Source organism: Cydia pomonella, chromosome 5 (genome assembly GCF_033807575.1).
Source record: "Cydia pomonella isolate Wapato2018A chromosome 5, ilCydPomo1, whole genome shotgun sequence".
Classification (NCBI taxonomy): domain Eukaryota; kingdom Metazoa; phylum Arthropoda; class Insecta; order Lepidoptera; family Tortricidae; genus Cydia; species Cydia pomonella.
In genome coordinates this window covers 14,017,403-14,089,491 of record NC_084707.1, presented here as the reverse complement: position 1 = coordinate 14,089,491, position 72,089 = coordinate 14,017,403, and positions in this window count along the sequence as shown.

Genomic DNA, 72,089 nt, shown 5'->3' with positions numbered 1-72,089 from the left:
CTCTGCTCGTTTGCCTCCTGTATTTAAAAAAATACTTCTACTTAACATAACGCCATTCCTTTGTACATCTCTACAAATCTTATGATATGAGCTCTGTTAATGGGTTCTGCTCGTTTGCCTCCTATATTTAAAAAAAAATACTTCTACTTAACATAACGCCATTCCTTTGTACATCTCTATAAATCTTCTGATACGAGCTCTGTTCGTGGGCACTGCTCGTTTGCCTCATATATTAAAAAAAAAAATCTACTTAACATAGTGCCATTTCTTTGTACATATCTACTTATCCTATGTTACAACCTCTGTTCATGGGCTCTGCTCATTTGCCTCCTATATTTAAAAAAATACTTCTACTTAACATAGCGCCATTTCTATGTACATATCTACAAATCTTATGATACGAACTCTGTTCATGAGTTCTGCTCGTTTAGCTCCTACTTAAAAAAAATCGATTCTACTTAACATAGCGCTGTTTCTTTGTACATATCTACCAATTCTATGATAAGAGTATGACCTCTGTTCATGGGCTCTGCTCGTTTGCCTACTATATAAAAAAATCTACTTAACATACCGCTGTTTCTTTGTACATATATATCTACTTATCCTATGACAGGTACGACATCTGTTCATGGGCTTTCCTCATTTGCCTCCTATATTTAAATAATACCAGACAAATGCGAGCCGGACTCGCCCATCTAGGGTACCGTAGTTTTTAGTATTTGTTGTTATTGCGGCAACTGTGAAAATATCAACTAACTATCACGGTTTACGAGATACAGCCTGGTGACAGACGGATAGACGTACTGACAGCGGAGTCTTAGTAATAGGCTCCCGTTTTACCCTTTGGGTACTGAACCCTAAAAAGGAACTTTTACTTATCATAGCGCTCTTTTTGGATATACTGTATAGTCATATTGAATTTACTGCTCTTCTGACCTATTTCGGTACCTTTTATGTACTTAGTACTTACCTACATACATATTAAGGTTATACAACTATTATTTCTAGAATCAAAAAATCAATACAAACAAACCTACGTAATATACACGTATTTTAAAAACATAATCCTCGAAACTCGAAAGCTCCTCTTTTTGTAAATGCAATGCAAATAAAACGCATTAAACTTAATCATGACGTCACGATCAAGTATCATTTAATAAGGGGCGTTTCGTGCGTAGATAACGATTGTCAGATTTGACTCTCATTTCTAACTTTTGTATTGCTTCAATGTTATGGGTCCCATAAAGACATGTTTCTTTTATAAAAAGTTATTATCTAGCCGATCAACGCAGTTGATTGAGGAAGCTGCCATACAAGACAAAAGCATTTTCAAAGCGACTTTCTCTTAGAACACCCCATCTATCCGTCTATCTATCATAATTTATTTCAGGCAACTAGCGGCACCTTAAGATTGGCATACACATTATAAAAATATATTTTAAAACTAAATACTACAAATCACATTATTTTACTGCGGCATGAAACTATTTATCATAAGACATACCCTTTGAGACTGTCTACCCATTGTTTTTGTATATGACAGCTACACATCCTTTCAGCAATGGCTTTTAGGAACTGCAAACTAATAATCTATGGCCCGCTGATTTTACCAGTGCAATCAGTCAACTTCGGGCAGCTTGTGGCATGCAGTTGGGGAGTAACGATCTCACGTACCCGAGTGTTCCTAGGGAGTTCTGTCATTCGAAGGAGGGTGGGTGGGACAGGATTATCTGCTTCTGGGTTGCCTTGGCCGGCCGGCCAGGGTGGAGTCGTTAGAGCTATAAGTTCCAAGGGAGGAAGTGCAAGACGCGAGTTGGCACAGTGGCTGTTACAGCCACTGGGTTGAAAGCGGTGCACGCCTCTCGATACCCCTGAGCCGCTCACACCAGTGTTACTCTTGAGCCATCCCAGATGTCGCTTTTTGTGTCGTCTGCCGGAAATAAAATTGTATACCGTTTTATTAGGCAGGCGTCTGGTTTTTTATCCCATAGCTCAGTGTTTAGCCCATCGCTTTCACACAATAACCTAGTTTATTTTAGATTCCAACAACTCTCAATAGTCCTTACACCCTCTCGGGCCTGCCTCTGCGTGCGTCCTATGACATGGGCAAGGGCAGCATCAGCTCGGTGTACATCTTACATTTCATGAACGTGTCAAAAGGGCCTCTACGTTAGGTTAGGGCTCGGCGCACGCTTCTCAAAGGTCCGGAATACCATTGTTCCGTGATGGGAAAGACATACAAATTAAAATAATAATAATCGTTAATGCAATGCAGTGCTCTATTTGTCAAAGAAAATAAAATTGTTTCACACTCACAAAACATTCATTCTTATTTTTGCTTATTTTTTCATACATTAAGTATCTTTCTGTAAATAAGATCACAATTTTCTCTCTTGTCAGATTTATTTTACTATTTGAATAACATGACAGCGTCAAATGTCGTAAAAAGTATACAAGTAAAAAGGTTTAAGAAAAGAGTCCGCAACATATTATTTATTAGACCTATTAGCAAAGAATATCCTATTAGTACGGTCGCGGAAATTGATTCTTTAGCAACTTGCGGTTCAAGTAAATTTGGCTGTACATACTTATGGTAAGAGCTGTCCATTGTAACGTGACACGTTAACTGCTAAAGAATCAATTTCCTCGACTGTACTTACAAGCTAAGCCTAAAGTGCCATGGCAATTAATGCAAGCTTACGAATAAATACAAAAACCGGACAAGGGCGAGTCGGACTCGCCCAACGTGATTCCGTAATTTTTTTAGTATTTGGTTTTTTATATACTACGTTGGTGGCAAACAAGCATACGGCCCACCTGATGGTAAGCAGTCTCCATAGCCTATGTACGCCTGCAACTCCAGAGGAATTATATGCGCGTTGCCGAGCCTAACAACCCTCCTTCCCCTCGTTGAGCTCTGGGAACCTTACTCACCGGCAGGAACACAATACTATGTTGTTATAGTGGCAATAGAAATACGTCATCTTTGAAAATTTCAACTGTCTATCACGGTTCATGAGATACAGCCTGGTGACAGACGGACGGACGGACGGACAGCGGAGTCTTAGTAATAGGGTCCCGTTTGGGTACGGAACCCTAAAGATGAAAACTGCTGCCATGTTACTATACATTTAAGAAACACAGAAAATCTGGAATTGACATATTGAAAAAATTATATTGTTATCTTCTTCTGCACGACTTTTTAGTATGAGGAAGCTACTTAGGTACGTAAAGCTACCCCCGATTCATTTGTTATGAGGGGGCCCTCGGCCTGAGAGCACGCATAGCACAAGGGCTACGCCCGACTTTCTCAATATGAGGCCGCCGCTGTAGCCCGACGTCAGAGCGTTCATATCATTTCGGGCTAGCATGACGGGCTACGCAAGACTCCTTTGCCATCTCACTTACTTAAAAAAAATCTTAAATTTAATACTCTTTTACTTGAATAACCTTTTCACTTTTAGTTACATGTATGGCGTGCCTAAAAATTATATTTTTATACATTTGAACTTCTAAACTAAGTAGTAGCTTACCATCAGGCCGGCCACTAACGTAGTATAAATAATACCTACTTTCCACTTTTCTCTTTTGGTTATCTTATAGTTTTTGAGTAAAATAGCTGTGACATACGGACAGACAGATAGACAGACAGATGGACATGACGAAACTGTAAGGGTTTTTGCCATTTTGGCTACGGAACCATAAAATGCACACTGTAAATTTCAACTACCTAACCCACTCGTATTATAGATCAAAAATTCATTTTCCGCAAGAAGTAAGTAAGCCAGTAAGTAGTTTATTTTTTGTACTTGTTAGACAATTCTATCTTAGTGTACCGAACTTAACAGTTATTTTTTTTACTTTGAGAGCGCACCACCGACATTCTTAGTGGTGTACGCGTATTTCTCTATAGCTGAATGTTTGTAGAAGATTATCTTATATCGATACTTTAAAATGTTGTGGTATTCCTACAGCCATTTTAAATATCTTCTCTTTTAAACTTAAGTTTTTCATGCATTCCTGAAACGGAACAAGTCTATGATAGGATTGATGGGAGAAAATAATGCAAAAACGCGGCATTAAGCAAAATGATCATTTGTGATTCAGGGTTAATATCTATCGGGTATCACTGAACCCCAACGGATATATTTTTGCAATACAACACAAATGCACACCTCAATAGAAGAAAATAATACTGAAAAACAATAGGCCTGTCTACTCGCTAAGAAGCACTTAGGGCAGCTTGTGATGAGTCAATCTCTAAGTAATCTGCCTAGTTACCTACCTCAAAACGAGACCGCTTTTCCATACAAACGTAGTCCCCATTACGGATAATATTTTTACAGTACATATGTTGCTACTTTACCGCACTAGTGCGAAAATTAGCATATTACGTTACTGTGTCAAACATTTAAAGAACCATGTACTGTAAAACGTTGTACGATACATGTGCGAATAAGTAATTCGCAACTCGTGTCGATTTAAAACACTCCCTTCGGTCGTGTTTTAATTTATCGCCACTTGTTTCGAATTTCCTATTTTTCGCACTTGTATCGTAATGTACTATTACAAAATTGGATGTAGAACGAAGAGAATATCAATATCCAGAGAGGAAAATGGGGACTATGTTTGTATGGAGAACCGGTCATCCCTTTTCCTTTTAATAGTTTAATATGCTTCGGCACATGATTATTTGAGACAATATACACGCATTGTATTTCCATTACCTTAAGCAGAGAACACGGTGGCTTCGAAAGAGTCTCGGGTCATGTGGAAATAAAGCTCTTCACATAATGTTGTGTAATTCTCCTTTTTCCGAAAGTGTCCGCGAAATGTCCAAATGCACAATTGCCCAGAGTATGCAGTATTCTCTTCATCAGCTATTATGGCAGCCAGGGCCAATATTTTGATTTTATTATTTTTTTCTATATCGACTTGCTTCCCATCGAACCAATTTTTTCAATATGATTGACATTTGTGACATTTGTCATGAACAGTCCGTTATTTGGACGGCTCGGTGAGCTCGGACAGCCCGGCCCGGCCTGTCTCGCGCTCGGAGACTCAACGATAGTGTCAACGCATAGAGATACTATAATATAGAGATGATGGCCCGGTCGCCCCGGCCCCGGAACGGTCCGGCGACGGTGGCGCTCCTGAAAGTCCGTGTGACGGCTCGCTCCGGTCCGCCCCGGCCCGGTCCTGGCACTGTGTAGCGTGAGTCATCCTTTAAATGCTCGAGAGAAAGGATTACGTAGGTATCTTTGTAGATTTATTTAAGCTGCTTGTAAATATCGCAAAAATTTTATAGCTGTGCGGAAAAAGAAGAGTCGTGGAATGTATGGGAACCAATTCTCTTTCCGCACAGACTCTACTCTGATATTAGGTATCATACATTTCATTAGTGTAAAGTAAATTGTCAAAAAGTTTTAATACTTTCCTATGGGAACGCTGTTATAACATAGACTATTCTTATAAACCTGGGTTACCTCGAGTTTGTGATTGATATTTGATTTTCTACTTTACCAGAATAATAGAAAGTCTATCCTCCCGAGTCTGTCACATTTGTTAAACCTAACTACGAGTAAATACCTGCGTTCCAACGTTGCGTAAAGGTCACACTGAGCAATTAGTTTCACGTCTCACCTGGAGACATACACGAAGTTATGGATTATAAAGCCTTATTTTCTGATCGAACCCTTATCCGCATAAAGTCCTTTTCAATTAACCTGTGTGATAAAATCATAAGGTAATTAGACTTATATGCATACAAGTTGTTGAATACTGTCCGCATTATTTAAGCTTAAAAATATATGTAGGTATAACGCGATTAATTTTCTTAACAACTCACGCTGATTGGGTACCTATTTTCTGAAACTCCCGTTTACAGTTCTGAGTTTATTAGGGTACATGCACAATGTCCACATTTACTTTGTACGTTCATTGACAAAGGATTCACATGGATATTTTGAAAGCTGTGTTATCTGTTTATGATGAAAAGTTGAGGAGGCGGCGGTTGCCGGGCAACGGGGGGCCGCGGTCAGCGAGGGCCGCCGCGGCTCATTCTCGGACGGACGCCACGCGGACACCCGCCCGACCCTGATAATTATTCTCCTTCTACTAGACCCTGTTAACTTTAATGTAACTTTATCTTAATACGTCTGAGTACATTTTGAATGGCTATGATTAAAAGTCTTTGTTTACTTTGAATGCAAATTGTATATTACCTTTTTGTTACAGATTTTCATTTAATGACTTAAAACCCAATACGCTGACAAAAAACCAAATACTTGCAAGCTTAAAGGCGCCAATAAAGACGAAAAAAGAAGTTCATGTGTTGCAGCTGTCGCTTTTTTCCACTTCTCGCCTATTCTGGCTCATTTTGTGCTTTAAATGAACGAATTCACTGAGTAGATCTTAATCGCACGGCGGGCAAGAGGTCTCATCCGCCTCTTCCGGGGCTAAATAGGCAAGGTTTATTTTGTGGTGAACTGTAAAAAATAGAAGACAAATGGGTGTCAGTTTTTCAAATACTTAGCGATAAATTCTGCAATATTCGTTAAGTTCTTATCTATTTATATATGGTGACATAATGAGGGCGGAGTAGCAAATTTAACGTGCTGTAGAATCACCCACTGCTAACTCTTCTTTAATACTTAATACTTATTATAAATTGAAAAATGAAACCTTCTAGGTTTGAGTCTGTGTTAGATGTAGAGAGAACAATTTATATAAAATAGAGATCTATATAACTAGTTTTAAGATTGTTAGCTTAACAGTCTCTTGACGTGAAATATGTGTTTCATACAATTTTTTATATTTTTTATTCTTTGACATTTGGAGAACCTTTACACCTCCAAATCTTATTATTGTGTATTAGTTTTTTTCTCAGACCGTGGGGACCTTATACATCTCCAAACTTAATGTATTAACCGTGGAGACTATACGTCTCTGTCATATTGTATAATATACTTGACTTGGTACATACTAGTTATGTACAGAATGTAGCATTAGTTTATGAGACTGCTAGTTTAACAGTCCAGACGCGGTATAATTATTTAGTATAAATTTTATTTTGACACTTGGAGAGACTTTACACCTCCAAATTTTATTAATATTAGTACTCTGACATTGGGGACCTTTTACATCTCCAGATTTAATGTGTTTTTAACCATAGAGACTATACATCTCTATTGTATTGTATTAATTATTTATTTTAAGATTATTATAATGTAATGTTTACCCAGGTATTGGCTGTTGTATTTATAAATGTTGTTATGTATTTTTCATGTCACTATATGATGTTACTATAAATGTTGTATTGACTTGTAAAAGAGCCCTTGAGGCCTACTTGCAGAATAAAATTTTGAATTTTGAATAGAAATGAAAATATTTTTCTACTTCTGAACTTATAAATCACAAGTCCATACAGTGAGAAAACAGTAACTTAAATACAAAATAATAGAAATATTTTTTTATAAGAAAGGTGATATGGGGTAAGAATAACATAGTTTATTTTGCTCTGGGCAAGACAAACAGTATGGCGATTACACAATGTGTTATTCTCGCCCCGGTGTTCGTCTTACCTTATATCACCTTATAATCATTGTATGAATGAAAAAGAAACAAGAATTGGTACTTACAATAATGAAAAGGAAAACCGCTTACTTTGGTCATGTATACAGACATAGCAAATATTAAGGGGCTAATAGAGGGAAAAATCGAAGGGAAAAGAGGCAGAGGGAAAAGAAAAACTACATGGATGGATAACCTTAGGAGCTGGACGGGAATGGACGCTGCCACGCTGGGCAGAAAGACTGCAAATAGAGAAGAGTTCCGGACTGTGGTAGCCGACATCCGTAGAGGATATGGTACCTGAAGAAGAAGAAGAATAATTGTAATAAAATAGAGAGGTGCCGCGTCTTCTGGGTTATTTGATTTATTTCCATACAAACATATCTATATCTGAAAGTCTGTGTTACTTAATTTTATGCTGACGTATTTGCGAAAAAAGAATAGTACCCTTACCACGAGTTTGAAACTGACATTCGTACTTTCTATACATCTCACTCGCACTAATACGCCAGTACGACCGAGATGCACAGAAAGTCAGTTACGCCAACGCTAGAGAATGTCAGTGTCAAACTATACTATGTAAGGCATGAGTTATTTTAAAAGTTTAATTTACTTCTTACATTACAGTAGACGTTTTTAAAAGGATTAATTCGCATGAATGACTTCCTTATCTCATCATGCCCATTCATTGTAAGACGAATAACACGATAACCTTAAACCCAAGCATGGCTACCACAAACTGAAGCATACTGCCACGAGAAACAATGTAAACGAGTAAACGAAAGCTATCTACAATGTCTTGGATACAATAAATAAACTATCGCACTATCAAGAGTGCATTCAACTCTAACGCGGCACTATTATTAAACGGAATTCGATTTAAAGCCGAACCCTCCTCGTCGTTTGTGAAATTGACATTTATTCTTCGTTTTTCATTGTTGCTGCAGTCGGATTCGATCTATTGTTAATTAGCTTAAACGGCCCATGCGCTATGCCACGCCAAACCGAGCCTGCTACGCGAACGACGAGGCGCCACGATAATTACCTGTGCATATTCACATTCGTTTTCAGGGCGGCAAGTTTTAACTTTACCATAGTCAACTTGTCAAAACACATAATAAATTAACGAGATAATATGAATTATTGGAAAAATACAACAAATAAATAATTTCTACTTAAAGCGCTACAAAATCGTGGCGAATGTGTGAACTAAAACTAGGCTACACGATAGTCCACACATCATACCTATAGCGCCATCTCTTGTCGGGTAGACGAACTATACTGAACTTGGGCATGATAGCGTAATTTATTAACGTACATGGGTTTGTGAAAGGATATAAGGTTAATTACTATTGATACATTTTGATATATGTGTTATTAAAAATATAAAATATTTGGATTAAAATTATTGGAATGAATCCTTAATGTAGTTGAGAGGTTTATTGGAAAAAGTATTCCAATAACAAACTTAGTTTGACCAGGTACCAACAATTGGTATATCATTGTGTTCATGTGTGTTATGGTGGAATACATTTCTCCTGAGTATGAAATAAGGTATTGACACTTCATAAAAGTGTGGAAGGGATAGTTGTAATGTCTCATAAATCAGGATTGGTGGTATCAAGTTTGGTCACCTATCTTAACCGATTTGGACAAAGAAGATGTCATATGAAAGGTCTCTAAAATGATCATAACATATTTATAAAACACACATAATACTAGAAACATTTCGATAAAAAAAAAACAATTTTTAAGATGTAATTTTTGATTTTTAATAAATAATGATCATGTCACCGTTCTTCCAAGTAGGTACATTTTTTATCATGAACAATTACAATTCACATAAAAATGGGTTTTTAGTATATTTATCTTATTTCCATCCTGATATTGATCTCCTGATTCCGTACGCAACGATCCTTTTACTTCAATTGTTTATTGAAAGTTACCTCGACATGACTAAGTATAAACTGTAGTATTTTATAAAACTTTATACTTATTCATGTTTTCGTATTCGAACTGAAAAGTAGAGTAGGTATTAAACTCGGGTGAAAACATCTATTTCTTACTCCGTTCGAGCGCCAAATTATCTCGTCAGAAATGGGTGCCTTTCATCCCTTGGTTAACAATCTACTATTTTGAGTTGGTCCACAAAATTGGCTACGATAAATCTTTGTGACGTGACAATTTGACAACTAGGTACATTTTATAAATAGAAAGTGACAACTACTTATTTCATCACACAACGATACCCATTGTCGGTAGGTAGGTATAGTTCGTTTCATCCACAATGACGCGCAGCTTTGTCAAATCGAATCTTTAATAAGATGACAATACGAGTCAAGACCTACTTAAAAAACTGAAAACTGTATCTGGCCGGATGTTTTCATTTTTACTAACGGATAAATAACTTAAGTACTAAATTAGTCCATGACAACTCAGGCTACTTAGCTATACTCAAAAGCGACAAAACATAGCTACTCGTATCGACTAAACCGCACATATTGACATAGCAGTCGACGTTATTACATACGAGAGTTATTCGCTCCCCATCAGGGCAGAGTGCCTCGATTAAAGCCGTAAATACTTTGAGATTAATTATCTCGTAAACAGTCGCAGGGCGCGCTCAAATCGCTCACCTACGCCGTGAGCGCGATACAAATTCAACTTTTCCAATTAAATTTCATGAGGCATTAATAATTATTTGGGTACATCAATTTGTTTCGTCGCGCGTAGCGCCGCCGAGCTGCGCGACTAAGAAGATTTGCACCACACCGGATACCGGAAACAATGGCAGGTCTTAAGATATTATGCGACACAGGTATCGTTCGGCTATTCATCTCGATATAGGTATTATGCAGAATGTCCAAATAATAAATTAGGCACTTCATGGCAAGTTCCTAATTTATTATTCTACTAGATACCTATAATAAAAAAAACTGGCCAATTGCAAGACGGACTCGCACACCGAGGGTTCTGGCCAAACCTGTAGGTATATATTATTATATGATGTAACTAAAAATTTACGGTTTTCACAATCTTTCCTTTATATGTGCTATAAGACGTTGCTTCGTACCAAATTTCAAGATTCTGAATTTACGGGAAGTACCCTGTAGGTTTAGTCCCTTGTGAGTGTCGAAAATTTGCGGAAATTTGCGGCTGTATCTTTTGATTGCGTTGGCTTAGAAGTTTGATTTTTTCACAGCTCCAAGGGACAGTAGATCTGAGTATTTGATATAAATTCCAGCTTAATAGCTCCACGCGTTCCTGAGAAAAAGGGTCTTGACAGACAGACAGACGGACGGACGGACAACAAAGTGATCCTATAAGGATTCTGTTTTTTCCTTTCGAGGTACGGAACCCTAAAAAGCACCCCGTACCTTGTCATTAAAAAAACAGTGTAAGTAGATACTTACACTGTTTTTTTACCTTACCTTTACATATATAGATATATATGTAAAGGTTGCAGTACCTACCTTTCTTATTAACTACAAGTAACAAAACACTATAGCGTAAACCAAAACTATTGACAGACTTATCGTCGGTATCTGTCATTCCTATACATTTTTAACTTTTCGTCCACGTAAACGATTTACAAATGTCATCTTGGTTTGCCCCCGAGAACTCCTCATATCATCGCGTATCGGAATATCGCAAGACACATCTTCAGTCTTAACGCTCGGTTCGTTACAATGTACTCCAACTTTGGAATTAATTAAATTTAACTTGAAAATGAAATATTAACACTTTAACGTATAAAATGTAATACCGTTAAGTTATAACGTGATTATTCAACTCCTCTGTAATTTCCAAAAACATCTTGAAAATTAAATTCAGTGAGCGATGGCAGCGCTGGCGCCTTTGAGCGAGGCTTTTGTGCGCGAGCGAGGCGGGCGAGAAGCGCTCGCCACTTCGCACAGTGAAATTAATTTTCTTCGTCTTTATGTAATTTAATTATAAACATTTCAATATGGCGCCCGGGGAATTCCGCCTCGGAGAGAAGTTAAATAGAAACGTTTGATACTTATCTCCTAATACACTTCTGGGATGATTGCACAATTTAATGAAAATAATTATTCTAAACATATTTAGCCGCGTTTTTACCTTTGATTTATTTTTAATCATTTAATCTTTTTAGATTAGGAACCTACGTTTTATTCAATTATAAAATTACGTCACTTTAACAGCTATTTTGCATGAAGAAGCGTTCATCAATAACATTCCATCTGCGAAATTAAAAGTATTTGTGTCCCGGGCAGTTAACAGATGCCGCTAACCTTCGTGCAATTTTGCTCTTAAACCGTTCACGCTCGGCCGATGAGTGGTGACATCAAACATGCGCGCAGCCTGCAAACCTTTTGCGAGCTTATCTCCCATTCACTATCTTGATCAACCCAAAAACATCTCCAATCCGCCCCATTGTCCGATGTTTATTAAATTTCATTTTACGTTTATACAACAACACTTTTGTCGGCGACTTTTTGTAACGATTTGGGACATTTTACGGGTGGATTAGCCCGTGACGTCTAGTTCGGTAAAAGGCCGGCAGTGACGTCTTTTTGTGAGAGCCAGCTTTATGGTGGCTATTGCGCGCATTATGTCATAACAGAGAGCACTCGACAGACGCACTCGCTTGTGAACTTTTTGTCTGACTATTTTATTCTAAATTGAATTCCATGTTGACAATATCATCTTAGTTTTTTGTGCAAACAACATCATAAGTAGGAAGTCGATTGTAAGTTTCGGGCAACTTGAATTGGCGTGGTTGCCTACGCCATGTAGACAGTTACTCTTCTTAAATAGATTCTAACGGCTTTCAAAATGTATAGTGGTTAAACCGTTCTCAAACTATCGTAATTGAGGCAATTAAGTAGAAAATTTCCAGTGTCAATCAATCGTAATGTTGGAAATAGGAAAGCGAATCGAGTACCTACGCCAATAGGTATATCTGCTAATTATTTTAAAAGTATTACCTCGGATTAAGCCATCAAGCCCTACGCTAGTACTAAAAGCTATAAGACTTACAACTCCGACCTACCAAAACAATCCTGTATCTCGGTGTCTTCACTAATGGCGCAAGTTCGACAGTCGAAGTTAGTTCGAGTGTTCTACGGCAGCAATAAAGATAAATCCAGCAATAATATGTTCGGTTGGCCTTACGTGTGGGATTGCTTGAGCACGAAATTGAATTTGCATGGAGTCTTAAGTCGGCGCTGATGGCCGGGTGCGTGTGCCGTTATTGCTTCGTGGACAATTACGAACTCCATAACATTTACGTGAATTAAAATTTTCTATACAATAAACCCAACCATCATAATGAAAGTTAAGTCTATTAAGCATAATGGCTATAGCACACAACATAGTTTTATATTGTAGGAGTATTTTGGCCAAAGTGTGTACGTGTATACGTAGATACTTGCACAAGGTACGATCAAGTCATTATAACCTGTGTAAACTTCTTATTATTCAGTAAAATTACTTACTTTATCCAACAGCATGTTGATATTTTGTTTAAATTATTTTCTATACCTATGGTCAGGTGGAGTACCTAAGAGAAACATACTTTATTTGGCTCGGGGCAAGAGAAACAGTATGAGTTTTTCCTGCAAGAGTTTCTCTTGTCCCGGTGTTTCTCTTACCCCACCTGACCTTATCTACATTTGGCTCGGGGCAAGAGAAACAGTATGGGGTTTCCCTGCAAGTGTTTCTCTTGCCCGGTGTTTTTCTTACCCCACCTGACCTTATCTACATTTCTGCAGTCATAGTTACTCGTACATCCTACCATATTATAAAACCAATCTATTTTAAACTAAATAGCCTGAATTAGCAGTAAGTAGTTGGATTTGATAAAGTTGCAGTTCTAATCTTGCTTAATACCTAATACCCACATTCCTAGCACTGGTACTGGATTTTACGGCAGTGGTCATTCTATGTTCATGATATGGGCATATTATAATGTTGACGTTAAAACGACGCAGAAAGCTTTAGAAACTATTTTTGTCTAATGGCGTTATTCATCGACGCTTGTCAAGTCTAACAAAACCTTAATAATTGTTTATCCTTATCCGTCATTATGATTTTTGTGTTTCTTAGAAAGGGATGAAAATAAACAGAGGTTTTCTTAGTATATGATTTTTAGACAGCTTCTCTTTTATATTCGGCAAATAGGAATATTCGTATAAACGTATACAACGTGACGTGATGCAACGGCATCACTACTGAAAACCGAACTCATAAAAGTAAAAAAAAAAATACATTGTGCAACGAGGGGGTGAAATTTTGCCAATGAGGTCTGTAGATGAACGACAGCCGCACAAATTAGAGTGCATTAAAGAATTGAGTTTGCAATATTCTTACCCCCGGAATTACACACAATGTTTTTCATCACACTTGCGAAGAAAACACTGAATTTTAAGTAAAATAATTCTTAAATACGGCGACATTTCAAACAATCGTCCGCCATATTGTCATTCTTTGACAGGTTAGGTATCGAAGGCACAGACCTATCCGACATTCAGCCACGATTGAAAATTCTGTAACAATATTTTAAACTCCTGTTCAATATGTTTTAACATAAACAATAAAAATAAATTACAAACGTCAGTATTTTAAAAGTAAAACTCATTTTGACCTACTTGGTTCGTATGAATTAGTGACAAAATTAAAAAAAAAGCTATAACTCCCTCGGCAGTTATAGCTTTTTTTTTACAAATCCATACCTCCCGCGGGAACAATACATGCCTTTGTATGCCTTTGTGTTTGCAGTATACCTGCATGAAATAAGATCTTTTTCGAGCAACTGTGATGAAAAATAACTAATAGTATAGCTAGTCTTAAAGAAACATCTGAGTAATAAACTCATTTTAGGGTGGTAGATAGGTTAGGTAGAGTTAGACCAAGCTAAGTTGGCAGCGATTTAATGCCCAGGCGGTGCAAGTGTTATTTAAACGTCGTAATCTCATAGAAGTTTGACGTACACCGTCTGGGCTATCAAATCGCTGCCAACTTAGCTTGGTCTAACTCTATGTCCGTCTGAGTTCTGCACCAAGTAAATCTGACAGAACAAAGTGTAGTAATGTCATATTTTCCTAAAATTTGCTGTCAGCTTGGTCCGACTTCAACTACTTAATTAGTTCTAGTAATTAACGTTTATTCAACGAACTATTAAAGTAGTTGATTTACCCGTTGATCACTCTTCATTGAACTAAACGTTTTAGGTGCTAAATTTAACTATTTGAAGTTTAACGCAAAGCAGTATGAAATCCTTAAAACAACAATAAAATCGATAGATGAGTGGATCAACAACCTGTTAACGACGTCAACGTTGAACGCTTCATTGTATTCGTGAATTTTGGGAAGTGAAAACGAGACTACGTTGCGCGTAATGCAGTTTGAACTAAAACTAGTCTACGCAATCAACTAATCAATATGTCAACGTTTTGTGCGCTTAGTTTAAGTAAGCTTACGCAACACCTATCACCACGCAAGCAACTACCTAGTTACTAGCTAGTTGATAAATCAACAAGTTTTTCAAATAGTACCCAATGTTAACAGTCACTAACTTGATCAAGAGTGACACCCAATGTGAGCGTTGCTTCCCTGATGCATACACACACCCAACGCATAGCAAAGTTTCCGTGGTGACAAGGCACCGTCCCGGGCGTCCCGGTTCTAGGCGCACACGCTTGGTATTGCTATAAATATCTAAAGTTCAAGTTTTCTTTACGTGATAGTCAGGAAACGTGCAGACGATCCCCTTGATGGGAAGCGGTCATCGTCGCCCATGGACATAAGAAACATCACAGGAGCCACTTAAGCGTTGCCGATCCTTGAGAACCCTCAATCAACTTGCTTCTTCTTCTTCTTGTAGAATCCCATATAGTAGCAAAAAGAAAATACCCCAGAAAGCTACTCATTCCACATTCTGCAGGTAAAGAAACGAGCGAGATGCCAGCTTATTCTTGGTGTGCCATGTGTCTAAAAAGTGAGGATGAGCATTGCTCTTTTGGCGGGATGTGCAGTGATAGAGTTAAACCCAGCTAAGTTGGCGGCGATTTTGACACCCCAGTCTGGGAAAGTGTTATTTAAACGTCATAATGTGGTAGAAGTTTGACGTTTAAAATAACCCTTGCACAATCTGCGCTACTAAAATCGCTGCCAACTTAACTTGGTCTAATTCTAAAAACGAGACCATGGCACCAATTCAAAAAGTTGTTCAAAACATTTCCCAGTGTACAGATGGTAATAGAACATAAACAGAGAGCCAACGTCTCTCCGAAGGCTAAGAGGTTCTAAGCCGTCAGTAAGTTCGGTATCGCCGACACTAAGAACTGGCAATTTTATTTTGAAATAAGTCATAAATAAATGTCATAATAATGATATTTTTTTAGTTGCAGGTTCAATATGTCGAATGAAATGGCCAATTTTACGATTTGGAAATATCAGGCCTGAATGTTCACTAAGGTGGAAATTAGTGGCAATGTTGTTTGTTTCTAGCGATCCTTCCATTGAAGACCTATTTTTTTACCTTGGGAAGCGCAAGTTGGGTATTAGATTTCTGTGCCTGCAATTATACCTTGAAACATCAACAGACCGACTAATTGTTAGGGCATGAGCACCAATCTGCTTGAAGAAAAGCGCTCTAATCTAACGCCGCAGGGCCAGCTCAGTATGAAAGGACGCTCCTTATCCCTTGATCCCGTTGTTTACCAGACATTAAACAGATAACAAGTCCGCGCTGATACCGACGGAGCAGATTAAAGCCCCGTGGCTGCCGTAATCCGAACTTCGATTAATTTCATCCAATACTTACTTGCTCTTGTCCTGAGTTATGGCTATGTGGGTTCTTAATGCAAACTGTCTTTCGCAAATTTCCCTCGTTTTTATGAAATCTGTTTAATCTGTTATTAAGTAAACAAACAAGTATAGCTGTAAGTATCCGTCCATTTTTTTGACATCCGACTATATTATTAATTTTGTCATACATAAACTTAAACATTATTAGATTTTCAATGACATGTATTAGAAAAAAGATATTATACGACAAACGCTGGTTGATTATGTCGCACTTTATGTAACATAATGATGGAATTATTCGTACAATAAATTAATTTGTTTTATGCATGACTACGTTATATTTTTTAAATCAAAATTAAATCCCTACTCCTGCTTCTAGGTTAAAAAATCCATCTTTACATGTTTTGTCAAAAATTCAAGAACGCTTTGTTGTCAATCGATTATTATATAGATATTACATGGATATTAAAGATAACCCATGATTTACTAAAGTTAACCTAAAAAAAAGTAAGTAAGTAAGTAGTTAAAGTCAATCTAAGATTTTGTACGGAGCACTAAAAAATTAAAGTTTAGGACATTTTTTTTTTAAACTTCAGTTTGTGTTTATTATAGGAATGCCTTTTCGTCCAGCCAGTATGTAATACTAACGTATCATGACATAAAAACTCAGGTCAAAACTCTCTTTTATTACCTCTACGTATTACATATGTTGATGTTATTGGTGGAAGCACCTCATGTGGGGAATGTTCGCGCGTGTGCAAACAGCGCAGCCGTGCGTGAACGTAGGGCATGATACCCCGCGACAAACAACCCTGGCAAATCATTTACAGACAACTGTCACAATTTGTCATTGCTGCCCTCTTTAATTTCGGCTTGTGTCTAATTTTAATCTTTAACCGAAAGTCGAACAGATCAAAACGGGATCTTCTAAATTGTTAGACTTTCGCGATTAAACGGGACTTTACCACATCTAACATAAGTTTGAATTACCTCCAACAATGTAATCACGACATTGTGATTGCCAATACTTTTTTTTTTCTGGCTTTCCCCTCTTGTTTTGGCAGGAGGGATTTTGCCAATGACAACGTTTCAAGACATACCACTCACGATAAGCATGTTCGGTGTGATAAATTTTGGTTTGGTAAAAGGACTTATGGTAGGTACCTAAAACAAAAAACATTTATTGTTATGGACATCACAGACAACACAGGACATGTACAGTTTATTAGAAAAAGAGCGGGAAAGGTGACAGTTTTGACAATTAGAAGGCATACCAACATAAGGAGAGATAAGAAATGGACAATAGACATAAGATAAGATGATTTTACTAAAAAATGTAGAGCCGTTAAAGTTTTATATTATTTTCTTGTATGTGTTTAAGAAGAATTCCAGTGATGGGAGTTGTCAATACTTATCTTATTAAGTTGGTACGGGAGTTATTCAAACTACTCGCAGTTGTTCTCTTTTATTAGGTAACCTGAACGGTTGTCATGCGATTGACACATATAACCTTCACATTTTAGCCAGACCGCCATTAACCTTCACATTTCTAACCTGAAGTATTTGAAGTTATACTCTGGCAACCCAGCGTTGTAAGAGGAAAATGGACGGCATATATGAAAAATGTACGCGAGAAGGAATTTCGCGCTGACAAAGTTGGCTTACCAGAGTGTAACTATTAGCAAAGAGAATTTAAAATAGAGGTGGATTGTCAAAGCATACTTTGTAGTCACAGTAAATTTACTGCCATCTTTCGACACATGATTACATGATAACTTTCAAAACGCCATTTAAATTTGATTCTTATTCTTTCACTGACATGTGTTAAACTTGTTAAATATCGAAAAGTGGCGCCATCTTACCGGACATAGACCAAAGGTATGGTGCCATCGTTCGAAAAGAACCTACCTTAATATTGCGGCGTTTTGTTAGTTGACAACTTAGGGTCGATTGTGCACCAAACCGTCTGTTTAACGATGACAAACTGGTGCAACGGGGTGCAACCAACCATGAGTTGTTCGCAAAATTTTATTGCATGGTAAATGTGGTGCAGAAAGCCTCTACATCACATTTACCGAGTCAATTTTTATTTTTGTATCTAGTGTCTCTATTATTAGAACTAAAGTGTGTTTCTCTCTTTTTAATGTGTCGTCGTGGTACACAAACACCATATAAATACAGTAAAATTTGGCTATTAAGTGGAACCTGGGTAAGTGGGAAACGTCCATAGCTGGGAACCTGGGACTCATGGTGCGGTCCCGACACTTTAGCACTGAGTTATATTGTTAGAAGGTAGAAAAACCAACCTCTGTTACTGAGATTAGTACTTTTGATTTTATTGTCTCATTTACCTCTATATTTGAGAATGTATTTCACCTCTTTTACTGAGACTATATTTGGAAGAATACTTTTGTACAATTGTTTTTTAGAATGTTATAGGAATTCACCTCTGTATCAGAGTTAACGTCAATCTATGACCTCACTAACTCGGACTTTATTGCAAATCAATTTTAGTTTTTTACTAATTTCAGTCTACTCATTAATTCCGCATTTGGTTAATTGTGTCTAAACACCTTGAAGTTTTATTTACATAGCTAGTATAAATAGTTAAAACCATCGATATGAAAGCTTAAATTTTGATAAGTAACACAAAAAACCAAACCTTAGTTACCATTTTATAAAATGGTAAGACTCAATGAAGTCTGTATCACATTTAATGTGACAAAATCTTTCCTTTGTAGAATCATCCGAAAAAATAATTTAACTGACTTTAAAAAACCGAAGACAAGGAAGAACAAAGATTATTCTGCCTTTTTTTTAAAGATTACAACTCATACATAATATATACAAAATACCTTATTAACCAACTCTATAACTGAAATAATCTCTATTCTCACCTCTATTAATGGAACCCTCTGGAATGGCTTCCTGAGACCCTGGGTAAGTGGAATACGTCTTCAAGTGAGACAAATTTACTCGCCTGCGTACCACTTATCTAGGTTTCACTGTAATTAGAAGCACCCCATACACCCAAAACTTACAATTAGAAACACCTCTATTTATTTTCGGGCCGGCTAAATCCAACTAGAGTTCATTACTATTCAGTTTGAACATAGTCCAGGCCTAGTCTAATTGGATAGTTCAACCGAGACGCATTCAATATTTGAGTTGGTCGTCTTAAATCACATTTACTTACGTCTGTAACACAGCGGCAGGTAGCGGGCGGCCCACACTTGTCGGCAGGCAAAATTTAGTTTGCTCTGATAGAATTCAAGTCATGTAGACAACTACTACGAACAACCGTAACCACGCGCTTGTCAACTCGAGGGGTATGCATACACTTAGTAGGTGCTCCCACCAATTTATCAAGGTACGCATTTTGTCTTCTTAATAATTACATTGAAATAAGTTTTTGGCAAAAAAAAATACTTTTTGGTACAAAGCTCTTATCGCTGACTGGTACTCATCAAAACAATTCTGACAACCCCAAACACAATTAGGTTGCCTTGTTTCATCACAGAGTTATTTTGGCCACCTCCTGTCTCCATCATTAGATCAGCTACCATAATATTGCGTTGTCAGCTGACTTATATTATGTACCGTAAACTGGGGTTACTTTGATTTGCGGGTCGACTTTGATAACAACTTCCATCCGCTACTTTAATGCTTGTTTTAAGTAACTAGTTGAATAACACCTTAGCAGTTTTTTTTTGGCAACACTGATAGTTGCTTCATCGCATACCTAGTGACTAGCGGCCCGATGCGAAGAATGATTAAGACACGTTTAAGATCTTGGAAAGATCTTTAAAAGATCGATAACTAAACGACGTCAAAATTGACGTTTATTTCTATTCCGCTGTGATCCTAATAAGATCTATCTACGATATTTCTAACGTCAAAGTGACATTGGTTGCCCGAATCGAGCTGCTTCTGTCAATTATACGACACACAAACGATATCTAAATAAGGAACTTATCTAAACCAGACCTTATCGTTATCGTATCTCATTCTTCGAATCAGGCCGCAGGACTATTACCGCGAAAATCGAAGTTCGTCAATTGCGGGCATTTTTCTCTTAGAGTAAAAGAAAAAAATCCCCGCAATTTGCGAATTTTGGTTTTTGCGGTAGGACCCCAGGTGCGCGTGTAAAACTATTATTTCATCTAGAAAAATAATAATAATGGGAAGTACGTTTTCTTCCTTATTGTATTTTCTGAAAAACCTTGACTGTATTTGTATCAATTATGAGTACATGTAATGGTGTCTTACGTTAATCAGTCTTTATTCATAAGTTTAATAAAATACCAAAATTCGACAACCTATACATGCGCGCGTAGCCGGGGAATCCATGAGTCGGGGTGTCCGATCACTTATACGTGGTGAAATTGATCAAATGATAACTGCTCATCCGATTTCAAAAATTCTTTCCCCTGTTAGAATGAAGTTCCTTGGTGGAAATTAGCTATACTTTATCCTGCGGCTTTACTTTAGTTTTTTTTTTTTCATTATACGTGCATAAGGCCACCAAGGTATTAATTTTATTATAAATATATAAACATTGTTTTTTTATGGAACCATGCCAGAGATTGCCAAAAATTCATGAGTCGCGAGACTACAAAAATATTAAGAAGAACAATTCTATGATGCATTCGTGTAAAAGCGACATCCGTGTGCACAGACCATATTTACTGAAACGGAAAAGCTTGCAATTCTAAAATCTGCTAGTAAGTGCGATGTTAAGTAAAGTTCCTACGTTATTTTTATAAATACATATAGTGTTTGAAGTTCTTCATTTGTTTCATTTCGTATGTTATCAAAGTAGCCCCATATCTTAAAAAGACATATAGCTGAAAAAGTAATCATCCGATTTTTATTTTTTAATTTTTACGGGCTTTTTAATGGGTTTACTTTAAATTGTCAGTAAAAAAGCGGCCAAGTGCGAGTCGGACTCGCCCATGAAGGTTTCCGTACCATTTATGACGTATTAAAAAAAACTAGGTACTTACTAGATCTCATTCAAACCAATTTTCGGTGGAAGTTTGCATGGTAATGTATATTATATATTTTTTTTAGTTTTATCATTCTGTTATTTTAGAAGTTACAGGGGAGGGGGAGGACACACATTTTACCACTTTGGAAGTGTCTCTCGCAAAAACTATTCAGTTTAGAAAAAATGATATTAGAAACCTCAATATCATTTTTGAAGACCTATCCCACACGTATGGGTTTGATGAAAAAAGATTTTGTGAGTTTCAGTTCTATGTATGGGGAACCCCCAAAATTTATAGTTTTTTTTTTCTATTTTTGTGTGCATTAATACATCTACTTGCCAAGTTTGAACAGTATAGCTCTTATAGTTTCGGAAAAAAGTGGCTGTGACATAAACGGACAGACAGACGGACATGACGAATCTATAAGGGTTCCGTTTTTTGCCATTTGGCTACAGAACCCTAAAAAGTATTGGTTTCTAAGTAACCCCATTCTCAATATAAATTTAATCGCGTTAATAAATAGTGTAATAGATAAATATGATATAAATATTTTACAGAAGCAATTTCCGTACGTATATATTACACAGAAAAAAAAAACAATTCAAAAGATTACTTGGCTCCTTATTTCTTTTATTAAAAAATAGAAGTGTATTTTCGGCCTAAAATACACCAACCTATTTGAGAAAGCTAAATAGTCGCGGTACCAACATTATAATAATAAGTAGGTACTAATCATCTGTTTAGTTGTTAATGGACCTATGCCTACATTTGGCATGGCCATTTCAACTTTTAATAAGTTTGGAACTTGACAAATAATGGAATTTGTATGCAACATTGCAGTCCTGAAATCGAGACTCCAATGTTTTAATTATCTTTATTAATTTTAGACTGACCATAAACGACGCACTTCGCGACATATTTTTTTACCGGTAAAGTCAACTTTGCCGTCCATTTTTGAGATAATTGGTTGGTTTTAAGCGTTAATAAAAACGCCCTTAGCTATGTGATTTTTTTTAGTTTAATTAAGAAAAATTTTACGATGATTAAGCTAATACTGTTATCAGATTGATTGGTTGTAAAAAGGACTATTTCTAGTAAATAGTGTTAATCCTTACGCCTACAGAATTTAAAGCGATTTATTTTTAAGTTTGAATTAAACTAGGTAAGAATATGACGTCCCTTTTATTAGCGTCCCTGTTAAGCGGTTATAAAATATATATAACGGTTATAATAAATTTTGTTAGAGTAGTCGTCAAAAGGACTCTCCATTGTTTTCACGCGCCACGTTTATTTTCGCAATTTTGAAGTTTCTGGGTCGCAATAGATAGAATTTTTTATTAAAGACATTTAAAACCCGACCAGAGAAATATTATGATCATTGTCAAAAGGGCGCTGTTATCCTTATGTATAGGGTGACAATTCAGTTTAGTATGCAAAATTTAGTTCCAATGAAATTCCGCAACATGGCGTGTGATCATATATTACTGGTCAGGGTTTAAACCTCATGGAAAGTATAGTCGATTGACATCTTCCAAAAAAATCATGGCTAATTTCCCATCATTTGGGACATCGCTAGAAAGATGATGATGTCATGTTGTATGACGTGTGCATCAATGTTAAACTTGCCATCTATTGAAAAAACATTGATTTAATATAACAATATACATAATGGACATATACAGAGGATTACTATCTAAAATAGGCCCTTGAGGCATTGTACCAAGGATGCTGGCGGCATTTCCTCGTTGTATCGCAATACTGATACGTTGTGCAAGGAAGCGGCCAGCTCTTCGGTCACCAGTTACGTCAACCAGACGCTTCGCGATTTCTGCAAAAAAGTTGTGCGCGCTGGGACCCCATGGACCTAGAGTTTTAATTGGTACCACGACACTTGTACACGCCACCACACGCGTTCGTCACCAGCCCCACTCTTAACATGAATTGTGCAAGTGTCGTAAGCCTCTAATGATTTGACTTTCATAATTATTTTTTAACAGATTTCAAAAAGAGCAGCCGTTTAAGGGCTTTTTAAACGAAAGAAGTGACAAACGGAACCCTATTACTAAGCTTCTGCAGTCCATACGCCCATCTGTTTGTCCATCTATCGGTCTCAATGCCCTTCGGCTTCATAAACCAGAGTCACTGCCGGCCATACTACGCATAAGTCGTTTTTTTACTGTTATATGAAATTGTTTTTTTTTTTTTTTTAAACTCATATTTTTGTAACCGTCTTGTTGGCGTGTTATCTACAATTGTTTGTTATAACTTATATGAATGGCTCTAAAACATTACAAAAGATTTGTACCGAAAACTAAGCTATATTCTTACGTTATTTTGTTTATTTACCTGTTAAACCAATACCCTTAAAATGAGTTTTCACGAGACGTACCTAATACCATTTTAACAATTCAGGATTTAAACTTTCCTACAAAGGTATAGCTGTACAATTACATCCTTTAAAAGACAGCATTATTAATAATATAACTTTTGAGCCACAGCCACCCGAATGACAAACTGAGAGGCGAAGTCTCAATCTGCAAACACAAATATAAAGCTAATTAAAAAGTTTCAAACTAAATTATGAGAGGGGTTGCGCCGATGGTCTCCGTACCAAGATTGTCGTAAAGATTTCATCTAAAGGGAGTTATCGCCAGGAATGTAGCGAGAGTGGGGCTGGCGACGAACGCGCGTGGCGTGTACAAGTGTCGTGGTACCGTGGCAAAATGTTTGTTCGAGACAGTTGTGGCGACAAACATCGGCCTCACACTCGGAGAATTCCAAATTTAGATTACATATTCATAACAGGCGCCGAGGATTTGCTCATTTTGGAAATCCCGACGGAATTACTGTTAGTCACTTACACGATATCCTAATAGACTTAATGATTATGTTTTATTTGAAACTTAACTTTAAGCTTAATTTACATGTGTATTGTATAGCAACTTACATACCTAACTATGTAATTACATGAGTATTGGCTGTTTAAATAATGACATAGGAAACTCCCTCCGCTCATAAAATTTATAGTCGATCGAATGAGATAACATAGTCGACGTTAAGAGCGGCTTAGACAGTTTGAAAATTTAAATGTGAAGTAAGTTTTGTGAGATTGCGCGGTATAAATCAGCGGGCGGGCGGCGCGGGCGCTCGTCTCGTCAGCTCCAGCGATAAATCCGCGGCTCCCTCGGGCTTCTTAACCGTGCTCCATCTTCATGTACCAGCACTACCCGCTGTCTGCCGACTACCCAGAGTCCCTCAAGCCGCCGACAAGCGCGCTAAATATACGGTATTAGACCACAAATAGTTGAATACTTAGCTAATCAGTTTTTACTGATGTAGGTACTTAATGTAAATAATAAAAATGTATCTGCTAATACAAAAGTAAAACCGGCCAAGAGCATGTCGTGTCATGCTGTAGTGTAGGGTTTCGTAGTTATCCTTCTGTCACAGGAGGCTGAACGAGGACGATAAGTATCATGTACGTTACACATGTGACTAAGTAAGAAGGGAAGACTTTGCGATAACTCAAAAACGGGTGCGTATCGATGGCTATAAATATTTTTATTATAATATCAATTGCAATAACGCTTATTTAGTGTAATTATCAAATGATATAACAACAATGAATATATTTACATATGATATTATTATCGTTTTATATAATGATTACTTGATCTAATAACATTTAGCCTAACATTCTTGAAGTATAATGCATATTTTCTATACCGAATTTATGATATACGGTTAACTACGTATAACGAAGTGCTATTTATAACTAGGTAGGTAAGGTGCGACCCCTACACAAATACACAAAACGAGCCGCTACCAGAAAAGTAGGTTAGGTTAGGTTAGGTTAGAACTGCGACCCCTACATAAAATGAAAGAAAAGTAGTTTAGATTAAGTAAATAACACGCAACTTGCAAACAATAATTGATATATTTTCAAATTAAGCATTAGATGATTTTTACAGGTTTTAATTGTTTAAATGACGATTTTATACCGAATAATACTTATATAATAAAACTAATATAGTAAATGATCCTTATATCACATGATCGTTATAACAAATAAGTGGTATACCAAAAGATAATTGTATAAAATAATATTAAACATTTTATCATATCAAATGAGTTTTTTATTATATCAAATGAGTGGTTATATTTCCTGAAATTCTATTAAATGTTGATATATCGACAGAAAATATATTTAATATTTTTATATCGATTATTACACACTCCTCAAAAACGGCTTAACCTCAAAAATGCAGTTTTCATTGAAAGTCTTTTTTAAACTATTCTTACACTTTTTAGGGTTCCGTAGTCAACTAGGAACCCTTATAGTTTCGCCATGTCCGTCTGTCTGTCTGTCTGTCCGAGGCTTTGCTCCGTGGTCGTTAGTGCTAGAAAACTGAAATTTGGCATGGATATATAAATCAATAAAGCCGACAAAGTCGTACAATAAAATTTAAAAATTCAATTTTTTTTAGGGTACCTCCCCTACACGTAAAGTGGGGGTGAAATTTTTTTTTCGCTTCAACCCTAGAGTGTGGGGTATCATTGGAAAGGTCTTTCAAAACTAATAGGGGTTTTCAAGAAACATTTTTTGATAAAGTGAATATATTCGGAGATAATCGCTCCGAAAGAAAAAAAAATGTGTCCCCCCCCTCTAACTTTTGAACCATAGGTCCAAAAATATGAAAAAAAATCGTGAAAGTAGAGCTTAAGAAAGACATTAAATGAAAACTATAGCGGACATGATCAGTTTAGCTGTTTTTGAGTTATCACAAAAAGTTTTCCCTTCATAGTAAAAAGACTTTAATTAGGTACTGATTATGCAAATTTGCCTATTTGTTTAACTCGGGTGAAAGGTACCGTTTCATCCCTTGGTTAACATTTTACTATACTTTAAGCTCCAGTTTAGCTTATTGTGACGGAAGAGTAACTACGGAACCCTACACTGAGCGTGGCCCGACATGCTCTTGGCCGGTTTTTTTTTCATATTTTGGACCCATGTTTCAAAAGTTAATGGGGGAGGGGGACGCTTATTTTATTTCTTTCAGAGCGATTATTTCCGAAAATATTTACTTTATAAAAACTCGTATTCGTTTTAAGAGACCTATCCCACGACAACCCACATCATAGGGTTAAAGCAAAAACTAGTTTAAAAAAAACTTATAGGGGAGTATGTACCGTAAATAATTTTTGTTTTGTAGTTTTTAATTTTACCACTTTGTCGCCATGATTGATTTATGTATCCAAGCCAAATTGCAGCTTTCTAGTAAACAAAGTTCTAGCAAGTGAACAGACAAACGGACATGGGGAGCTAAGAGTTTTTGTTTGACTATGAAACCCTAAAAATCAGCCAACTTATATTTAATCAAGCTGTTCAATCTCGTTCCCTTCTTAGGCAACTCAGCAAGCTTCGTTGCGTTCGTGTTGTTTTAGTTTTTGCGATTATAGTCGTAGCAACTTTCAGTATGCCCTAAGTATACGCTTCGTTGTGTAAGATATTATTGCAGGTAATCGTAATGTAATTGTAAATGTAATAACAAACAATATTACGAAATAGAAATAGACACAAAGTATCCTTATCAGAATGGACTAATTTCCTAGTCATAATTACGTATTCTGCAACAAGTATTCTGTATATATTACAAAAACGGTGTTTTTTTTATCATGTTACTAAAATGAGTTCTCTATCCTAGCCGTAATAAAGATTTTTTTTTGTTGGTTTAACTCTTGATAGATTGGTACGAGTAGTGGTCATCATTTTGATTTTAGTAGGTTCATAAAAGTGACAATTTGTTTTGACCCAACTGTTGGAGAAAGAAATTGACGACGAATTGGTGACGAGTAGCTATACTCATACCGTACCTAAGTTTTATTTGGCATGCTCTGTAATCTAATATTAGTGACAGATTGCCTACATCATCGCGCAAATATTGAATTTTTAAATTTATCAACTTGGTGTTCATTCCCTTTCTTAGTATTCCGGGTATTTTCCGCAAAATTTGCCCTAATTCTTTTTCACGCTACATTTCAAGAATCTTATTTTTGTAATTACAAAAATGTCTAGCACGCCAACGTTATCCTTAATTGCTGGACATAAAAATTCCATTTAAATTTCCCTTTTAACGATCAGGGGAGAAGTGTCTAATTGCATAATACACTCGTTTGCGTATTTTTATTGTTTGTACAATAATTAGATCATAATGCTGCTTTCTTTTTAAGGAGTAGCAAAGTTAATTAAACTTTTGTTTTAGGAATCGTAAAGAATATTGTGTCGTCGAGACGCGAAGGAAGCGTCTGTCGCTGGTACGGGAGCACCTCGCAGCGGGCAGCGGGCAGCGGGGGCGGGTGGTTATTTAAGAAATGGAAAGAAAGCAATTTACTGCTTATCAGCTCGAGCACTCACCTATAAGGTCACTTGTATAAAAAGGAACAACTGAACTTCAAACTTTAACGTTAACTATAAAATGATACATTATTTACTAATAAAGGAACAATAATTTTATATTTGCATACGTACATATAAGCTGAACTTCGGTATTCGAGACCAAGACGAAATGTAAACATAAATAAAACAAATTTATAATTAAGTACCTATGGCATCTGAATATAGTAACGGCACATGAACGGCACCAATCATGAGACATGTGAGAGAAAATTTCGATTATCGAATATCGCTTTGCACGTCACAAGTTTGAATGGCCTAAGATTTATATTCTATGTTTCCGACGTATTTGATAAAATACTGTAATTGGGTTTGACATAACTGTTCAACTAACATAGTTCTTAAGATCCTCTCTGTAACTAATAAGCTATGGATGATCTGAAATAAATGATTTTATTTATTTATAATTAACAAATTACAACTATATCTTATTTCTCCAGTCATGGACAGTAGCTATGGCTGAATTGCAAAAAAAAAAAACACATAATTCAGGAGCTATAATTAGTCTTACAATTTACATGGTTGACTTTCGTAATACAATGGGATCAATTAACTTGAGAATAATTACAGCTCTTTAACTATTTTTAACTACGTACAATTTTTAGGCAATTCACCCGTATGGCGCCATATATTTTAAATAGTCAGAAATTAATGAAACCAAACTTTAGGAGCTCTATGACTCTTGTTTGTAGGAAAATGTTACCAGTGTTTAAAAACTAATGTTCATTATTTATTTTACTGAATTTGTGGTTTACGTCTCATTATTGGTGCCACGTCCATTACAAAGTTTTTTAATATAGGTAAAGTACAGTCGGTAACTACTTTAGGCAGTAAAAAAGAGGTTGGTAACTATTATAAGTATATGTAAGAATTTTTATACGTCATACCTGCATAAAAGTTTATAAGTAGCCAGGACAACTATATCTGTAGCTGACTGTACATTTAAAAATGTGAGATATGAACCTTAATATGTGTAGACACATCATTTGTAACGATACCAAAAAGCCATTTATGAGCATTTAGAGGATTCATCACTTAGATGCTAACTAATTATGAATGTAAAAACTGTACTGAATCATTATTCTCTTTTTTTGTCATCATGTTCACGTGAACTCATATGTGCATTATGCATACGTGACGCGAAAAATAACATAACATTATTTGTTACTTCATTTTATATTTGTAGCTCAACTAAAAAGAGTACCTTTGAAAGTTAAAGTATTTGTTTGTGGCAGATATATCACAATTGGTACCATACAACAACTGCAATCTCCGAATTAATACAAAACACACCATCTACCTAACAGCGCAAGTGCTGTTAGGAAACATTCACACATCACTCCATGCAGAAAATCGCACGTAACAAAATTCCTTCCCCAAATTCCTAGCTTCTATTCCAGGTGTTATTTGCCCAAAAATAGATTACGTAATCTGCAAAGTTACTCTATTATAAGTTGTTTGTTAGACGAGTTAAAGTGAAATTGGTTTAAGTCGACAAATTCCGGCCGTAGTTCGACGACGCCCGCTCCGCTAACTTCTCTCAGACAGCCTTCCATGACACCTACGAGAATCCGCCAGCCGTAAATAATATATAAGCTCCGAGTCATTATATTAAAAATGGTTTGGTAAACAATATTTTGTTTTAAGACTCTGTGTGAATAAATACGAACATTTAAGTTAATTTTAAAACATCATATATGCGGCCTAAATTCGTGGCAGATTTGCAATGATTAGGGTTTATTGGGGATGCATTTTTGCTCGCTTCAAAGCAGGGGTGTCGGGGGTCACAACCCCAGGTCAAATATTTGAGTATCAATGCTGTCGCCTATTATATTACTCACTTAAATTAGAGACATAAAGACAGATGCCCAGTGAATGTGTTTTGTTTATATATTTTTTGCGCTCTTTTGTTTATAAATAGTGTTACAGAGGTGGGCGATGTGTTTTAAGATTACTTTATTTACAGGTTATTAAATTATATAAATTATATTACCCTAGTCAGTAAATCGAATTACAAAACTGATAGGTTAGGTTGTGTTACTAAAATTCAGTCTCGACAGTTTACAATCTCGCTAGTTAAATTATAAACTGACAGTAGGAAGATTACAAACTAACCTAACCTACGTTAGATTGTGGGCGAATGCACAATCTTACGGTGTCATATTCACAACTCAGGTATTGATACGAGTATGTTCACAAATAAGTCAACGAAAGGGGCATTGGAGTGATTGATGGCCTAAAACTAATTTTTATTTGCTGTATAAATTATTACAAAGTTAAATTTACTTCCAATCGCTGCACCTAATATAAATTCCGGCAATGTTCCTCGAAACGCTGTGTCAACCTATCAATCAGTATAAAAATACCCTGTTCATCCCCTTAATTTAATCAAAAGATCGCTTTAGCTGGTCATGGACAAGAAAAAAACAGAACGACGTAACGACGACACGGCGATATAAAATTTTCATCGAACGGGCCGTGGGGGGTAGAGGGGCGTTCCTCCCATTGTAATATCCAAGTCGAGCGGAGTAACCAATAAATTACAATTTGACATAAACAAAACCCCACTCTAGTACACGAAGCTACGAATTATTTATTGCAAATACGGCTCCGCATCGATCGACCTGTGACGTACTCAGGTTAAAATACCACGTTGTTTAGGAACATAAGCCTCATGTTTATATTTTATATGAGAAGTTTAGTTTCATTTAAAATTATTATTAACATTATTAGATTATTGCTCATTAAGTATGTAATAGGCTCCTTGCCCCCCAGTATTACATAATAAATAAATAAAAAATCATCACTTTATAACGTATTTTATTTGTATTACTGTGACATTATAAATAAAAATCATAACACCAGACTGATGTCGTAAAATTGTACCTAGTTATTTCAAGAACCTGTGGTGTCCACTAGGTACTCTGTAAAACCAAAGAAAATATATTTAAAAAGTACCTAGTTAAACTGTACGAGTAGGTAATTTTATTACCTAACATTGCGATGATGATGAATTTAGAAAAAAAAAAAATAGAAAACCTAGATTGTAGCCTTAGCATTCCCTTCCCGCCCTAAACATCTTCCTCGCGAGATTTTGCTTTCGTAAGTCGCAAAACAAATCGTAGGTATCACATTCCAAATTTGATAAAAATACAAATCACAGTATGCGTTCACTGATCATAATATAATTTCACAAAGTGTCGTAAGTAAACGCCGGGGCGTGGGTCCCCCGCAGGATGTAATAAAATTTGCATACTTTTAATCAAGGGCCGTGTCGTGGAGAAGTTTGCCAATAACGGTCGTGATCGATTCATGCCGACTTGTCCCCGCATTATAAATCGACTCTTCGCTTAATATATCTCTTAATTTATCTATAGATGTGAAATTACAAAAGTATTTATTTTCGGTTAAGTAGGTAAGTACATAATATAAAATGTATTTTAAAAAGCGGCCAAGTGCGAGTCGGAATCGCCCATGAAGGGTTCCGTACATTTATGACGTATTCAAAACAAACTACTTAGATCTAGATCTCGTTCAAACCAATTTTCGGTGGAAGTTTGCATGGTAATGTATATCATATATTTTTTTTAGATTTTTCATTCTGTTATTTTAGAAGTTACGGGGGGGGGACACATTTTTTCACTTTGGAAGTGTCTCTCTATTCAGTTTAGAAAAAAATTATATTAGGAACCTAAATATCATTTAGAAGACCTATCCATAGATATCCCACACGTATGGGTTTGATGAAAAAAAAATGTTTTTTTAATTTTATGACGTATTAAAAAAAACTACTTACTAGATCTCGTTCAAACCAATTTTCGGTGGAAGTTTGCATGGTAATGTATGTCATATATTTTTTTTAGAATTTTCATTCTGTTATTTTAGAAGTTACAGGGGGGGGGACACAATTTTTTTCACTTTGGAAGCGTCTCTCGCGCAAACTATTCAGCTTAGAAAAAAATGATATTAGAAACCTCAATATCATTTTTAAAGACCTATCCATAAATACCCCACACGTATGGGTTTGATGAAAAAATATTTTTTGAGTTTCAGTTCTAAGTATGGGGAACCCCCAAAATTTATTGTTTTTTTTCTTTTTTTGTGTAAAAATCCTAATGCGGTTCATAGAATACATCTACTTACCAAGTTTGATCAGTATAGCTCTTATAGTTTCGGAAAAAAGTGGCGGTGACATAATCGGACAGATAGACGGACATGACGAATCTATAAGGGTTCCGTTTTTTGCCATTTGGCTACGGAACCCTAAAAGAACATCAGATTGAAGTGATTTTGGTTTCATGCATTAGGGTGATATAATATGGGTGATATTATCGCCCAGGTAGAGATATAATAGTGGGTATTGGCAAAGAGAATTTGAAAAAGAGGTAGATTGTCAAAGAAAATTTTGTAGCCAGAGTAAATTTACTGCCATCTTTCGACACGTCATTAAAACTTTTAGAACGCAATTTGACTTTGATCCTTATTATTTCACTGACATGTGTTAAATTTGTTAAATATCAAAAAGTGGCGCCAATCAAAAGGAAGAGCGCGCGCTACTGGTAGCGGAGAGGAAGATCTACCGAAAAATCCTAGGACCCACACGTGGAGAGGATGGAACCTGGAGACTCCGCAGGAACCAGGAGATGGAAGATCTGTTGTCCGAGCCGAACATCATTGGAGAAACGAAAGCCGCCAGACTCCGAAGGCTCGGGTACGTAGTCCCGATGGGTGAGGATCGTGCAGTCTGGAGGGCGTACTCTAGAGTTCCAAATGGCCGAAGACCGTCAGGAAGCCCTAGGTACCGCTGGAGAGATGACGTGCAAAAAGGCCTTAGCGAACTCGGCGCCGTCGACTGGACAGAAACGGCTTTGAACAGAGAAGCATGGCGGTCTTTGGTGTCGGAGGCCAAGATTCACTTCGGGTCGCTGCGCCACAGCAGTAAGCAGTAAGTAAGTAAGTCGAAAGATGGCAGTAAATTTACTGTGGCTACAAAATTTTCTTTAACAATCCACCTTTATTTCAAATTCTCTTATATTGTGTACATTGATTTCTTAATTTATTTATTTAATCTTTATTGCACATAAGAAAACACACTGTACAATAGGCAAACTTAATGCCGTAAGGCATTCTCTACCAGTCAACCTTAAGTATGGTTAATTTAAGTATGGTTTAAACATTATTAGGTGGTGTTCTTATTTAACTGCTTCTCCTGCCTGGCCCCGCGCGATCAACTAGTGGTCTAAACCTAGTCTTGATTATGTCGACCACGTGGTGTGCAAAGCAATGTCGTCACTTAACCCACCAGTATTCTTTATTCTTACACTAAGGATATATTCTGTATTCCCTACCGGTATAGGTAAATACTTCTCGTAGCACCTTGAACATTGTAAGAGGACTCCCGGAGCGCAGTTTGCAATAAATTAGCTGGCTTCTAATATAAAACGACAAAAAACCGGCAGCATCACGGCCGCTCCGCCCGCCTGTCCATCTCCGCTCCGCATTAATCGTGTTTAGTTAGCGGATATTGGCGGCGGAAATTCAAATGCAATCAAATGAAAATAGAATTCACAAAAAAGAAAAGAAAACAAGTCGACAGGCGTCAGTCTAGCGGGAGAGCGCTCCAGCGCCGGCCTCAGTGCCGCACGCTGACCGTACTTACACGATTTTAAATTGTACATATCTGAAATTCCGATCTGTCGCGCACCCACCCTGCGCTATGAAATGAAACAAATAAAAAAACTAGAACAGCTCGGTGCGCTCGGAAAAAATCAAAATCGAAATTAAAAATAAAAGGATTTTCCGACGCCAGCCGGGAGGGAGGCAGATGCAATGTTTGCGGCCGTCATTCGATGCAGTCTGCAATAAAAACATGAGCACGATGTCTACATACAAATATGTGTGGTTGGATTGATTGGAAACGAATATGTGTGGGTGGGAAGGCGCAGGAATCGAAGGTGAGCGGGCTAAGACTGACTGTAATCCGTTTTGCCCGGGGCGGCCGGTGGCACGGTACCGCAGCGCTCACAATTAAACTTTGTTAGTATATGTGTCGCTAGAGATTAGCCACAATGCTCTTTTTAAGTGGTCCGGCTGCAACCCGTGCAATTTAAGAACATAGAGCACAAGTTCGGCTATTGCCTTTACTGTGCAGTTTTTACACAAGAGGATTGCTACCACAAAACTGTAGGCACACAAACAGCACTTTAGATTTTAACATCACGTGTACTTGGTAGCAGCGTCGTTGCGGGCTTTGCATGTTCGTTTGTGTTAGATTTATTTTAATAAGTACCAAAAAAGCCATAATAATTTTAAATACAAACATGATTTCGTACCCTCAACATTTAATGAAGATATACTTACCAGCTAACTTGAAGCCCAATATAAGTCGACAGCAATCTCAAGAACTTGGACATATGATCAACAATTTCACTAAATTAAAGGTCGCCTCAATCGACCTCGTAATGGCGTCGTACATGACGGCAATCGCGGAAAATGTAGGAAAGATGTAAATGTGGCGGGACCTCGTAGATCATCGAGGGGAGCCGATTGCCTCAATTATGGCATTAGCTTCATGCTTAATTTTACTTTGCTACTCCCCTCGCCGAAATAGGAAAGAGCTTGGTCAAATAGTCATTTTATTTGGTTAACAATGGTTAAATTAAAAATAAAACCTGCCGCACAAAGATCAACGATGTGAACGGTTAAGAAAATTAGTCATGTTACCTATAGTGAGTATGAGGACAAAATCTACCTAATAGTGTAGAAACATAGTAAAAAAAAACATTGGACTTATGCTGTTCATTAAAAGAGATCATCATCCACCCCTTCACGGTCCCACCTAACCACTTCGATCAATCAATCACTACCACCGACATAGAAGTTACAACCGTGAAATCTTCAGGGGCAAGACATAGATAATTCCCGTTTAACTTCCGTTTCCAACTTATCGAATAATTTAACTGAACATTTATTTTTGCACGCTCATCAATCAAGCGAGCTCGCGCTTCGCCGATAAGCCGCGCCCGACGCCGAGAAATGACTAGGCATTACATAAATCCCCTCGGATGATGAAAAGTGAAGTCTAACAGATAAGAACCGACAAAAAGTTACGATGAGAAATGAATCGCGATTTATATCCCAGCCAAGCAATTGCGGGCGGGGGAGGGGCGGCACGGGGCGGCTTCCACGCTTATCATATTTTCAGATTGGAGCAGCCTATATAAATACTCTGCTGCTTAACATACCTACTATCTAGCTACGACGATTGTTAGTGTTGTATAACTAAATGGTAAAATATAAGACTATACATATAATATGTATATGTAGATAGCTCCCAATAGATGATGTAGAGGTAGCCTACTTATGTTGACAGGTTGCAGTATCGTATCGTGGAAAAGCGCTACGAAGAGCGAGCTTTAACGTACTACGGACTACGACAACGTTGTGCTACGAATGCAGTAAAATTAACAAATCTTTTAGTTTTATACTAAATACATACATATTTTTTCTCCAATGACGATTTAAACATAATGCCTTCAGATGTATGCTGGCATTCAGAGGCACCTAATACACAGATTGCATCCTAAACGTTTTATCCCAAATGCTTCCACCTAAATAAAAACGCTAAAGTTTAATCGAGAGTTTTCTCCGGGCGGCCATTATTAAGATAAACAGTACAATACATAAGCCTATCTCGACATTTATTTTATCACGGGTTCACATCACGCACCGCTATTTCCTGTTATGATACGGCCGTACCTGAGAGGAGCTGAAAGAAAAGCTATAAACCTGTTGGGAAGGTTCGTTGAGGTGGCTCGAGTACGCGCACCGACTGGCAAGCAGCCGCCCGCCCGCGCCGGCCGCGCTCGCGTTGCCGATGCCGCGATCCGAACGCGCCCCCACATCGGCCGACCATATTTTCCACTTTATGTGTGACAGTTGAGGTAATATCGAGACTCTCGCCGCTCTCTGATTGGACGAAAAATACACATTAAGGAACCTGCCTGCCGCGAGCGAGCGATTCCGAGCTGTATTCCCGTGGAAAATGTCGGAAAATATTGTATTATGGGGGTGGAAAATTGCCACCCTGCCACCCGCTCACTCGCCTCCAGCAAAAACTGTCGAGTATTTGTTTTTGATGAAAACGATTTATTATTCTACGTGGGTTGGAGGCAATAAAGATAAGCCGGCGAGGTGGCGGTGCCTTATTACGACTAACCCTCGCCTTTGTTTCCTTATAAAGAATAATAAATGAGGCCGCCACGCTTATTTACCAACTTCCTTAATTATTTATTTATGCGGAAACATTGTTGATATTTGTTACATAAATTGAGTTAACGAGCGCGGTGACGATAGTCAGTATTTGACGAACGCTTAGAGAATGTTGATACATATAGAGAACAAATTATCTGTGATAAGGATCAAAGGATTCTCGTATATAATACAGTAAATCACGAAGTATAAATCCGAGGCTGCATGCTAGCAGATAGTGATCGCTATAACGCTAATGCCACAATTTGCATCAACACCCCGGCCGCGCCGCCGCAGCGCGCACCGCGCGCTGCGATCCTCGGGATGATGCTGCGATTTAGGGTTCTGCATATGGGAAGTGACCCATCGTATAACTTTTGGCATCCACATAGGGATACTTATTAAACATCATTTATTTTTCTCTATTTCGTATACCCAGGGAGCGTACCTACTCTTTGCACCGATAACTAACACACACATACATATAATAAGTCATGTACCCGAAAACGGCTGAACGAATTTCGATGGAAGGGACACAGATAGCCTAAATATTCATACAATGCCATGGGTTTTGCACTTTAGTACTAACGGGGAGGCGATGGAGAGCAATACTCGTAACGATCTTTCCGTAACGACGATGCAGTTAGAAGCTAGTTTTACAAAAATATGAATATTAAATCCTCTTTCTTCTTGCACCATTATTACGCCTCTGTTTAGCTCTAAGTTTGAATAGTATAGAATGCATTTAGGCATTAATTCCGCCATTTGTTTTTTTTTGTATAAGAGACAAAACACTTTACTCATATTATAAAGTTATGATAGGGTATTACTGTTATAACGAGCATCCTTGAAAACAGATCATTGTATTTAATAAATGAATACTGGTTATTAATCACTAGCCCGCGACTTCGTACGCATGAATTTGTATGTTGGTGGTTATATATTCTTCATGAGCGTAAAACATTATGTAGCAAAAGGTTGCAGAAAGGACGGTTAATCATTTGTTACTAATTAAACAACGCATGAGATTTATAAGTCCTATCCCAAACAACGAAGTTTCTAGATCCTAACTTAAAAAAGTTTTCGATGTAATACCTGTCAACCTCCTTAGAAGATTTTGAAGTCCACTATTAAAAAATAACTGTTCACTCCCGATGCAAATTTTCAACCCTTTTTCATCGATTTAGGGGATTAATACAAACTTTCAACCCATTTTAACTCCCTTAGGGAATAAACTTCTAAACACGCTGAAATCACTTTTCTAGTTTTTTTCTTATTGTGTCTTTTCAATACATTTTAAGTTTACTATTTACAAAAACATTCATTTCCGATGAAAACTTTCAACCCCTTTTCACAAACTTAGGGTTTAAATTTTCAATAACGCTGAAATAAATTTTCTTCTATTTTAATAAATAAATAAATAAATAATAAAATGTGTTTATTTCAGACCTTCCAATCCATATTTTGTTAGTACGTCAGAAAAACTTACATCCTGTATTAGTACTCACATAAAAACACTTACAACTATTACCTACTTACTACATAAACATCTCTGCGTGTAGAGAGGACCACGGGACAAGATTGGTTATTTAGCCCCGCCTACCACCACCTCAATCCAGTACTTTGTGAGGCGGCAATCTGCACGTTCGGACAAAGTCCTCAGGAGGCTGTTGCTACTGTCATGCACGCGCTTCAACAGAGACGCTATTCTTTTACGCCCAGTGGCGTAAAAGTCATCTATTCGAGCCTCTGCAAACGTGCCCGAAGCACTACAGTGCTTCGGCAGTTTCAACAGCATCCTCAGAATGATGTTGTACTGAACTCTCAGCGTGTTATAGGCCCTTTGTGTAAATGTTGCCCACAGACTGCACGTGTAAAAAGTTTGACAATATGCCTATGCCCTAAAGAGCGTTAACTTTACTTGTGTGTTACAACGTGCAAATCTGCGAGCAACCATATTACCCCTTACCGCCATAGCCCTCCTCTCCCGCTCCAGATCTACATCGTCCTTCAGATCTCCAGTGAGCATATGCCCTAGATATCTAAAGCTGCCCACCACCCTGAGGGGTAGTCCACCCAGATCTTAGGCACAGTTAGATCTGAATTATACTTTGGAGCCTTAAAAATGAGTATTTCACTTTTGGTTGAATTGTATGTACCTAAGACCATGCTACTCAGCGTAACCCTCACATATGCTTATTCGGTTTACTCGCTTACCCGCGCTTACTCGGCCCCTCAGGCCCAGCAACGCCATGTCATGTAATATAATACCTTTTTACATAGTTTCAAGTTCCTAGCTCCAAGCTAACGTTGAAACTCATACATAAATTCATCCCCTTTTTAACCCCCCTAGGGGTTGAATTTCCAAAAACGCCGAAATTAGTTTTTTTGTAATCGGCTAGCCTGCCTTTCTAAGAAGTATTTGTAAAGGATTCAAACGTTCAACCCTTTTTTTAACCCAGTTAGGGGATGAATTTTCCAAAACGCTGAAATTGCTTTTCTTGTATTTTAATAATATGCAAATGTACCAAGTTACAAATTCCGTACTCGAAAAACATTTTAATCTGTATACAAACTTTCAACCCCTTTTACACCACCTCGAGAGATGAATAATCAAAAACGCTGAAATTAGTTTTCTTCTCTTTTAATAAAATATCTTTTTACGAAGTTTTAAGTTTCTCGCTTAAAATAAAATGTAATCCTAATACAAACTTTTAACCCCATTTTAACCCTTTTAGGGGATGAATTTAAAAAATGCTGCAATATTTTTTCCTTTTATTATATTACCTTTTTACGAAGTTTCAAGTTCCTTACTTACTATAAAATGTGTACCCCAAGACAATCTTTCATCCCCTTTTAACCCCCTTAGGGGTTATATTTTTAATAACGCGTTCAGTTAATGTTATATTGTTATCTTTTATTATGCCTTTATAAGAGGTTTTAAATTCAAATAATTTGTAATGTATTCCAACTTTCAACCTCTTTTTAAACCTGTTAGGGGATGAATTTTTAAAAACACTGAAATTACTTTTCTTGTGTTTTAATCATTTGCTCATGTACAGAGTTTCAAGTCCCGTACTCATAAAAATGTTTGATCTCCATACAATCTTTCAACCCCTTTTTCACCACCTCAGGGGATGAATTTGCAAAAACGCTGAAAACTGTTTTCTTGTATTTTTATAATATATTTTTTACGAAGTTTTGAATTCCTACCTTAATATAAAACTTGAACCACATACAAAATTTCATCTCCTTTTTAACCCCCTTAGGGGATGAATTTAGAAAAATCATTTCTTAGTGGATCCCTAGAGCTTATAAGGAACCTTCTTGCCAAATTTAGACTTTCTAGTCCCAGCGGTTTGGGCTGTGCGTTGATTTAAGTCAGTCAGTCAGGTCTTTCACGTTTATATATATAGATTATTATAATAATAAAAGAATAGGCCAAATCATTTTAATAGGCCAAAAGAAGAAAAAAATGTCAACTGAGTGTAGGTTAATTTCACAAAATTGTTTTGTTTTTTCTTTCGTTTTTTAAGTCTTTGAATATATTTGTACACAAAAGTGAATGTTATTGTTAAAACTATCACTAAGGTTAGATTTGACAAATCTGCGCGTTATCGTGGTTGATACGAACTTGTCACTTTTTGACATCTATCAATAAGGATATTTAGACCATAATGGCCACCATAAATTTTGCATCCAATAACAATAAAAATATGTTTTGTTTTTTTATTAGTCTTAATTCTGAAACTAGGCGAATTACAGAAAACTTTATATGACATTTTAGTCTTGAAATATGATCAGGAATACACGGTTAAAATCCTCAGGGTTCTTCGTGAGCACCGTGAATATTATTGAAAGAAATTTAATGCAAAATTACAAACTTTCAAGAGATATCTCAAAAATTATACAATATATCGAAAACATTTACTGAACAAACCTTGTAGCAAATTTAATGAGCCCTCATTTTGTATATAACCAATGTCGCTAGAAATCATAGTTTTTGAGATATAAGCGACAAACCGAAAAGAAGGTCCCATCTTCAAACCCCCCTTTTTCCTCGGCCTAAGGACTACGGCCGGGGACTTTTGACATGTTCACCTCCTAACTAGTCGAAACAAAGTAGTAAAAAAATGTGTTCCAAGGATTTCCCCATATACCTTTTCGTTGCCTGGCTTACCACATGTAGTATCAATATATATTTTTTCTCGTATAATGAAGTGTTTACTTACTTACAACACAAATCGGCTTTGGCTTAAGCCGAATGACTTAAGAATATGATTTATTTATCTTCACTATAAAAGTCAAATTGAACCTACATTACAACCGTCTCAATTGAATGAAACACATGTTATTTTTTATTCCTAGTTATAAAAATATTTTAAACAAGAAACCTAAGTAGTTGATCATTTTATTTCATCCATTGATTTCTATACGCTTCTACATGTAACCCATAGATATTACCGAAATAGAAAGTTAGCAATAATATCCAACGCAAAATACATACCTACAGTTAACCCTAAGCTCTCGCAGCGCAGGAGCAGCCCCCGCCGGGCGCACGCGCCGCTAATTTGTCGTTTTGTCACATTTATGAATTTTATTATGGAAATGATACCAACAAACAGACAGTTTGCTTGTATGTCATCTGTTGTATTTGTCAACCACATTTTGTTCACCAATTGGAAGGGTGACACGCCGTTAATTTTAGCAGCATTGAATATGATTTTGACGCTTTTATTTGTTGGTTGCATTTAATCAGTAGTATATATTATATAGGTCAACAATTCTAAATCCTCTTAAGTCTGTGAAATATTATAACTCGTAGCATATACCTACGAGTTATTATTATATTACATTATTTTTTCAAAGATCGAGCGTAAATTAATTTTTACTTCTACTAAAAAACTTTTGAGAGACACTGACATATTAAATATATTTAACCGGGTCACTCACGTCTATAAAGTCGATGATTACTCGACACGTTTCGCTCCATAATGAGGAGCATTTTCTTAAATTTTACTTATTTATAATTTGGTATATTATTATCGTGGTTTATAAAAAAAAGGCTCCACGTGTTGTCGTCGGCTCCGCGCATACCTCCTAATTGTCCGTATCATCCTAATTCCCTATACGAGAAAGATGGACAAATATAAAACACAAACAAATCATAAAAATCGTATGATAAAAACAAAGCAAAAAGATACGGTAAAATCTCATATAGCGTATAAATTAGGCTTAAGCATTAACATAATTTGTAATCTGAATATGATAAAAGGGCATACAGCAATAAAACCAAAATAAACAAATGACGATAAAAAATATTAATTACATCATCATTTTCACATGTGAATAAAATGCATTTTTAACAATGGTGTTGTGATAAATTGGTTTTCTCTTGTGTCAATGTCTCTCTGGCGAAGTAACGTTTAAAAATTTAAATATCGACAGACCAACCCCTCCTAAATTAAACGAGTGCGCATCTAAAAATGTAAGCACAATACTACTTCTAAAAGGAATTTCTTTGATACTAATTATATAAGACTTAAGGCTTTTTGGATTTCCCCCGACCGTTTAAGAATGGCGTAATGCATAATACGAAATAAATATGAATATTTAATTTTGTAATATTTTTTCCTTTACTTGTATATAATCAATTTTCCTGCTTTATAAACTTATTTTAGTTAGCCCGTAAATGAGTTGTCTGTCCGATCAGGCATAATAGATAATAAACTTAGTGAACTATTTTATTTCGTGCTTCGTAGTTTACTGTCTAATTCGCTTATATCACCACTAGCCGTGGCGTATTTAAGAATAACTACGCCTATGCTACACACTACGTCTATGTCTCGTCCACAAGCGGTTTTCATACTTATTGTCATTATGACAAGGTACGAACTGGAACAGATACAAACTCTTTGTTGTAGCATGTTATAAAGCGTGGTAAAGAAAAACACATTTTCAAACAATAATCCATATAATGCAAAGTATACCGGATGTGGCCTGTAACAGGAGCAAAAAAAAACTATAGACTGAACTCCTCAAACTGACCAACATTTGTTCTAGCTTGTATTTTATTTTTAGTACGCTTAAAAGTTTATTCTAAGTTTTTTTTTGTAATTAAGGCATGACAAGTAACGTCAATTACAATGATAATTGAGGATAATATTTAATTTGTATGAAAAATAGAAAGTCTAAAGACTTTATGATTTTTGAAAATTATTGAACTAAAGTGTCATCGTTTGAGGAGTACAATCTATACTTACTTACTCCGTTGGCTCAGCGACCCAAAATAAGACTTGGCGACATAGTACAATCTATGTTTAAATTATTTGCTCGTATTTCCACACCCGGTAAAAGTCACAATGATCACGGTGGTCAAATTACTGATAGTTACATTTATTGTAGTTTTTACTTATTTTAAATGGTTTTTGTTACGTATATCCTGACATGATAGTATTTTTACATAATATTTGTAAAAATATCTACTCATAACTTGAATTGCACTGTTGCATAAACCGATCCATCGCACCCCTAAATGACGCGTAGCGGATGCGGTGTAAGTTAACTCGTACTATTTAACCATCCGTTCATACAGCCGCGATGAGCACCCTCCGCAGGACAAGGACGCCGTCACCGCCCACCCAGCTGCTAGACAAGGAGCAAGGATACTCAACAGGGCATAACTCATAAATAAAATACAATATGGTGAGCAAAACATTAAATTATGCTGGTATTATGGCACATTTGGCCTTTGTGTATTAGTCGCACTCGCATATCACAGGGGGAATCATATTGGATGTTTGTCGCTGTTGTTAACCGACCGTGACTTGTCGCTGCTTTGATTACCGGCTGTTGTTTAGATTTATTCTCATATGCATATTAGTACGATATAAGACTTTTAAATGACCTCATGTAATGAATGAAATCATCAAAATTAGCGACAGTTTATTTAAATATTAATTTTGATTTCGAATCGTCATAACGATTTGCATAAGTAATGGTCGAAGCCTTTCTAGTTAATTTGCTATGCTTAGTTTACTATGATAAAGTTAGCATAGTAAACTAAGTTTACTGAATTTAGTTTGCTATAATAAAGTTAGCATAGTAAACGTACTATTGGGGTTTCGTTGTTTTAATATTTGTTTACCTATTTTTGGTGCTAGCTCTCCATCTATTGGTAATTATCCTTTTTCAATTCATGTTTAAACTGCTATTGGAAACAATTCCATTTATAAACAAAGTACGAGTACTTTCTCCTGCAAAGCCATAAAGGGGAAAACGCCGGCCCGATTCAGCAAAATCATAGAAAAGCACATAAATTGGCAGGCATTAACATTTCCTTTATCCTACGTGTCGGCGTATGACGGGGGCGCCGCGCGCCGGGGCCGCCCAAGACAATAAATTTACATATTTCACCCCTCAAACAGACCTTTTTTGCCATTCCGCAGAATTACGCACATATGGGAATATTCTGTTGAATATATCAGCAGTAAGACGAGATCTCTCAGAATAAAATTTTCTTCTGTGTCGCCACATTTTCAGATAAAGAGCCTCCGTGGCGCCCTAAATACGCAAAACATTGAGCTCCATTTTATTCATAAAGGATATACATATACACGTCTATAAAAATATTATGGGATCTCTCCTTCCAATTACGGCATATACATGCAGAGGCAAATTCACAGATAGAAATGTAATTTTGCGGTAGAGGCACCCTTCAAAGGGTCAAATCAAAATCATTTTCACAGTCCAGTGAACCGACGTACGGTCGGCAGCGCAGTGCGGCATCTGTAGATACTACAAGTTAGGCTATTCTGCATTTATGTTTCTCAATTGCATATATTGCAGTGGGCATCCTGCATAATCCAGCCTATCGCTTTAAGTTAATCTAGTCGTTTATCAATCTGTTCTAAAAAAAATATAATTTCAAGTATTGCAGCTTCCTTTTTTCTCTTTTTGTTTAAAACATATTAATTAATTTAATGTTACTAATATACAGCAAAAATCATGTTATATAAGTACATTTCATTGTTTGTATAAGTAAATGTAAGTATGCAACTATGGTCACATATTTTTATGATATTGATAATTTTCTATGTGTCGTGTTGTTTTAAAAGTACAAAATCTTTCATTAAATATTGACAATACGTCAATGCAATCAAAATAAATATTTTAATGCGTTATTAGTGCAAGCTTGCAGAATATACGTACCTATTCATTTAATGGAGAAGTATTGGTAACGCACGTACGTTACACTGAAAGCCAAATCTGCTTTTCATCGTCTATCTACCTATGAACTAAAAGTAATGAATTTAACATAAATATACTGTTCCTAAAAGTAACTTTTAGTTGGACATGCTTAACGCCTTACGATCTTAATTACTAAATGGTGAATGCGATGAAATGAAGTTAGTAACAGGCGTTCACGATTGAAATTCCATTATCTGTGTGTTATGGGGTGAATCTTTTGTCGAGATACGAGTCGGAAAGACAAAGCCTCCACAAATACATTTTTCAATACAATCTCATATTATTTCCTCCTCCGATTGTATCTTAGAATGTGTAGCGTTTGCTGGGAAATATCGCATTCGGTGCACGAAATTCCACCACAATCGATAAGAGAGATGACCGCTGGCCGCGAGGCGGGGAGGCAGGGGCCGATGGGGAGACTGTTATTTGATTAGTCTTACCGAGAATGAGCTCGCCTCTACTTAATGGGGTGAGGGCTTGTAACCGGGCAACATATAATTTTCAGTACAACTGACAACTATTTATGTTTTTGCAACAAGTATAAACTTAACCGAAACAACGACAACAGCAAGTATTACTAGCTAAATCCACTTATCCAGAAACAATTACACGATTCACAGCGTGTAAGAGTAGACCCAAGAAGCGCTCATCCCATCATCGCTTAATAGACACGCATTTCAACATAAATGAGTTTCGCTTTAAATTAATTAGTAGCACATTTTCCATTATAAGGATAAATGCAAAAGCGACCGCTTAATAGCGCGGTGGAAAACTCGCTAGTTTTCGCTCGCGAGAATAGGGCCGGAGAGAAATTGCGGATAGACATAATCAGTCTTCTGGCTTTGAGGCCGCCTCAGCGCCCTAATGTGCCGCCTGCTCACCTGATGAATACGAACACGCGCATTACTCGCGCCCGCCGCTGATACGATCCAATATCAACCACTCATTACTAATTCTGTATTTGTTAACGTTATCTCAAAATAAAGCTTTAAATCCGGCTGCTTTACATTTTATAAAAAAAAATACTTTTAACAATGTGTACAATATGGAAAATAGTCTTAAAGTATTTACAGTACATATGGGGCTACTTTATAGCACTAGTGCGAGAAGTAGCATATTACGTTACTGTGTCGAACATTTAAAGGGCCATATGTACTGTAAAACGTTGTACGATACATGTGCGAATAGGTAATTCGCAACTCGTGTCGATTTAAAACACTCCCTTCGGTCGTGTTTTAATTTATCGCCACTCGTTTCGAATTTCCTATTTTTCGCACTTGTATCGTAATGTACTATTACATAAACTTTGTATATTTGAAAAGTAGTTAAGTAACTAGTTATGTACCCGCAAGCAGACGTATACGCGGGAAACTTTTGCAAAACGGTAGGTTTGTCTGAGAGGACGGTCCGTAATGACCCTGTCCCGATCTTACAAAAGGCAATTACAATAAAGTTCCATTCGCACATGCTCGTTAACTGGGCGATATATCTCGGATTCCCTCAGTCAAGTTGTCGTCCGCATTCGTTTCATCTCACCGCTTTAATACTCGATTGGATTCTACATTTTCCATTTTATAACCTGGTGAAATGGAAAGTCTACGTCTCTATAAATATGATTTATTGAACGTTAGAGCAGTGTCCAATTAATCAGGTCTAACACGAGGTTTTATTTGAAATCCAAATGTTCATGACAACTTAACATTAAATTTTACTTTCCATCCTAAACGAAAGAACAAGGTCTTGTTGGGATTAAGTAGGTTTCCTTAAATAAATATATTTTTATAATAAATAGGCGTAAGTAGGTAAGTCCTTAAAATATTTAAAAAAATGCATGTACCTACGAGTTATAAATACTAGTTAGAATTTGAACCCTCAATCCCCCGCCTCCGAAGTCTCATCTGTGAATCACTCTGCTGCTAGTGCTTCAAACCATCCTATATTGTGTAGTTTATAAAATGTAATGTGTTAATGTACCTACTTAAATGTTTTAGTGCCATCATTAACAGTAGTAAATATTGATAGGTATGTCGGTATTTAGAGATGTAGTGCGTATGTAGTGTGTGTGGGCCGTGAGCCCCTTCGCTAGCGCACACCTTAACTGCCACACGGCGCGCTTTACGAGCAAGGGATTAACCCGTGTAACGAGATTCATTAATTCTTGTCGTTAAAATTTGTCGTTCTCGATTAATAAGGAAGTCCCAGGCGGCGGGACGTTATTATCACTCGACCGCGCGGGTGTCGCCGGCGCGGGGGTTTCGCCGCGAAACTTCCCACACCGCCCGCTTTATTTACACTATCGAGTAAATTAAACTCGCGCTCGAGTGTCGGAGAAAACTTTAACAGAACTTTGTGTGTAATAAGTGGTGCAACAACACGAGTGGAAGAGCAAACGTCGGACGCGGTCTCCGCTCCGCACTTCTCTCCCACTTAACTCTTTGGGACATATTTATTCGACCCTCCGGCGACCACTGCGACGGCCTCGGGCCCCTTCGAAATTAACCTAACGAATCAAAGGAGCTATTTAATACTAGCGAAACAGTCGTGCGTCCAATTTACTCCGATTACGTTATGAATTGCCGCAATCCGCATCGATCGGCTACCTTATACATTTTTGATCGGTAAGGGAAGGAATCGAAACAAAGAAAGTACAGCTACGTTATTAGCGTCCGCTTCCTCTATCTGTTTGTATGTAATTTTTAATGCGGGGTCAATCAGGGAGCTATATCGTAGATCTCCGTCGGGCCCAGACCGTAACGATAATGAATCGCCTCTGTGAGTGCGCCGGACCGCACTCTCCAATTATTAACAGCTCTATACTCCACACTACGTTGGGCGCACTACTTTCTTTTACTGCCTACTCGTATCTTCCAAGCATTTCAGTAAGTAGGTAGATGTCGGTACATTACTCGTAAATATAATATGTTATAGTTTTGTAAAGTTCGTTTAGACAGTTATTATTATCTTTTAGACAGTTATTTGAAAAAAAATATGCCATCCCGCCACCGTCGTAGTATAAAAAAAATTTGGGATAATACCAAGGATATAAAAATAAAAACAGTAGGTAATCATTTTTGCTGTGGTATATATTATACCTAAAGCTCCCGTTACATATATAATAGTTAATATAAAACCGTTACATATAAAATAGGAATAATAGTTTTATAAATGTACCCAGATGTATTTGAAAGAGCTGTTGCATTTATTATAAGCTGGAGTGGTCACATCATAGTTCGGTTTCAATTAGCTCGCATTACTAATGCATAAAGAACACCTTGCGGCAAACCTACAAGCGGCCACATTCCCTTGTCCTAAGATGACCCTCCCCGCCGCGCAGAGGACTTGTCCACTATTTGTTTTGCCTACCTGTGACCCTCGTTCAGTTGTCCACAGTCTTAAGTGTTGAATGCTTGTAAACAGCGCCACCTCTTTAACTGTTTACTTGTAACAAATTCATTACTTGTGAGAGCTCCTTGCCCAAACAATAATTATGTGCATTATATACCTCTATGTACAGTCACGTCTGAAAATATAAATACGGACAAAGTGCCAAAAATATGTATGCACTACCTTAATATATGGACAATAAGGTCGTGTATACATATTATTGGCACTTTGTTCCTATCAATATTTTCAGATGTGACTGTACTGACAAAACATGTTAGCTTTAATAAAAATTGATACATAAATAATTATGTTGTGTTTTGCGTAAATGTCGTCATAAGTTTATTGGTCGATCGAGTCCCATGCGTGGAAGGAATTGATAAGGCAGGCTCGAAACCTTTGCGTCTATTGCACGAAATTTATTGCTGTTTTGGGTTTTTATTGTTCCGTTTTACGGCCTCCTCGTGTATAAATCGTACAGATAGAAGATGAATTCAACGCTAGAACGACCGCTATCGGTAATACTTACCTTCACATACCTATATACAACACGAATAAATAGATACCTATAATGCTTTATAAGCCAGGTCATGGAAGAACCGAGATCCTATTTCCCAACTAAATGAGACTCATCTTGTAACATGAAAATAGGACAATTTTCATGGAGGCGGCCTAAGCGTCTACGATATATCACCCGAAATTATACTCGGGCTGCGTTCCTGGGCCGACGCGGGACTGAGACGGCGGGCGGTGCGCTGACCCTCGGCTCGTAATGTACGGTCCGGTTAGGTACACGACTTACGGGAAATAGGTACGTAACCTCGGACCCCGCGCCCGCGCCCGCGCCCCGTGCATGAAATGCTTATTATACGCGGCACGTATCCGCCACCCCGCGGCCGGCCGCCCACCCGCTCTCGCGCGCCGTAAGCCCGTCCGCCCGACAGGGACACACGACCGATATTATAGCAAATCGAGGATTGTTATGTCCGGTCCGCCAGAGGTCGGCGTAAATTATGGCCACGGTATTCCGGACACATATATTAAAAGAGAACTCGCCTCATACGAAAAGATCCTGCGCGATGGGAACAAATGGCAAGGAAAATTTTGGCGGTGAAATTCATTGTGATGGAAAAACGGGTCGAAAAATTACCATCATTTTTCTGAAAGACCATACTGTTAGGGAAACGTTCGTGAAAATGAATTGTCGTACAGTAAAGTATTTGTGCCTAGGTAACCACCTATCAAGTTAAATTGGTAATAGTGATTTTTACCCGACTACGGGAAAAGTTACAATTTTAGCAGTCTATGTATGTATGTATGATGTATGTACTATTTACATGTCTTTGATTGAAATGTAAATTAATTCGTTTTTAAGACAAGGGTAACATAGGCTAATACTTGATTAATCGAGTTGTTTAAGAAGTAGATAGAGACTTTTTTACGGAAATAAAATGCAGTTAGGTTAAAGGCTTGTTTAGTGTTATAAATATTTTATAAGTAGCGTTGTTAAGCGTTAAGGCTTGCTGCTTCCAAAGCGAACAAGTTTTTGTGACATCATCGTATATTATTAGCCTTTTTCTAAGAACATACAACAACTGGAATAGCGAAAAAGATCTGTATCGGAACACGAAGAGACATTTGACGCACATTACATATCACACATGAATATGTCTGTATACGATTTTTTTCACATTGTACAAGGTTAGTAAGTTATCTATGGTCTAATGTCTTTATACATATCAATATACTTACAATGTACGTTTTTGTCTCCTATTAATAGAATTTACATGTTGAAAAATGTTAAGTATTCAATTGTTTATTTTTCTAAAAATTTGAAAAAAAACATAGACGGGACTGCATTTATTTTAATGAAGCCCCTGTGAGCTGTACGAGTATATTTTGCAAACCATGGACCATCAACAACCACCTACCGTTGGCGCTTGCCTACCGTAGCTACCGTTGGCGCTTGTTGCGTATGCAGCTGTAATGTTCAGCCAAGGTATGGTTGGACCGGACCGATACAGTGATATGTTTACGATGCTTGATATAAAAATAATCTTTACTTAATTTAGTCGTTATCTTTTATCTATTTTTCAATTTGTTCACTCTATATTATTTTATGTCTTTTTCCTTATTGTCTGTTACCTTTCGTGATTTTTCTCCCTTTTTGGTCTCATCGGAAGATCAGCGCTGGAAGCCACCAGCAACATGCTGAGATGAGGCCATTTCGTGGCACTTTATACTTCCTTTGTTTTTGTTATATCATGTAATTTAATGTGTCTTGTTTGTGTCTATGAATAAAAATTATTCTATTCTATTCTATTCTAACCATTTTAATCAATTTTCACGAGAATCGCTTGAGAAATCCGCCGTGAGAATAAAGCAATCAAATCATACACCAAAAATGATAAAAGCACATTCTTACAATACTAGTAGTGGTAGTGTTAACTTGCACTATTTAAACGAATAAGGAGGACAAGTGGCACTATTTAAAATAACAGTCAATTGTTTGCTAATCCCTGGTCCTAGAAATATCAAGCCAGAAGAGTATATTAAGTATCACTGATTCTAATAAAATCATGTTTCAAATTTATACATAACATACTCAGTTCGAAATTTTGTGAAAAAGTCACAAACGTTTACAAAAAAGTCAGTATCTTCACCTAAAAGCACCTTCATCATCAATAAACAGGCTCAATTTATTTATTACACATAAGGTATACGAGTATATTATAGGAAAATCGCATCTGCGGTCAAGTGGATGATCGAGACAGGAGGCAGCAAATGAAGAATGATCACCGCGGGTGCAGTGAGACGAGTGCCGGCGCCGCGGGTCCGGGTGCGGCGCGCGGGGGGCGCGGCCGGCTGCACTCGGTCGGTATGACACGTCGCACTAAGTGAATGATGGCACTGCCGTAACGCTGTTTCCAGTAAGAAAATTTTAAGGCCGTTGTTCCACTAAAGGAGTGCTAAACTGCATAGCTTATAGCTTAGTGCATATAGACAATCGATGCGAGATAAATGCCAAAAGACATTTTAGAAAAAGAACAAGTGGTGGACAAAACAACAAAAGTTAACGACCCGGGTACAAACATTACGTTTTTCTTATTTGTGATTTTCTTAACTTTGCGATGTCTACAGGAAAGATGTAAACGAGCTAACGAGACTATATAATGGGTATGATCCTACTGTATGTGTATATATATGAGGTCGTCATATATTCTGTAAATGTCATTTAATGAATTGTTATGTATATACTGATGTAACATATGCTATGTAACTATTATTTAGATCGAGGTTTTATCAATTTTGAGACACGCGAACTAAGAATACCTACTCCGATACACCCCATAGCATTAGTGGAAAAGTTCAAATGTCGTTGAAAGTTAACTTTGACCTCTTTCTTGGCACAGCTTAAAATATCGCACACATTGGACAAGGAGCCTTAAGACCTTGGTACCCATTGGTACAATGCATATAGTTTGTAATTTGTCCAATATCATTATGTATTAGGACTTAAATTTATTTTGTATCATTAGCCATTACACACAGATTAGTTTAATAAGTAATGTAGTAATTTCAATCGAGATATTCAAGTACCTAAGACACGTTTTAAACTTTATTAATAATCAATGAACATCTATAATATCTCTATATTTTAATAGTTTCTAAATATCTTATTAATTTTACGTGTTCGTGACCCCAATTAATAATTCAGTCCCGCTGTTTGTTGAAATAGAGAAAAAAACGCTGTCCCCTAATGCGTAGGTAATCAATAATCATCCATCCGGAGTCCTTTTCTGTTTTGTCCAGCAAATGCTAGCATGACTGAAGTAAAAGATTGATGAGCTAAAAAATAATGCTGTAGGGATCATAATACATTTTTTAACATTTCTCTTAACTTTAGACAATATACCTGAAGTTGCTGTAAATACGAAGGGTACACATATTATAATACCTCAATAATTCTGTATGTCACAAAATAGGCATCAGTAGTGCAATGGCGCATGAAATATAAATGGAAGCTCCTGAAGCACATGAAGAGTTTTTATTGTGAAGCGTTGCAGTGCGAGATTCTTACTGCTTATAAATACAATCACGCCCTCGCGATAAATGTCTGGGGGCGCAGTCACCCGCGCCGCCTAAACGAATTTAAATAAAATCGGGTATTAAAATCTCCAAGCGATCTCGCAAAATATAGGTATGTCAGGAGAGATTTGAACGGAATAAAAATTCCTCAGACTCGTCGCATTATCGAGGGGCCCTCCTGTTTTCTTTTATGGTTGTCGTAAGGTATAATCTCCTTCAAAAATGCGATTTTTAAATTCCACCGGGGAGATTAAGTTTATACCTAAATATTCTGTAGCAATTCCTTTCATTAATTCAGTAAGGTGTTTGAGACTCTTCTCGCGGTAACGCGAACATCTGTCGTATTTAATTTCATTCTTAAACTTATCCTTAAATGTTACTTTTGGATTTAAATTTACTGTTTATTTACCGTACGTATCCTGAGTGTGTCAAAATGATTCTATCGTAAACATATCATGCGTGGCGTCAGGTCGCCGTGCGCGCAGAGCAAACACAGAGGGCTGACGAAGGCAGCGCGGGCGCCGCGGGAGCCGCGCCACGCGACCGCCACGCGCGACACGTCTCTAATTGCCCTCCCATACAGATTGTGACAATATTGGACAATCCAGTGAAAACAACCCCGAAATATTAGGTGTATCGCGTGAGCTGACAATAATCTCTCATTTTAATAGATAAGTGGAGGCGGAGTCGTGGGATTTATTCACGTTTAACAAAGGGAAGGGGCATGATAAAACTAAATACACATTAAGTTCGAACCAATTGTTAGGCAAAATTACTGGCATTAAGAACGAATCGTAAGCCCACCACAATTTGTTGCTGTTTGAAATTAAAAGAACCCGTGACACGAGACAAACTGCCGCCTAGAGAAATAAAGAAAGCAAAGCAAATGAGAAGAACTCATTTGGGCGGCCGCTGAATTGTGTTCGAGAGGATAATAAAAAGGGAAGCCATCAGTGACACGCACAATAAGCATCAACCTCAAGAATATCATAGATAACGGCAGCCGCCGCCGCCGCCGAGACCTCATTAGGAGGCCTCAGGGAAATTAAAAAGAAAGCAAGATCTCGGACTCGATTGCGGCCCGAGGAAAACGAGCGGCCTTCCTCTCATAACATTACATACAGCCTCCGACGATTTTCCGGACAATTATTATTTTGTGGCGCGTAAGACGGAACCGGAAAAGTAGGAGGTCGAAGGCACACCAGCTGCGACATAAATCAGTCTGGAGCAGAGATGAATGTAATTACCGCGCCGGACGAGACGCGGCGCGGGCGACACGCGCACACCTACAAGTTTCCTATATCATTACCTTCCTATGTCACTTGCACAATATAAAATCTATGCAAGGTATCGATCCAAAGTAGTAGTACATCAGTTAACGAAGAAAAAACAATTAATTCTCTTTTCCGAGAACAAATTTCGACTCGTCTCGAACTTAATCAATCCAGTAGAAAGAAATCTATAGAAATCTTGCATTTTATGCAAAACAAAGGCAATCAAGGCCCGGACGAACAGAAGAAATGAGCTTCATTAAGCGACGGAATGAAAACTTTAATAATGTAAGATGCAAAAAAGTAGCTAAAAATGCTTAAGAAAATCTGACAACATAAAGGCTGTTGTAACTGGGGACTCGCCGTAAAATCATTAAGATGCTAATAAAAACTTCCTTTTGTACGACGGCTAACTCGGGGAGCGGCGAAAAAAATTCAAATAAAAACTCCATCGGGAGAGTGGAATGGGAAACGGTAGCCATGATTATTCTTCAAAACATAATGAAGAGAATTAATGTAAATATTCTTTTTGTTCGGAACTTTGCGCCCCACGGAAAGTTTTATTTTACGGCGTCGTTTAACAACCGTCCCTACTTATTGACATTCGATTTGGGGGAAATTGATTTGTCGCTTTAATTGACAAGATTTAAATCTGACGAGAGATTAGTAATTTTCGAAGCTCGCTTGTCTTTATTCATATATGATAAATAATTAATGTAGGTAATTTAGTGACCTGGAAAAGCCCCTCTGGGTCATCCAGGCATTGGATGACACATGAGAGCGAGAAGGGTGCGCGTGCATATAATCGCTGCATTATTGAGCAGGCCGTGCACGCTGCAGCTGCCGGCGCTGTCACGATGACACGACACCCAACACGCTTAACAAATGTCAGCATTTGTTACTTTATTTTTACACGCCATGCCACTTCATTTCTTGACTACAGGTATTGAATATCTGTTTTGTGTCTTCATGATTAAAGTAGCTAAATGTTAATAAATAAATAATCCTAATATCATGCAGCTCTTCCGTACTCCATAGGTATAATCTTAATTAAATTAAATAATACAAAAGGCTAAACGACTTGTAAATCCACCTATAAATATACCTGACAAGATAAACGACTGAAGGAAGACCATTAAAACACTTGAACGTAAGCGAGTACTAATCAAGCGAGGGCTAAGTACCGAGCGTACCCTTTTGGCCAGTATTTTTCAGGATTCAGAACAAAATATCCGTAAATAATTGGAATCACTCGAGAGCCTTCTGGAAGGGTCTGCAGAGGTCCGGCACCTTTTTACGGTCGATAAAAATAATAAGTCGTTCCCCCATCCCCACTTATCCGCCCTCTTCAGCTGGCCGCTCATGTCTGATTATTCCCTGCTTCGTCCTTAACTGAATTACAGACTCACAACCTTTGTTAATTACTTTTAATTCTGATATATTGTATCGATGAAAACGTCCAACAAGCTAATTAATTTCAATAACTTAGGTACTATAGATATATATGTATCCATTGTCGTAAATTAGAGCCGAGAGCCGATATATTCACGCGCGGCATAACGGCGACGTCGAAGGTAGTAATAGAAAAACTCATTAGAAGAGCAAGTTACACACATTAAAAGTTCCCGAATCGACTCCTAATATGCAATCACATACTTTATACAAAATTTATGTAACCTATTACAAGATTCGCATTAAACTACCCAGAAAATCTTTAACCTAAGCTTTAAGCTTATAAAAGCTCGGCGCTAATGGCCGGATACCGGAAATTGCGCTCTCATATATCTCCGAACAGATTTATGAAAGTACCCACACATGAGTCGGTGTCTCCGCACGCACACAGCCGCGAGAGTGCTCTGTACACGTGCCATGGACTCCTACAGGCGCACAGCCTTCGGTAAACTTTGACACTTATAGATTTAAGGTCGCATTAATCCTAGACTGCTCAACAAGATAACTTAGGTTTTAAGCTCATAACTTGGTTAAAGTACAAAATAAAATCTTTTTTTGGCTGACATCTTTTCCCTTTTTAAATGTTTTTGTTTTAATTTTTGGGCGGTAAATATTTAATAGTATATTATTGACGAGGCTCGGAAGTAGCTACTTGCTGACTGAGGATTCATTTTAAACGGACAACCAAGCCATAAATAGCTGAGTCATATATAGTGCTTTTCTCAAAAATGGTGCAAGAAATATAAATATAATAGAAATATTTTACAGAAGCAACGTTCTTACGTATATATTCATATTCTTTATTCGTATTGATCATACATAAAAGGTTTGCTTTGCAGCCTTCTCATTTTTTTTAATAAAAATATAGAAGTGTATTTTTCTGCCAAAAAATACGCCAACCTATTTGAGACAGCTAAATAGTCGCGCTACCAACATTATAATAATAAGTGATCATCTGTTTAGCTGTTAATGGACCTATGCCTTCATTTCAACTTTTAAAAAAGTTTGGAACTCGACAAATAATAGAATTTGTATGCTACAGTTTGAACTTTTTAATTTTTAACTGACCATAAACTACGCACTATTTACCGTCAAATTCGACTTTACCGTCCATTTTTGTGAAAAATAATCGTGATATCTTAGAATGATGAAATCGATGGCTACACGCCCATAGTATAAAGTTACTTTTATAAAAAAAAAGTATTTTTATACGGCCTGATTCGAACTTTAAGACACGTCAAATATTGGGTCTACATACGATATGGATCGGATATGTCAACGTCAAATGACGTTTCTTCAAACCAAGACGTCACTTTTGACACTGACATATCCTATCGTATCTAGAGCTAATATTTGACGTAACTTAAAGTTCGAATCGGGCCGTTAGTCCATAATAATGGCAACCTTCAGGCGTGCTAATGCTACGCGCGGGGTGCTACGGCGTAGCCGCGTAGAGGATAATCCGCGTCCAGCGGCGTAGTCACACGCTTTCCGTAGCACATGATATGACTGATGCATTTGCCTGCCATGTTTTATGCATGATGAGGAAAGGGGACGACCGCTTTTCCATACAAACGTAACTCCCTTTTTCCTCTTTAGATATTGACAATATGGAAAATATTTTTAGATGATTTAATGTAATGATGAATCGTAGTTTGACTTTTATTGTTTTTTTGATTATTATAAGAATTAAGAACGAAAAACAGATTCCATGCAAATTTTTAAATGCTCCTAACTCTTATCGTAATAAAAAAGTCAAACGATGGAGCACATTGTGTTATATTATTTTCAATAATGTTAATATCCAGAGGACTATATTCGCACTGACATATCCATATCGTATCTAGACCTAATGTTTGACGTATCTGAAAGTTCGAATCGGGCCGTTACTTATACAGTTGGATTTGTTTTTTTTTTACGATAACGCTCCCATTCGCCAACCAGTTGTGCGCTGAGTTTTTCCTATATGTATCTAGATAGAAAAAAGTCTATACGTAGGACTAAAGTATTTTGCAAATGTCTAAAATGGTTTGCCTGATTAACAACAACAACTATACATACTATTAAGGCGTAAATAAAGTAACTCATTGTACATAAGCTACATAATACACATAATAATTAAAGTACGTATACTAGATACACAAGTAGATATTCCTTACAATCAATCAGGCATTACCAGAAACGAAGTTGCTTCCACGTACACTAATAAATTCATTTGTTCCACGTCTGTTCCGACGTACATGGAGCTAGAAAACCAGCGTAGCTTCACTGAAACTTGAAAGGTCAGTTGATAACTTCTGTAATAGTTTCTGGCAAACGAAAGGATATATTGACGAATCAAAGGCGGGGAGATTTATGGAATTCACTATATTCGATGACATAATGAGATCAATTTTTTTTGTGCATTACAGGATTCATTTCAGAATTTTTGTTCTTTTCCCCTTGAAACATTCCCTTTTTGCAGTTTCCGTCTGTTGCCTCAATTCGCCCCCAATAATGGAATGAAACCAAACCTTTCCCAGCAGCTAAGTCAATTGCGGTGAGAATATTATATCCGCGCCTTAGCTATGTTTTTTTAGGATCGTAATCTCCTTGCGTATCCCGCCTTAGTCCGCTCCGACACGTACCGGCCATTGTGACGTGGAATCCGTCTTCCGTGGCGCTTCTTATATGAGCGTTACAAGTGCTTTCTAAATAATCTAAGTCCAGCCGAAGAGTATTGTATTGACATAGTGGAGTGGTGGCCGGCCGTATAATGCCGTGCGTCGGTGTGCGCCCGTACAGACGCGGGTGCATGTGTGGCCACGCTTGATAGAATAAGCAAGTCGTCCGGCGCCGGGGGGCGAGGGAGGCGACACCCTCATAAGTATCTCCAAGACTGGACCTCCACCGCCCCCTGCCCACTACACGTCTTCTGTACCACTTCCCGTGGCCGCATCGGACTCTAATGGGCCTTTATGTTATTGTGTAACAAACGTTATCATAATACTGATGTATGCTCTGTTCTACAAGGCCTCCAACCCTAACGTCACTTAATTATTCATTAAATTTCCACATTAAAATTCTGAAAATCCGACTTCTGGTGGTGTAAAAGTTCCCTCTAAAAGGATAAGATATTTATTCCAAAAAATCCTAGTATATTTGGGAGATGCAAAGAGAACAAATCGTTCTGGTTTATTAGGTTGGCTGAAACGTCAGTAGGTACGTGGCTTCGATGTCGGAGTAAATCATATTACCAGGACGGCATGTCGCAGGACGCTGCAGCCCGCTATTACACTTGCTAAAATGGACCGCATGCGAATTGGAACTAAATTGTAGCGGGACCTTTGTACTCCGGTATGGGTTTTAAAGCACAAAGAGATAATATGTTCCACCTTTTATTGGGATCCATCACAAAATGTACCTCAACCTTTAGCAACAACTATGCATTGACAAATTGTGTAATCTCTCATTTCATCCTTGAAATAAAATTAGCTAATGTTTGATAAATTCGAGGAAGTTAACACAAATAATTCCCTATTTTCCACGATTAACCCCATCCCAAAATAGCTGACTTGATAGCCGTTTTGGTGTGATGTGAAAGCAAACATAGGTAAATACAAACATCCAAAAATATTTACCCGCAAAAAAGCCTTTTTCGGTCATCCTTATAAAAAGCTTATTTGTGTTACATTGTATACGTCGTTATAATGGAACATATAGGTATTACCTATGTAATAAACATCCATTTTCAGTTGAAACTTGAGGAAATTACATGCGAATCCCGACAGGTCGTGCGAGTATCCAGTAAGCTTCCAAATTACTAAAGTTACTTTATATAGTACGTAACTGAAAAGCAAATTACCGAGACATAACATGAATTCGAAGAGAATGTTACTGAGCGTACACATACAAAGGTGCTCGAGCCAAAAGTTATGTTGAAATACTTTTAACGTTCGGGCGGCGGCTGGTATGAGTGGATTTACAATAAATACACCAAACAAAGAAAAAGGAATCTCGCTGCGGAGAAAAGTTCTGCTTTATGCGCTAGTACACTGCTACAGTGAAGTGTTTGTGTTTACGTGGACCATCTATATTCAGGATTTACTTTGCGATATCTTTATTTATTTTAGGAAATATTATTAAGTATGTATCTGACGATGTAGTAGCTAATGTCATTATACCTTAAATTACAATCCCAAAAACTTATTTACTTATTAAGCTGGACGTATACCAACTCCCCAAATACCAATACCAAAAGCGAAAAAAGGGGAGGTTTTTAAATCATCTGTATGTTTAATTTATGTATTGGTTTTAAGGGGTCCCTGAAAAATTGGCCCATTCTTCAAAATATGTTTTTGTATTTGATAACTAAAGGTTCTATAAATATCAGCAACATATAGAAAAACATTATATAATGTCCAACTCAGTAACAAGAACGCACCTAGTTGTGGTTGTATGTAGTTTTGTTAGAAGTTCTAAGTATGTAGATTATAATATAAGCGGATAGAGCACAAAATGTTAAAGAGCGCTTTAGCCGCCAACAAACTGTCCTCAGTTGGGTTATGTACATAGCATTTAACTTTATTGGGATAAATAAATAAAATAAAGAAAACAAATACATGTTAAATCATTGTATTTTAAATAGAAGAAGATCAAACAAATCCGAGGTGCACATAGGTCGCGCCATTGTCGGCAGCAAATGCTGTCAAGAGATTGAGGCGGCTGCACGCGTCGCCGCGGGCAGCGCGGGCGCGGATCGCGACTTGCCGTGACACCTGTCTACCAACACTGCGATATAATTGGACTTCAAAACTGCGCGCTCGCGGCAGATCCCCAATACTTACGCCTCGCTGGCTCGCCGCACACTGCCGCCCCCCTATTTATTTTGTCTGCGTTGTCTTTGCCGCTGTCAGGATTCTGCCTTTTGAACGCTATTTCTATCCGACGCATTATATTGACGGTATCAATTCCCTTCAGATAAAGCGAGTCGTTGAATAAGCGCCTTACGAATCGTTTCTCAGCATGCGACAGGGTAGTATTTTGATTCCTGAATATTTATTTCTCCTCTGTTTCGATTCGAACCTTTACTAATAGTGGATCAGTATTCCATATAGGCTAGTATTATTATTTCCCTAGTCATGTAGATGTAAAAAATGTACCCATTTGTTACCACACTTACTCACCGTTTATTCGAACTTACGTCAATTTTCCTATTGAGTATTGACTAATCGTTGCTTTAGCTATACTTGTACGCTCTAATAGGTACAAGTAAGTACATACATACATACATACATACCTACGTAGAAAACACATGTACCTAGTTAAACTTAAGTATTCTAAACCGTTCTCGAGTCAGCCAATAGCTAAACAAGTGAGCAGCAAGAAACATCAAGCGTCTCTAAAGGCTGATGCAAATTGAAGCATCGTTTTCGGCCACTCGAGTAACAAATCAAGAAAGAAACCCAGCGGCCGGTGCGCCTCACGCCTCAATCAACTGCCAGCGACGAGCCTTTGTGCCACAAGTGCTCTTGCGACCCACTACCGGCTTTCAACTCTACGAAACCGACATTTTGTGTTTCTATTTAGGTTCAAGTAAATACGTTAGTACCTGGTTATCTACATAATGGGGGTCATAACTCCATAGTAAAAATGTCCGAAGTGCCGTCAATGTCTTAAGACCGACATTCCAAATATGAAAATAAAGAAAATAAGCTCTCTCCCTGACCGCTCCTCCAATCGCGCACCTCGCTTTTATTACATCCATAAATTCATCATATCCCAACGGCGGCAGCGCTCGCCATTGGCCGCGCGAGCGAGACGGCGGCCGTCTCTCCCTCACACCTCCTTCATATTAATATTGAATTTTTCTCGACCCCCGCCCGCCACCCTCCGGGAGGCTCTATACTCGCTCGCCCCCGTATTGTTGTTATCTTTAATGTTGTGGAAAACGCGTTTTCTTGTGTCGTTAACTTTTATATTGCACGAGTGATACTTTTACGGGTTTGATACATAACTTATGGTGGAGCTTTTAGACCCCGACTTTAAAGCAAATTCGATTTCAATTGAAAAAGAAACAGCGATAAATGCATTAAGTACCACTCTCAACCTTGCTATCTGGCTACGTCAATACAAACACAGTAAGCTTCCATACGCTAAATTTAAACATTTATAATTAAAATGAATTTATCTCTATTGTACATAGCAGTTTGACTCACGGGCCAATTCAAGTTTTAGTTATGCGATCTGATTCCGATACGATACTGACGTTTTTGTTTGTAGAAATGTCACCTTTGATACTTGCAGATGAGTATCATACGGAATCAGAACGCACGACTAAAACTCGAATTGGCCCGTCAGATATTTGTCCTGCCCTCATTTTGTGGGGTTTTTCTGCGTTAAATCTTATGGATTAAAATTAGTTCCAACGGCTCCGTGGATTACGTGTGTTTGTGACAATCAGCGCCGCTTCTCCCTACACTGACTTTCGCATCTAGCCAATACAGCACATGTTACATACAGGCTGACATCGTTAAACAAAAATGTACTAAACTAGAAAATCTTAGGTTAGGTTTTGACGACCGGTCTGGCCCAGTGGGTAGTGACCTTTCCCATGAAGCCGATGGTCCTGGGTTTGAATCCCGGTAAATATTTATGTGATGACTACGGATATTTGTTCCTGAGTCATGGATGTTTTCTATGTTTTTAATACAACAACACAAGCCTTCTTGAGATTACCGTGGGACTTAGTCGATTTGTGTAAGAATGTCCCTATGATATTTATTTAAATTTATTTTATTTAACAGCCCAGATTATTCCTAAATACAAACAAAAATTTCACTTCTATAGTCTGTCAAGCAAAGTATGTCAGTAGCAATGTACAGCAAAGTGAAGTAGGGCAACACTCAAAAAGCAGTATTGCGTTGGTATTGCGCTAAGAAAAGCAGCAATGTACATCGAACCAAAACATGTTATTATCATAACCTCAAATTTTACAAATATTTACGATCAACGATGAGCGTGATTGTATATAGTAGGCAGCTTGTCGTTGCTTAAGTTCATGCGCAATTCGGTATTTAATTGTGACAGCAGAAATTTCTCTCGAAATAGCAACGATTCAGAATGTAAACAAACATGATGGCTGTCATTCACTATCCACATTCCACAGATAAAACACAGATGTTACGCGATTTTGGAATTATGCGAAAACAGTGTTGCTAACCCACGATTTATAAATTTACCGCCTTTTGCTACCGAGAAGATTTGCTTGACCAAGTATACTACGAGTACGAGAAACTCCGACATCATTTGAACCGCCAAAGATCTACTTAGAAAGGAGTAAGTATTTAAATATAGCAGCTACTAGCGCCCCCCGGCTTTGCACGGTTTATATAAAACCCTGAACAAATTATACACAAACTTTCCTCAAGAATCACTCTATTGATAGGTGAAAACCGCATGAAAATCCGTTCAATAGTTTTTGATTTTATCGCGAACATACAGACGTCCAGATAAACAAACGCGGCGGAGGACTTAGTTTTATAGGGCTCCACAAAGCCTCTGTGGGTCCTCCGCGAGAATATTTATACTCGTAATGAGAAAAAAATCATAAAGCAGCTCCTATCTGGTCCATAGTAACTAATGAAAATATTTAATTTGGGGCTCCGTCAAGTATTTCACTTTGCAAAAGGGTTCCGCTACCAAAAAAGTTTGAGAACCGTTATCCCGATATAATTTAAAAACAACACTCAAATACCAGTACACACAAATTTTATCATAGCATACATAGGTACATACTCGTAACTGTACAGGCAGAATCATGGATACACAATTTAAATTCGGTTTAAATATTCTTTATTCTCATAAGAATTTGTACAATTCACTTAAAATAAGAATTTAAATATATACATTTTATTTGCGTATTCCATATCACAAAAGGAGCGATAGACAGTGATTAAAATTACAATAAGCATTTGTTATTATTTTGCCGGTAAGTATGTTGTTGTTATGTTGTTTATGAGTATGGGGTAGGTTAGTGGACAACAATACGCGCAATACTCGTACGTAGATCGCTGTTCAGACACATAGAATGGGCGCGACTAGATGTGGCCTCGATGATGATTATGATTTGTCCTTTCAAACATTTTTAACATAATATAGTATAAAATATAATTAATTATTTAAAATACATTTTAATTCGGTTACACGTGTTGTCGTATTAACAATCAACCAACAGTATAATTTGTAGTATTTATAAATTTGACTTAAAATAGGTTACAATAATAATGTAAAAATATTTCATATCAGTTAATGTTTATCATTTTAATTAATTACTAGATTCATATATACCTATTACGTGTATAACGTAATTATTATTTAATAACTATTACAATCATTTAAAAATATTATTTGTTTTATTTAAATAATTACAATAATTATATTTAGTTTAGTATTGGTATTTAGTAGAATTGAATGTTCTTTATCGGAAAATATATAATAGAACTGAGGTAGATGAAAGATTTGTATTAAAGAAAGATGACTGATCTTTGTGCTATCTTCAAAATTTTTAACCACAGGTAGTGTAAATACAGATAGATAGATATATAGATAGAATACTCTTTATTGGCACACCTAAGTTAAAAGATACAAGAAAATAAACAATTGATTAAATGTAGAGACAGACAAGGAGGTCTTAGCGCTAAAGAGAGATCTCTTCCAGACAACCTTTATATTAATCCTTTATGATGATTTTTAAAACTACCTATAATTAAGGTAAACGTCCACAGGGCCGTATCGCACGCATCGGACGCATCACACGCACACAACGAATTTTAGTAAGATTGAATAGAAAAGTCACACAAGTGCGTCCACTGATCCTGATGACAAGATCCAATGTTACCCACGTGTCGGTAATCGTGAGAATTTACCTGCTTAAAAGCAACAGAATACGAGCAAAAGGTATTGTTAATGATCCACTATACTCGTATCTACAGTACTGTCACTATCCGTTACTGAATTGAAACCTTCATTGCAAAATAATTCCGGGATTAATAGTACTCTATACCTACATATCCTTTTTTTGGATTATAAAACATGTATCTAGTGACATTCATTTTATACTTCTTATTCAATGACGTACTTGAATCTTTTTTTTGCATACCTATCTAATCTATTGGTGGTTAAAAATCGCCCAACGGGAAATAAAGTGACATTGAGGATTTCAGTTCTGGTTTTTATCAGGAACCTTCATCAATTGGCACTTTTCTGAATACATATGCTCGATTTCTTGACGAAAATACAAGAATCGCTATAACTTAACTTGCTGAATAAACTAATCGAAGAAGTCATATCGTGAAACGTGAAATACTTGGTCCCATTTTTTCAAGGTCTAGTTCTGCGGTGGCAGCATGGTTCCATTTTTATCACTTGTCACGATGCCCGTCGTTTTTCGTTTTTTACAAGCATTTATTTAACTTGGCCTGTTGAGTTTGTTAGTGTAGGTCAAGACTTGGAAGCTTTTGACCCATTTCCGGATTTAGGATTGAACTGAAAATTTGCATATCCATATATGTAAATCGGATGATAATGCAATATATTGATGGCATGAAGCTGATCTAATGAGGGAGACAGGAGGTGGCCATGTGAACTCTGTGATACAACAACGCAAACTAATTGTGTTAGGCGTTGTTAGAATTGTCTCGATGAATATTAGTTGCCTGTGGAAAGAAAAGTACAGTCAGCGATAAAAGCTTGTAAGTAACAAAAATGATGTTTTTGGAAAAAAACTAATTAATTGTGACTTTCTAGTGCCCTAACCCAGGTTATTTTTTAAGTCGTAATTGATCCTATATGGAAATGGAATCGAATGGCACCAAAAAATAAGAAAAAATGACGAGTGTGTGGTTATCTGAAAATTAGGGAAGGTCTCCTAAGACCATTTTTGAGTAGCAGCACAGGATCAGATACCTGCATTCAGTGTCTCATTTAAACATTTCAACCTGGATAAAAAAAGATTCCTATAAATTTAGAACCTACTCACTTGAAGGTGTGAAGCAAAGAGCATATAATCACTACGTTTTAAGAGACGGGACTTCCATACTAGCGAGTGGAATCAGTTTGTTTCGCAAATCATTACCAAAATATACGACAAAGAACTGTCAAAGAACCATTTATTAAGAAGCGATTTAAATAGTACGCTACACGCTTGCGATTCTTATCGATATCGATAAAATGGGGAGGGTTGAAATGAAACATAGGCTCCTGTCTACAAATTTTGTACTCGAAATCAGGTAAGCATCGAGTCCACATTTAAGTTGTATGTTATATAGTGGATAGTTCTTTGAGTGGACTAATATCTGGTCGGGCTTAATGTGGACCCGAATTATTTTAATACAGTTTTTAAGTCGTATTTTCTATGTATTTATAAATACGTATATATTAGGTCTATATATATATATATATCGTTGTCTAAGTACCCACAACACATGCCATGCATACTTTAGTACTAAGTCAATTTGTGTAATAATGTCCTATAATATTTCTTTATTTATAATAAAAACAGATATTAATTTTCTTACATTTTAGGTTAATATATTAAATAATGACTAGAAAAAAAAAATATGATAACTAATGACCATTAATGCATAAGTTATAGATAATGTATGCATTATTAATCTTCGACGAATTAATTATGGTCATATTGCATGCAAGTTCTCAGGAAATTTCACATATTTAAGTTAATTATATACAAATAAAACTACAGTTATCGATTGTTATAGTACATCCCTAGTTCACAACGAAAAAGAATATAAAATATCTAATTTTCGATGTGTTTATAGCCTGCTGACCCAAAATAAGGTCATAAGTATCTAAAGCAATACTTACCTGTCTTCATCCAAGGGATATTTCACCATAAAATCCCTTTTTTCGTGATTTTCTCGAGTGGCTCGCTTGCCACATATATCACACTTAGTAAACCGTTTTCTCGCTGGCATTGTAACAAACTCGCTCTTTACTCTGATCACGGTTGACTATTTTAGATTTTTTTCACTAAATAATAAAGAAATTACACGAAATACCCGAACAAAACATTGAAGCCTTCATAACAAACAAAACAATTAGGCTGACAGTTGACTTAATGTAAACTTGACAGAATAAATAGCACTGACGTTTTCTTTTTCTTCGTTGGCAATGATTTGCGAAACAAATTCCATACAAAACTTTTTGTTCCTAGTTGTATCAGCCTGGTGTGAAGTTTACTTTGACAGCGTCTGCCATTTAGTCTCAAAGAGCATATAATCACTACGTTTTAAGAGACTGGACTCCCATACTAGCGAGTGGAATCAGTTTGTTTCTCAAATCATTACCAAAATGTACGACAAAGAACTGTCATAGAACAATAGTACCAACATAAGCGATTTAAATAGTGTAGTAAGCTACACGCTTGCGTTTTATATCGATATCGATAAAATAGGGAGGGTTGAAACATAGACTCCTGTCTACAAATGTTGTACTCGAAATCTCAAACAAAATTAGCATTTAAGAAATCTGAATAGAAAATTATTAAGGAGGAGGAAATTTTTAATCAAAAAGACCTGACTTTCAGAACTGTATCTCTATTATTTATACTCGTACTTTTTATTCAACGTTGAACATAGGCCTCCGCGCGTCATTTTGGATTTGAACGCGCGGCGTAAAATGCAAGTACGTCACATCAGATTTTTTTAAAGGCGTTGTAACAAACTCGCTCTTTACTCTGATCACAGTTGACTGGCAATGATTTGCGAAACAAATTCCATACAAAACTTTTTGTTCCTAGTTGCATCAGCCTGGTGTGAAGTTTACTTTGACAGCGTCTGTCATTTAGTCTCAAAGAGCATATAATCACTACGTTTTAAGAGACTGGACTCCCATACTAGCGAGTGGAATCAGTTTGTTTCTCAAATCATTACCAAAATGTACGACAAAGAACTGTCATATAACAATAGTACCAACATAAGCGATTTAAATAGTGTAGTAAGCTACACGCTTGCGTTTCATATCGATATCGATAAAATGGGGAGGGTTGAAACATAGACTCCTGTCTACAAATGTTGTACTTACTCGAAATCTCAAACAAAATTAGCATTTAAGAAATCTGAATAGAATATTATTAAGGAGGAGGAAATTTTTAATCAAGAAGACCTGACTTGCAGAACTGTATCTCTATTATTTATACTCGTATTTTTTATTCAACGTTGAACATAGGCCTCCGCGCGTCATTTTGGATTTGAACGCGCGGCGTGAAATGCAAGGACGTCACATCATTTTTTTAAAGACGTTAATAGTCAATCTAAAAATTTGAATAAATTAAGCCATATTTTGAACGTGTAAGATAATTTATTGTCGTTTGAAATTAATCTTCAAAGTTAATTTTTCACGAAGTTGGGCAATTGTTAACTAACAAAATTTCACGAACTTCCTTTTTTATTGTAAAACTAAAAAAAATATATTTGAATAATTACCTTTTTATATACATGCTTAACAAGATCGTTATAAAAGTTTATATACTTACATATAAGTAGTGTTCTACAAGGCGAAATATTTTCCACATCCACGAAAAAATAACTTTAAGATAAATTTCTAAGAGTAACATTCTTTGACATGTTTAAAATACACCATATCTTTTCCGAAATTTTCAATGTATATTTATTACCTTTAAAATAATATTTAATGTTACGTATTCGCTTTTACACGCCGCGCATGTATCCCGAAAATGAGGCGCGGAAGGCTATGCTCAACGTTGAAAAAAGTATAAATAATGGAGATACAGTTCTACAAGTTAAACTTTTAAATTGGAAATTACCTCCTCTTTAATAACATTTTATTCGAATTTCTCAAATATTAATACGTTTTGAAATGACGATGGTGAAAAAATAAATATCTTAATTTTCTGCCTTTTTTTGTCTATAACTTTTGTTTTTTTTGTGCTAATAAACGCTTTGAATACATCATTCCGAATCCAATGAGATATTACACGTATTTTTAGGAGTAGTATCTCTATTTGCCAACATTTTGAGCTTGTCCAGTAGACTAATGACACCCTATGGTTAATTGTCCCTGACGCTGTGGGCACGACTAGTGATGACGACTTTAGTTGTTCTTGGTCTTGGCGTTCAAAAGGCTAAAAACGACATTCTAATCGATTCAAAATTGATTATTGTTACTCACACCGCATCTGAATTACACCAATAAAGCACGAGCAGATGCACAGTGAATTATATCAAAATAAGATGAATTTGACTTCAATTTGTAATTTCTAATCGGCCTCCTGGTTAAGAACCGTGTTATTATCCGAGTACCAAAATCAAAACAGAAACAAAGAACGTAATAAATTAATCACTTCGAAAAGGGGTCGGCCCCCTTTAATGTTTTCCTTTAGTGCATTGTCTGCCTGCCAAAATTAAAAAAGGAAACGACCCGTCTAGGTTTTTAATGACATCAACCTTTTGGGTAAATGTATTTATCCGAGACTTCATTTACCTTTGCGCAGCAGTTATAGATACATATTGCATTTGAAAAAAAAAAAACAAAAAGCTTATGGTTATTTATAACATTTAAAAGTTTCGCGTTTTGAACACATATTAAATTACATTGAAATCCGGGTCTGACACAGATTTCGCTTTGTCGAAACGTCGTTAAAAAAATAAATTGGCTTTAGACTCGGTTATGGTAATCCATCTGTCCATCGTAACCCAACGTGGCAACGCAGCGAGCGTGATAGGCACCTTTGCGTCGGGGGTAGCCCGGGGCTGGTATCAGTAGGTAGGTAGTTATATTTTACATATTTAGTTTTAGTGATTAAGTTTAGTTTTTAATCAGTTTCATATTTAGATTATATTTTAGTGAGTATTTCCACAACACAAGCGCGATATTCAATAACAATTAAACATATATGACTATAAATTGTAAATTACAGTACTCTACCTAGATTCCTTAAAAATAATTGAACCGATGTGAGTGTTGTCTCTTTGAAAGTCGGAACCATGGCCAATATAGCCATAGTCAACGCATGTTAGATATCTGATCAGACATCCACGAAAACAAAAAAAAAACAATATCTAGTACATACTAGATAATTACACAATTTGTAGGGCATAGTAGGTATAATATACCACTAATGGGTTTTTCGTTGCGTTCTTAAGAGGAAAGTGGAGGACTCGTGCAAAATTACCTTTTCATATAAACATAGTCCTCTTTTTCTTGTCTGGATATTCACATTATTGAAAATATTACACAATTTGTTATATATCGACCATAGCTATACTCCTACGTTTGGTATTTTCTAATTTTTGATTATTTTAACAGTTAGGAGCATTTAAAAATTTGTATGAAATCGGTTTTCGCTCCTAATTTTTACAATAATCAAAAAATCGAAAGTTAAACGTAGGAACATAGCTTTGGTTAGTACACATCAAATTATTTAAAAATATTTCCCATTATATCAATATCCCGAGAGGAAAATGGGGACTACGTTTGTATGGAGAAGCAGCCGTCCCCTTTCGTCTTAAAATAGCTACCCTGAAATAGCAACCACACTAGTTTTGTAAATACTCGAAGGCGTCATACCCTACTGAAATAGGCACGGAAACATATAAGCGTTATTTTTTAAATCCCCTCCTTTATATTTCAAAGCTCAAAAGAAATCGCTAGCAATATCTGTCTGAAAAATATATCGGATTGCTTTGTCGCAGCTTTGGAAATCGAAATCTATTTTCCTTCAAATCTAAGTGAATCCCGTGCGGATTGGAAATGTACCCTTTACCTACCGCCGGGCGAGCCAATTGATATTCCAACAATACAATGTATGAATAAAATATAAACTGAGCTCTATCAGCCGTGTTGTGAATGTTGCGATCGCCGCGTCGTGTTTTGTAGAAATCTTTTGTTATGACAACAAAAGCTTCGGTTGTACGACATGTGATTTAGTTTATTAAATATTTATTCGACAGGAAATACGCTCAACATTACGTGGATTCTCTTATTGTTTCTGAACATACGACAAGTTAGTTTGGCTAAATTTTAAGGGTAAACAACTGCGTCTGCAAGCAAAGTAATATTGTATTGTCACTATTGACAAACTTACTTCTTAGACAAGTTTCTATACACTGGTTTCGGTTGACTGGAGCTACTTTACAGCTATTTCGATATCTTTAGTTTTGTTTTACACTTAAATACAACGTGGGTATGTCTCGAGGGTAGGTTTTAATTTTGACTATTGCAAACATTTTGAATTTTAGAAGTAACTTTTAACTCCGTTTATAACAAAGCCAACCGCAATAAACAAAAGGTTCATGGGTGCAATGGGTCGGTAGTCGGTATCGTAATTTTCTTTATTGTTTAGAGCCGGCGCGGGCGGTGGCTACAAATCCGGGATGTTATTCGCGTCCCCTCCTCATTTAGCTGTCGGAGAGTTATTTAATACCGCGAGTGACCCCAGCCTGTGTCTTGCCTCGTCCTAAAGTGGACGTTGGAATTGCACTGCACATTTACCGGACATTTCTAGGTAAGACAGTATGGGCAGTGGTTTAAATAGTTGGTCAAGTGGAGCATAGATCATCGTTCATCATTGGTGTTGTATTGGGAATGCAAAGATACGGATAAAACTCGGTTCATTATAGTAACACTAAGTTCAAAGAGGGTAACATTCAGACAACACTAACACTAACATCAGAGAGGGTAACATTCAGATTGTGTGTGTTTGTTCGCGATGTTTTTTCCTTCACTGGAATGGTGCTGAAGAAAGGGACTGGTGCCAAAAGATATTTTGTTCCTAAGTTCCGAGAACACATCGGTTCGAATCGGGATTCGAACCTGCTACGTCTGGTTTGAAAGTTAAGGTGACGTTCGGATGGCAACTGTAGCTGCATTACTGTTGCGGCATTACTGCTGCGGCCTTGACGCGACCGATGTTTCTTTCCTTTTATTACCGCTAGACCAACGCATCAAGTCTAATTCTACACATCTACAGCAATTAGTTATGTATGTTGTGAGCAACCTATATATTTGAACATTGCCGAAAAAATCTACATTTCTCTGACGAAATACCTGTAAACATTTTCCGACAAACAAGCATACAATTTTGAAATGAGCTATATATACTTTTTTTTGTTATTTTTGTTTTAGTGTATTTTATTTATTCATATTCATATTTATTTCGTAAATGAATGATACATTACACGTCAACACATTATAAATATGTATACGATTAACACCTAATACATTTTCGATCATTATTAATAAAATAGATCATTAAAAATACATATTAATCATATACAATGTCAGATTATTAACAAGAATAATAATAATATTAGATATAAAAATTAAAGGAAAATAAAATTCAATTAAATGTCACAGAATTCTCGGATGTCATATAATTATTTTACTTATTTTAATTAGGTAAATTATTCACCTTTAAGTTGATTAAATTTTACAAACACACATTTCGTTGCTAAGAATAAATAAGTTGAAATATGTACTATATCCGCAGGAACACTTTTAAAATAGATAAAAGTCTCGTAGTTATATTTAAATATCGTCCAAAGGGTCAGCGATGATTCCAAAGGTACCTCTTAAATAACAAAGTTGTGAATAGTGCTATATGGCCGGTACCTTATGAATTAAATATGAGCGCTTTATTCGATTCCGAAGTCCCTCGATATCTGATAATAAAATGAAATTTATCGAACACAAGGAGGCGCGGGTGCGAGCTTCAGCTTGCGAAGCTCATCGGCCGCTATTTTTTACGGCGTCCTTCCGTCGACAATCACTTCATAGCGACCCCTGTCCGAGCGTTCGATGACAGAATTATTTATCAGTTTGAAAAATGACGGGAAATTGAATGTAGTCGCAATGTTTACAACGCATTTTCTGTTGTGTCCTCGGGGGCGCCTTCCCTCGCGTTCCGATGTCCACTTTTCAAAGAGGCCGCTCGGACGAGGGTCGAAAAAGTGTCCCTAGAGTAAAAAATAAAAATATATGTCTACGTAAGTATTGTATCGTTACCGAATGTTACATGTGTACGGTGGATGACAAAGAAAAAGTCGCCTGAGATGAAACGGGCGCACGCGGCACAGGACGGCGGATATTTTATTCATTTTGTCTCGATAATTGTTTTGCGCTCTGGGACGGCATTACGCTATGACGCAATCTATTTGAGTGACCGGAGTCATGTGCCGCCTGTTTCGGCTGAGCGCCGTCAGTTTGAAGGGGTCCATTTTCTACTATTTGATTGTATCGTGTAATGCTTAGAATTGTTGACATTTTAATCAAATAAGTAGTAGTTTTAGCAATTTTAATAATCTACGAGTAGTAATAAACTTTCCGAATGATCGACACGTGCAGTCAGCGTCAAATAGATAGTGACGGCTAAAGTGACTTAATACACCGGAACACATCCTTATTTCTAAGGTAACAAAGGTGTGTTAAGATAGAAGAAATATACCACTTTGGTCGTAACTATCTATTTAACGCTGACTGTACCATACCTACTGTACCAGCCAACCATAGACCCAAATGAAGACACGTACTAAAATAATGAAAAGTAAAAAAATATGTGTGGTTGACACA